Below are 70,162 nucleotides of genomic sequence, written 5' to 3'. Positions count from 1 at the left end.
AGAAACATAACAAAAAAAATATGAAAAGATTATTATCAGCCAGGTGCTGGTGGCTTATACCTGTAATCCTAGCTATTCAGGAAGCTGAGATCTGATGGATTCAAAGCCAGACTGAGCAGGAGAATCCATGAAACTCTTATTTCCAATTAACTAGCAAAAAGCCAGAATGGAAGTGTGGTCCAAATGGTAGAGCACCAACTAGGAATGAAAAAGTCAAGCAAGAGTGTGAGGCTTTATGTTCAAACCCTACCCAACACAACATAATAATTATTATGAAAAAGAGGTACTAACATACAATACAGTTATGAGAGAGTGGTGTTTTTTTTTTTTAATTTTTTGGGGTCCGGTCGTGGGGCCTGAACTCTGGGCCTGGGCGCTGTCCCTCAGCTCTTCAGCTCAAGGCTAGCACTCTACCACTTGAGCCACAGCGCCACTTCTGGCTTTTTCTGCTTATGTGGTGCTGAGGAATCGAACCCAGGGCCTCATGCATACAAGGCAAGCGCTCTACCACTGAGCCACCTTCCCATCCCGAATGTGTGTTTTTTTGTTGTTGTCTGGTTAATATGTTTCCCTTAAACCTTGTCCTTTCCCCCAGTTTGCTGCTGAAGTAACCTAGCTTGTTATCTTGGCACTTTGCTATTATAGCAGAAAGGCCCAGGGTTCCCTGTAAGACAATGCCAGCATAGCCCTCCCCATCTGTTCAAAGTCTCCTATAGTGTCCCAGGCAGATCCTTTTATAGGAAGTTGTCAGAAATCCCCACTCAAAATGGAGTGTAGCTTTGTTAGGTCTTCTTGGAAAGCCTTCAAGTTATGCCCTGTAGGTTGTATTCAGGGGCTAGTTAGGCCCAAACAGCATGCTCTGCCAAGACGGTTTGGGTTGGCTAGCCTACTCCTCTGGGCTGAGGGTGAGTGACAGCCCTGAAGACCTTTTGTCTCCTTGGTTGTTAACCCCAGATCCTTTACAGCTGAGCTACAAGTTCTTGGGCCCTACCTCAGACTATGATTTCCCCCCAAATGTTGTATTCTTGCTTCTAGCGCTGCCCTTCTCTGCCATTCCATGTATCATGTGTGTAAGCACATTAAAACCATTCCTCTGGCTGGGCGCCGGTGGCTCATGCCTATGATCCTAGCTACTAAGGAGGCTGAGATCTGAGGATCACAGTTCAATGCCAGCCTGGGCAGGAAAGTCTGTGAGATTTTATCCCCAGTTAACCACCAGAAAACTGGAAGTGGTGCTGTAGCTCAAGTGGTAGAGTGCTTGCCTTGAGCTGAAGAGCTGAGGGACAGTGCCCAGGCCCAATTGAAGCCCATGACTGAAAAAAAAAACAAAAAACAAAAAAGCCATTCCTCTGACTACTTTCTTTCATCCTTTTCTCTCCACTATAGTGACAAAAGGAATCCCCAAGGCCCAAGTCTTTCAATCTGGTGGAATAACTTGGCAACTAATAGGAGAAAAAGCATAGAATTTATTTACAGGCACGGGTGTGGGGGCATTGCCTAAGATATGAAACTCAAAGAAAGACCAGGTGGTTGGAGCTTAAATACTCTTTGAAGGGAGAAGTAGGGGATATAGACAGGTGTGTGTGTGTGTGTGTGTGTGTGTGTGTGTGTGTGTGTGTGTGTGTGTGTGTGTGTGTGCAAGAATTCATGCTACCTGGGGCTTGAACTCAGGGCTTGGGCACTGTCCCTTAGCTTTTTCTCTCAAGGCTGGAGTTCTACCATTTGAACTACAGCTCCACTTCTAGCTTTTTGGTGATTAATTTCCCAGGCTGGTGTCACACTTCCATCCTTAGATCTCAGTTTCCTAAGTAGCTAGGATTACATCAGTAATTGCCAGATAGGCATTTTTTAAAAACCAGACCTGGGGCTTGAACTCAGGGCCTGGGTGCTGTCACTGAGCCCATCTGTGCTCAAGGCTAGTGTTCTACCACTTGAGCCACAGCGCCACTGCCAGCTTTTCGTGAACCCAGGGCTTCATGCATGCTAGGCAAGCACTCTACCACTAAGCCACATTTCCAGTTCCGATATACGCCATTTTTGAGGGTCAGTAAATGACTCTCCCTACCTATGTCCTTCCCTCCCCCGCGTGCTGGGGCTTGAACTCAAGGTTCCTGAGCTAGCTCAAGGCTAGCACTTGTCGTACCACTGAAGCCACAGCTCAAATTCTACCTTTAGGCTGGTTAATTGGAGAGAAGAGTCTTACAGACTTTTTTGCCTGGACTAACTTTGAACTGTGATCCTCAGATTTCAGCTTCCTGAGTAGTTAGGATTATAGGCATGAGCCACCAGTGCCCAGCTAGTAAATGACTTAGGGAGAATGAATGACCCTGAAAAACAGACAATGGGGTTGGCAGTGTAGCTCAGTGGCAGAGCACTGGTGTAGCATGGGTGAAGCCTATCTTGGGCCTTCAGGTCTACAAACCTAATAATAATAGGAATAATCATTATCTGGGACAGTGTCTCTGGACTCTGGGTATATTTCACTCTCTTCCTTTGCAAGTTTTGTTTTATTTTGCTTTAGTGGTATTAAAGGTTGAAGTTGGGCTCCTCTACTTGCTGGGCAATCCCTCCATTACTTGAGACAAGTTCCTGTCCCTCTTTTGCTTTGAGTTTTTTTTAATTTTTAATTTTTATTTTTTTGGGGGGAGGTCCAGTCATGGGCCTGAACTCTGGGCCTGGGCGCTGTCCCTCAGCTCTTCAGCTCAAGGCGAGCGCTCTGCCATTTGAGCCGCAGCGCCACTTTCGGCTTTTTCTTTTTGCTTATATGATGCTGAGGAATCGAACCCAGGGCCTCAAGCATGCAAGGCAAGCGCTCTACCACTGAGCCACCTTCCCAGCCCTGAGTTATTATTTTTTTAAATAAGGTCCAGGCAGGCCTAACCAAAGCTCCTCAGATTTACACTTCCCTTGTAGCCTGAATGACAGTTGTGAGTCATCATGCCCAGTAAGATGAGTCTGATCTTCCTTGGCTAATGACATTCAGCAAGAAGACTGAAGGTCGTTGTGTTCCTCATTGGTGGATCTGGACTCCAAGTGGATAAGAGAACTGTAGAGAAAAGCCTTAGAGAAAAGCTGATCCCTAAGTAGCTAGTTTAAAAGAATCAGCAGAGCAGGATGCTCTATCTCCATGATACTTCCTGGATTCCTTCACTTTGTTTCCACATGCTTTTCCTCTCTTTATCTCATTCTTTTCCTCTTCTTCTCTGCTACTTTCCTCCCTTGGCTTCCTTTCTCTTTGTTTCTCCCTGAATTTGGAAAGATGGATTTCAATTGTATTGTTCATTCAAAAAAAAAAATACTATCCCAGCCAGGTATTGGTGGCTGGTGCTTATAAAAGTAGATACGCAAGAGGCTAAAATCTGAAGATCACCACTGTAAGCCAGTCTGGGCAGACAAATCCAGGAGATTCTTATCTCTAATTGACCAGCAGAAAGGCAAAAATGAAGATATGGCTCAAGTGGTAGAGTGCCAGTTCTGAGCAAAAAAGCTAAGCAAGAGAATGAGGCTCTGAGTTCAAGCCCTAGTACTGCCATGACAAAAAAATTAGTCTCAATAATATTTCCCACACATAATATTTAATAACAATATTTAATAATATTAACATAGTATTTATATTTCTCATACATTTGAGTCCTTCTCTCTTCTTCCTTAAGTGTGATTGGATTTCCCTTTTCGCAAGCTCAATGAACACTTAATTCATGATCTACAGATCAATAGTTTGCCCACTCATGGGCAATATAGTGCTCTTACTGTATCTCTTATGTTGAGCAAGGGGGGTGGGTGGAGGGTGGGAGGGTGGGGGGTGGGGGGGAGATGCTTCCCACTCTTTGTGTTAATTTTAGTAAGAATCTGATAGACTTTTCTGTTGGGTTGTCTTCAAACCATGATCTCAGCCTCCTGAGTAGCTAAGATTATTGGGATGAGGTACTGGCCCAGTTTACCACCCAGAGCTAAGTAAATGCAGACAGTTGTTGCCTTGGATGGTCTCACGTATGATTTTTTCATCTTTAGGACGGAGTGAGGGTCATAAACACACAGTGGAAAATATATTTGGAATTTGGAACTTAAGTTTTCCCTTGGCTTTGTCATCTGTGGTTCCATCCTCTCTGGAGATGGCAGGCAGTGGTGACCGTGAGGGAAACAATGTACCTTGTTGTTCAATGGGTTAGTTGTATCCAATGCATTTTCAGCATGGTGTCTTCTACTTATGATGGGCGTGTTGGAGGTAACTCCATCATAAGTTGAGGCACATTCATATTCAAACAGCTCAAAACTGGGGTTCAAGGGTGCTACTTCCATCTCTCTCACAAGGTATACATAATGCAAACATTTGAAGAATATCCACTTTCTCCTGCGTGCGTGCGTGTGTGTGTGTGTGTGTGTGTGTGTGTGTGTGCACACTGGGGCTTAAACTCAGGGCAGAGACACTGTCCCTTAGCTTTAGCTTTTTTACTCAAGATTGGCATCTATCACTTGAGCCACACTTCTGGCTTTTTGGCGGTTAATTGGAGATAAAGAGTCTCATGGACTTTTCTGCTGACCCTGGCTTCAAACTGTTATCTTCAGATCTCCACCTCTTGAGTAACTAGGATTGCAATAAGCCATCAGAGACTTGCAAGACCATCGAATTTTTTAGGCATTTTTGTCTTCACTGCAGACCTTCCCTTCTGAGGATGTCACCTTTCTTCCCTTGCTGTTTCTCAAGTGGTCCCTCTCCCAAGCCTACAGACTTTGACTTCGAGTATTGCCTAAGTGCTGAGCCTGCTGGGGTGGGAGATTCACAGCTAGCAATGTTATGACTCCTGGGCCCAAAGATCCTATGTTCGCCTGGCAATATGGCTTACTGGTAGAGTGCCTGCCTAGTATGCATGAAGTCCTGAGTTCAATTCCTCAGAAGTGGCACTATGGCTCAAGTGATAGAGTGCTAACCTTGAGCAAAAGAAGCTCAGGGACATTGCCCAGGCCTTGAGTTCAAGCCCCAGGACTAGCAAAAACAACAACAACAACAAAAACACCAAAGATCCTATGTTCAATTGGAGAGAAAGAAGCAAGGGACATGCAAATCACATGATGATATCATGAGGTAAATTCTGTGATCAAAGATAGTCCAGTGGCTAAGCCCTGGTGGCTCATGGCTGTAATGCTAGCTATTCAAGTAGGCTGAGGTCTGAGGATGGAAATTCAAAGGCAGCTCAGACAGACAAGTCTGTGAAATTCTTTTCTTTTCTTTACTTAAAAAAAATTTTTTTTGATCAGTCATAGGGCTTGAACTCAGATTCTGGGTGCTGTCACTGAGCTCTTTTTGCTCAAGGCTAGTGCTATACAACTTTGAGCCACAGGCCCACTTCTGATTTTTGAGTTGTTATTGGAGAGTCTCACAGGGACTTTTCTGCCTGGGCTGGCTTTGAACTGCAATCCTTAAATTTCAGCCTCCTAAGCAGCTAGTATTGCAGGCATGAGCCACCAGTGCCCAGCAAGTCTGTGAAATTCTTATCTTCAATTAACCACCAAAATACCAGAAGTGGATCTGGGCAATGGTGGCTCATGCCTGTAATTTTAGCTACTCAGGAGGCTGAGATCTGAGGACCACGGTTCAAAGCCAGCCTAGGCAGGAAAGTTTATGAGACTCTTATCTCCGATTAACAACCAAAAAACCAGAAATGGGGCTGTGGCTCAAGTGGTAGAGCACTTTTTCTCCCCCAGGAACTAGTAGGAGAAAAAGTAAAAAAAAAAAGCTTTCTGCAAGACTTTGTGCTTGGGCTAAAGGAAATGTGTGTGTGTATGTGTGTGTGTGTGTGTGTATGCACCAGTCCGGGGGCTTGAACTCAGGGCTTGGGCACAGTGCCTGAGTTTGTTTTGCTCAAGGTTAGTGCTCTACCACTTGAGCCACAGCTCCTCTTTTGGCTAGAATTACAGGTGTAAGCCACAAGCATCTACCTTAAAGGAGATTTTGGCAAGGGCAAGGCACACCAGCAGGGAATGTGAAGTAAGCAGGGAACACAGCATCAGGAGCATTAAAGGCAGTTCTTCAGCTCTATTGTGTGTGGGTGATGGAATCGAGCTTAATGTAGTAGATACTTGGATGTCCAATCTGAAGTGCAGAGAAGTGGTGTTTGGGTTGGAAGTGAAGATTTGAGGTGGCACTTGCATCCTGACCTTTGGGAGAAATGGCTTGATGGAGGATGTGGAGGGAGAGAATGCAACTTTGGGGAATGAAAAAAAAACAAACCCCCAAAACAGGAAAGTTGAGTACAGTTATGCAAAGAGGGAAGGGTCCAGAGGAGGCCTGGCCACAATCCCAGAAACAGTGAGATGTCATGATGGGTGCCATGCTTCTTAGCAGGAGCATGCTGACAAGGGGTGGCCTGGAGGCAGCTGCAGGAAACTAGAAAGCAAAGCAAGCTTTGCTCTCACGAGATACAATGGCTCATGCCTGTGATTCTAGCTACTCAAGAGGCTAAGATCTGACATTCTCAGTTTGAAGCTAGCCTGGACAGACAAAATCATTGGATTCCTATCTCCAGCTGACTAGCAAAAAGCCAGAAGTGGAGGTGTGGCTCACGTAATAGAGTGAGCCAAAGAAGTTAAGCAAGACTACAGGTCCTGAGTCCAAGCTTGGCGCGTGCACAAGTGCACGCACGCACACACACACACACACACACTCATACACACACACACACACACACACACACACACACACACACACACATACACACACACCTGAGTGCTTGAAGCCAGTCCAACAGACAAATCCAAGAGGCTATTATCTCCAATTAATGGGCAAGAACCTGGAAGTGGAGGTATGGCTCAAGTGTAATAGCCAAGCAAAAGTCCAAAGCCTTGAGTTCAAAACCTAGTGCCAGTATTTAAAAAAAAAAAAAAGAAAGAGGGATTGGGAATGTGGGTTAGTGGTAGAGTGCTTGCCTAACACGTATAAAACCGTGGATTTGATTCCCCAGTACCACATAAGCAGAAAAAGCCAGAAGTGGTGGTGTGGCTCAAGTGGTAGAGTGAACAAAAGAAGCTCAGGACAGTGCCCAGGCCCTTAGTTCAAGTCCCAGGACTGGCAACGAGGTGAGAGAGAGAGAGAGAGAGAGAAAGAGAGAGAGAGAGAGAGAGAGAGAGAGAGAGAGAGAGAGATTTCATACCTAATAGCACTGGAAAACAGCTTCTTAAAAATCTCCCCCTTGGAGCCAGGCACCGCTGGCTCACACCTGTTATCCTAGCTACTCAGGAGGCTGAGATCTTAGGATCACTGTTCAAAGCCAGCCTGGGCAAGAAAGTCTGTGAGACTCTTCGGGGCTGGGAAGGTGGCTCAGTGGTAGAGTGCTTGCCTTGCATGCATGAGGTCCTGGGTTCTATTCCTCAACGACACATAAGCAGAAAAAAGCCAGAAGTGGTGCTGTGGCTCAAGTAGTAGAGTGCTAGTCTTGAGCTGAAGAACTGAGGGACAGCACCCAAGCCCAGAGTTCAAGCCCCATGACTGGCAAAAAAAAAAAAAAAAAAAAAGAAAGAAAGAAAAGAAAGTCTGAGACTCTTATCTCCAATAAACCACTAGAAAACCAGAAGTGGCGCTGTGGCTCAAGTGGTAGAGCACTAGCCTTGAGCAAAAAGGAGCCCAAGAACAATCCCAGGCCCAGAGTTCAAGCAAGACTGGAAAATAAAAAGAAATTAAGTAGTTGTACAAAACAGGTGCCATATAATAAACCAATTAATATATGTATGTATGTATGCATGCATGTATGGACGCATTTGTCAGTCAGCTTGAACTTGGTGCCTGGGTATTGTCCCTGAGCTCTTTTGTTCAAGGTTAGTGCTCTACCACTTTAAGCCACAGTGCCATTTTCTGGTTTTCTGGTGGTTAATTGGAGATAAGAATCTCATGGACTTTCTTGCTTTGGCTGGCTTGGAACCACAATCCTCAGATCTCAGCCTCCTGAGTAGCTAGCTAGGAATATAGGTGTGAGTTACCAGTGCCAAGCTAATAAAGCAGTTTATGATACAGTGTACCTTGATCAGCGTCATCCCTTCAACAGTTTTACCTCCTTTGACTCACCGCTTCCCTTACTTTTCTAAGTTTTGTGGTATTATACAATGAATTTTATTTATTTATATATTTATATATTTGTCGGTCATGGGACTTGAACTCTGGGCCTGGGAGCTGTCCCTCAGCTCTTTCACTCAAGGCTAGCACCTTACCACTTGAGCCACAGCACCACTTCCAGATTTTTCTGCTTATGTGGTACTGAAGAATCGAACCCAGGACTTCATGCTTGCAAGGCAAGTGCTCTACCACTGAGCCACCTTCCCAGCCCTACAATGAGTTCTGGACTGCGTTCTCTCCCACCCATTTTCCCTCGTCATTCCTCTTCTGCTCTCCCTTTGGCCCTACTCCAGCCCTAACCCTCTTTTGGAATGAACCATTCCCTCTCACCTCTGAGGCCCTTCCACAGCCACAGAGGTAGAAGCATTTGGCTATGGAGTTTCCTGGGCTGGTGTTGCACAGCAGGGTGGCTGTTCAAGATTTTAGATGGGACTTTCCGCCTCCGTGATTCCTACTGAACCTGAAACTAGAATGATTGCACTCGATGCTAGTATCTGTCACAGCAAATAACACTGGTTTCGTTCTTTCTAGTGTGTTCACCGGGACTTGGCAGCCAGGAATGTGCTGGTCACCCATGGGAAGGTGGTGAAGATCTGTGATTTCGGGTTGGCTCGAGATATCCTGAGTGATTCCAACTATGTTGTCAGGGGCAATGTGAGCCTGCTAGTTTTACTTTACTTTTATTTTTACTTTTCATGTCTGTCCTGGGCTTGAACTCAGGGCCTGGGCACTATTCCCAAGCTTTTGTGCTTAAGATTAACATGGTACCACTTGAGCCAAAGCTCCACTTCTGGCGTGTCTGGTGGTTCACTAGAGATATGAGTCTCACAGACGTTCTTGCCTGGACTGGCTCTGAACGATGATCCTCAGATCTGGCTAGCTACGATTATAGGCATAGCCACTGGTGCCCAGCTAGTGTTATTTTTGTACTTCTAGTTTGTGTTTTGTCATGACTATGGGAAATATTTTCATGTGCTCTAATGCACTTTCGATTTATGGTAACATTAAAAAAAAGCCTTCACAGTAGCTTGCTTTCTTATGCTTAAAATACTTTCCTGCAGCTTCAGGGATAACTCCATCTGTGATAACAGTTGAGCAAAAAGAGCCACACATCCAGCTTGTCCCAGGTAGTTGAAGATGTCCATTAGCAGCCTTTGAGTGCATCTGTCTTCACTTAAAAAAAACAAGTCTATTTTCTTGCATCAATTTCAGTTCCCTTAGCTGTTAAGAGGCTATTAAGTTAGGTTTCCAATAACAAGAAATGCTAGTAATTACAATAGAACATTTTTCAAAATATACAACATATAAATATTAAGTACAAAATGTAAAGGCCACAGTACTTAAGTATTACTTAATGAATATGTGTCATCTGTTACAATTAATGCTGAAAGACCTAAACTGAATTTGTTTTGTGTGTGTGTGTGTGTGTGTGTGTGTGTGTCTGTCTGTCTGTCTGTCTGTGTGTCTGTCATGGGGCTTGAACTCAGGGCATTGGCACTGTCCATAAACTTTATTTTTATTTATTTATTTATTTATTTGTGCTCAAGGCTAGTGCTCTGCCACTTGAGCCACAGCTCTACTTTCACATTTTTTGCTGGTGAATTGGAGGCAAGAGTCTTACAGATTTTCCTGCCTGGACTGGCTTTGAACCTTGATCTTCAGATCTTAGGCTCTTGAGTAGCTAGGATTACAGGTGTGAACCACCAACATCCTGCTTGAAATTGTTTTTTAAAAAACAACAGCTGGAGCCGGGTGCCAGTGGCTCATGCCTATAACCCAGCTACTCAGGAGGCTGAGATCTGAGGATCACAGTTCAAAGCCAGCCAGGGCAGGAAAGTCCATGAGACTCTTATCTCCAATTAACCATAAGAAAACCAGAAGTGGCGCTGCGGCTCAAGTGGTAGAACGCTCACCTTTAGCTGAAGAGCTCAGGGACAGATTCAAGCCCCGTGACCTACAATAAAAACAAAAACAAAAATACAACAGCTGGGCACCGGTGGCTCAGATCTGTAATCCTAGTTACTCAGAAGGCTGAGATCTGAGGATCATAATTCAAAACCAGTCGGGGGTGGAAGGGTGGGGGTGGGGGGCTGGGAATGTGGCTATGTGGTAGAATGTTTGCCTTGCACGCATGAAGCCCTGGGTTCTATTCCTCAGTACCACATACACAGAAAAAGCCAGAAGTAGCGCTGTGGCTCAAGTAGTAGAGTCCTAGCTTTGAGCAAAAGAAGCTCAGGAACAATGCACAAGCCCACAGTTCAAGCCCCAGGACTGCCCCCACATCCCCGCAAAAGAAAAAAACTGTCTGTGCAGACAAATCCATGAGAGTCTTACCTCCAATTAATCAGTTGCTAGAGTGCCAGTCTTAAGTGGAAAAAAACAAGTGACACAATGATGCCCCAAGTCCAAGCCCCAGAACTAGCACACATGCATGCACGTGCGCGCGCGCGCGCGCACGCTCACACACACACACACACACACACATACACACACACACACACACACACACTCGAAGGAGTATGACTCAATGGCAGGGTGTGGGCCTAGCCTATGAAAGCTTTGGATTCCACCTCCAGCACTCCCCTCCCCCTAAAAGAATTATAGCACTTGGGCTTAAGCTCCTTTTCTGCTTTGACTTGGTTATTCATTTCTCTGCATCACATCTCTCTGCGTGAAATCCTATCAGCAACAGATGCAGTCTTTACTAAGTGCTAAATGCTTTGCATATATTCATTCATTCATTCATTTCTCAGGGTGTTCACCTTGTGGAGGAGGACACTGAGGCGCACGCAGACATATTTGTGGGTATGAACAGTCTCAGCCATGAGTCTATACTTCACCCTGTGGTTCTGTGTTACCTGAGCGCAGGCTTAGTACTTCCTAGGATTGTGGGCGTAAACCAATAAAAGCCACATGAAAGCGCCTTGTTCAGGTTAAACAGCTAATGAATGTGGAAAATCAAGTCAATCTGTATTCCCACTGGAGTCAAATAATTGTTTTCGTTGTTTTCAAACCTGCTTCCCAGTAATTATAGCTGGAGTCCTGTGTGCTGAGCGCTTCTGGATGGCTGCAGGCTTTGCCCTGCTGTCTCTAACGTGGGGAGGTGGATTCCATTTGGAACCACAATTAATTCTATTAATGAGTCAAATGAACCAGACAAGCCTGTTTGATTCATTCAGCCTGAGTTTGTGTGGAATTTAAAAAAGGGTTTCTTTCTGGAGCTTTGATTTCACTAAGCAGATTAAACACATACTGTGAAGGCTGGGTCAACCAAAATCAGTACCAAACGCTCAGCCCAGGGATCTAACCACCAGTGTTCCAACTCCGATCTGGCACTGTGCCTACTCAGTCCAAACTCCCCTGTCATGCCACGGAAACTAAAACATCCTGCGTCATTTCTGGAAGTGATGACATTAAGTTCCCCTCGCCACCTTCTGAATGAGGATGGCATTTCTGCTTGGGTCTGGTAAGAAATGTTGTCATCAAGATTCAGGTCATACTGGGCGCTGGTGGCTCACACCAGTAGTCCTAGCTATTCAGAAGGCTGAGGTCTGAGGATCCTGGCTCAAAGCCAGCCCAGGCAGGAAAGTCCATGAGGATTGCAGTTTGAAACCAGCCTGGGCAGGAAAGTCTGTGAGACTCTTATCTCCAACTTGGCACCAAAAAGCCAGAAGTAGAGCTGTGGGCTCAAATGGTCGAACACCTGTCTTGAACAAAAAAAAGCTAAGGGACATTGCTTAGGTCCTGAGTTCAAACCTCAGTACAAAAGACTAGTCACTGGCTTGAGCTGCGGACCAAAGCTCTTCCTTTATGGATTAGGAGGAACAACTCTTACATTTGTCTACTCTAAACACAAGCTTGTGGTCAAGATGAATGTTAAAGAAGTGCATTTTCATTGGCTACCATGATTTAGAATGGGAACTTGACAGTGAAACATTGCTACTTGAGGAATGGGATTTTCTCCAAGAAGTATCATGTGTGACCTTAGGAAGACAATAGATTTAATTCTGTAACAACAGGTGAGAAGCTGAGTGTAGGTAGAAAATTCACCCCGGCTTTCCTTTTGGCTTTGCACAGGCTCGTCTGCCTGTGAAATGGATGGCTCCTGAGAGCTTATTTGAAGGGATCTACACAATTAAGAGTGATGTCTGGTCCTACGGAATATTGCTCTGGGAGATATTCTCACTTGGTATGTTTGGCCCCCTTGCTGGCCTCCTGGGCTCTGGGCTGTATGCCTCCTGCTCCCTCTGCACCCCACCCCCACCCTGCTGGCTCTCAATAGTTTCTTCCAGTAGCTTCCGCTCTTGCTTCTGCAATGGCGCATGCATGGCCTTCCTGCCATCTCTCTAGCACTTTTTTCTTTCTTGTTCTGTTCTTTTTTTGGTATTGAGGTTTGAAATTAGAACTTTGCCCCTTCCTTCCTTCCTTCCTTCCTTCCTTCCTTCCTTCCTTCCTTCCTTCCTTCCTTCCTTCCTTCCTTCCTTCCTTCCTTCCTTCTTCCCTCCCTTCCTCCCTCCCTCCTTCTTTACCTCCCTATCTCCCCCCTCTCTTTCTCTTTCTTTCTCTCTCCCCTCTCTCTTCCTTCCTTCTTTCTTTCTTTTTTTCTTTCTTCCTTTCTTTCTTCAGTTGTCTGGGCCTGGGTGCTGTCCCTTAGCTCTTCAGCTCAAGGCAAACGCTCTACCACTTGAACCTCTGTGCTACTTCTAATTTTCTGGTGATTAATTGGAGATAAGAGTCTCATAGACTTTCTGTCCGTGCTAGCTTTGAACTACAATCCTCAGATCTTAGCCTTCTGAGTAGCTAGAATTGTAGGTATGAGTCACTGGCACCCAGCTAACTTTGTACTTTCTTAGGCAAGTGCTTTATCATTTTACCAAGACTTTTGCCCAGATCTTGATTTTTTAAATTAATTATTTATGATGCTGGCACTAGGGCTTGAACTCAGGGCCTGGGCTCTGTCCCAGAGGTTTATTTTTGCTCAAAGCTGGTGCTTCATCACTTGAACCACACCTCTACTTCTGGCTTCTTGCTGGTTAATTGAAAAGAAGAGTCTCATGAACCTTTCTGTCTGAGCTGGCTTTGAACTACAACTCTCAGCTCTGAGTCTCTTGCATAGCTAGGATTACAGGCATGAGCCATTAGTAGTTGGCTTCAGATCTTGACTTTTGACCAGGGTGGCCTGGATTTTGATTCTCCTATTTATGCTTCCCACTGTAGCTGGAATGAGAAAGATATGCCACCCTTGCCTAGGGTTTTTTTGTGTCGGTGTGAGTGGAGATACGGTCTTATAAACTTTTTCCCTAACCTGGCTTGGAGCTACTGTCTTCCTGATCTCTGCCTCCTGCATACTTGGGATTACAGGCATGAACTACTGTGCTTTTTAAAAATCTACTTGCAGCCTTAGCTATAGACTGTGTATGGCACACAGGAGCGCTCATTATGTGTTTGCCAATTGAATGGATAGGCCAGTTGAAGAAATGGATGATGCAACCCTTCATTCATTTTTTTTCTCAGGTGTGAATCCTTATCCTGGTATTCCAGTTGATGCTAACTTCTATAAACTCATTCAGAGTGGGTTTAAAATGGACCAGCCATTTTATGCTACAGAAGAAATGTAAGTCCAAATAAAATGGTAGATTTGTTGAAACTAGAAAATTATCACCTAATTTCAAATGCAGACCAAAAAAAGGTGAAAACTTAATAAAACTCCCATAATCTCTCTGCCCCCTCTTTTTTTTTCTTTGTGCCAGTACTGGGACTAGAACTCAGTGCCTGGGGGCTATCTCTGAGCTTTTATGCTCAAAGCCAGCATTCTACCAGTTGAGCCACAGCTGTCTGTACAGCTTTTGGGTGGTTAATTGGAGATAAGAGTCTGATGGACTTTCCTGCCTGGGTGGCTATGAACTGTGATCCTCAGATGGACTTCCCTGCCTGGGTGGCTATGAACTGTGATCCTCAGATCTTGTCCCCACTCCTGAGATGTTAGGATAACAGGAGGGAGCCATGGACACCTGGCTGCAACATCCTCTTTCTTTATATCATCAAATTCCTTTTTTCTGGAATGAGTTAAAATCTAGGAGAGCACTTGCCACAAAGTAAACCTATCATCAAGAAGTGGCTGTATACAGAAAATATTGCTTTTATATGGAAAATGCCCCATTTTACCTCACGTGGATTTCCTCATGCTTATTCCGTTGCCTTTACAGATACTTCATAATGCAATCCTGCTGGGCTTTTGACTCGAGGAAAAGACCATCTTTCCCTAATCTAACTTCATTTTTAGGATGTCAGCTGGCGGATGCAGAAGAAGCGGTATGTAGCAACCAGGACTGAATCCCTGCTAGAAAGGAAATTGGGCATTCACACACTTATTGCCTTCCTCAGATCTAAATGTACCAAGTTGTCTTCCTCACCATTTGTCATTGCCCTTTAAAAGTTGTATAAAGCCAGGCACCGGTGGCTCACGCCTGTAATCCTAGCTACTGAAGAGGCTGAGATCCTAGGATTACGGTTCAAAGCCAGCCCGGGCAGGAAAGTCTGTGAAACTCTTATCTCCAATAAGCCACCAGGAAACCAGAAGTGGCACTGTGGCTCAAAAGGGTAGCAATTGTCTTGAGCTGAAGAGCGCAGGGATAGCGCCCAAGCCCAGAGTTCAAGCCCCACAACCGACAAAAAAAAAAAAAAGTTGTATAAGATGAGAAATATTTATTGGGATGTGTTTAAAAATAAAACTACAAGCCAGGTGCCAGTGGCTCACGCCTGTTATCCTAGCTACTCAGGAGACTGAGATCTAAGGATCATGGTTTGAAGCCAGCCCAAGAAAGAAAGTCTGTGAGATTCTTATCTCCAATTAACTATCAAAACACTCAAAGTAGAGCTGTGGCTCAAATGGTAGAGTGGTAGTCTTGAGCACAAAAGCTCGTAGATAGTACCCAGGCTCTGAGTTCAAGCCCCAAAACAAAACAAAAACAAAAACCTATAGCTGGGCTCCTGCCTGTAATCCTAGCTACTTGGGAGGCTGAGGACTGAAGGTCAAGGTTCAGAGCCAGTCCAGACAGGAAATCTGAAAGCCTCTTATCTCTAATTAATCAGCAAAAGGCTAGAAATATAGATGTGGTTCAAGTAGTAGAGTGCCAGTCTTGAGTGAAAAAGTCAAATAGGAAGTGCAAGGCCCAGAATTCAAGCCCTAGTACCAGCGCGTGTACTCACGTGTTCACACACACACACACACACACACACACACAGAGAAAAAAGAATATTTGCTTGGAGTTCAAGATCAGCCTGGTCTACAATAGCAAGAGCATATATATGTGTGTGTGTATACATATATATGTAAATCTGATTATTTAAATGGATTGACCATTTTCTAAACTTTTGTTGGTGGTGGTGGTCATGGGGCTTGAACTCGGGGCCTGGGTGCTGTTCTCAGCTCTTCAGCTCAAGGCAAGTGCTCTACCACTTGAACCACAGTGTCATTTCTGGTTTTCTGGTGGTTTATTGGAGATAAGAGCCTCATGGCCTTTCCTGCCCGGGCTGGCTTTGAACTGTGATCCTCAGATCTCAGCACTTGCATGGGCTACTGGGGCTTGAACTCAGAGCCTCATGCTCTGATTTGCCTTTTGGGCTCAAGGCTGTACTCTACCATTGGAGCTACACTTCCACTTCCAGAGTTTTGGTGGTTAATTGGAGAATCTCACAGACTATTCTGTCCAGGCTGGTTTTGAACTACATTACTGTAACTAGGGTTACAGGAATGAACCACCGGCACTTAGTTAATTTTTTTATTTTTCAGTTTTCTAGAAAGAAAAAAATAAATTCATGTGACTAATTCACACAATACTGAGTGCAAAGACAAAAGTAAGCACATATACAGTAACAACAGAATTAGTAGCAAGAGGCGAAGGTAGGGAATCCATTGTATCTGTAAAATTTAAATAGCCATAATGCATGATCCCTTAACCCCAATGATTTCTCTTACTTAATTAACAAATCATGTGTACTATTTTATGTATAGGAAAAAGCAAAGGAAGCTGGACTCCTGTGGCTCATGCCTGTAATTCGAGCTACTCAGGAGGCTGAGATCTGAGGACTGAGATTCAAAGCCAGCTCAGAAAGAAAGTCTTAGAGTCTTATTGCCAATTAAACAGCAAAAATCTGTAATTGGAGCTGTGGCTCAGGTGGTAGAGTGCTAGCTTTGGGCACAAAAGCTGAGGGACAGTGCCTAGGGCCTGAGTTTAAACATCAGGACCAGCACACACACACACACACACACAAAGGAAATGAGCAGACAGTTCACAAGGAAATGCAAATAGCCATCACCTCTATGAAAAGATGCTCAGCTTTGTCTATAATGACATGTATACAGACAAATAGGTAAGGAAATAAAGCCTATTGCTGGACAAGGGCTGAGTTGGGAAGGTTTTGGAGAAAATAGTTCCCTGACACTTAATTAGAACAGAAGTAACTTCAGAGGTACCCAGCTTGGATGGTCAGACTTGAGGACTTTTGACTTTACATGATTGTTGTTTTTTTTAATATTCAGAACAATATACAATAAATCACATGGGATATTCACTGAATTATACAGTAGACTTTTGTTGTTGTTGTTGTTGTTGTTGGTAGTGGGGCTTGGACTCTGGGCTCTTCAGCTCAAGGCCAACACTCTACCACTTGAGCCACAGTGCCACTTCTGGTTTTCTAGTGGTTAATTGGAATTAAGAGTCTCATGGACTTTCCTGCTCAGGCTGGCTTTGAACTGCAGTCCTCAGATCTCAGCCTCCTTAGTAGCTAGGATTACAGGTGTGAGTCACTGGTGCCCTGCTACAGTAGACTTTTATTAGATAATTTTTGCCCAGCTGTGAGTTGTATGTTCTGAGTGCACTGAAGGCAGGCCAGGCTAAGCTGGGGTATCTGAAAGCTTAGGTGACATCAGTGCATTTTCTTTTTACAATAGTGTGTGTGTGTGCGTGCATGCACATGTGCGCGCGCGCTGGTCCTGGGACTTGAACTCAGAGCTTGGGTACTTCCCTTAGCTATTTTGCTCAAGGCTGGCTCTATCATTTGTACCATACCTATACTCCTGGCATTTTGCTGGTTAATTAGAGATTTTTCTACCCCAGCTGGTTTGAACCATGATGCTCAGATCTCAGCCTCCTGAGTAGCTAGAATTACAGGCATGAGTCATTGGTGCCTGGCCTCCTTATGTAGCTTCAATTCTTGATGGATTATTTGGTCGTAAGCCAAGGAGCATCTGTAGGATGTAGGACTTTTCTGCAAGGCATCCTGGCAATACACACCACTGTTTAAATGTGACTCAGCCTGGATTCCTTCCCTCCATTTATCCTGAGGGTGGTGAGGTATGTACATTATCAGTTTGTATTATATAACCAATCCATCAAAAGATTAATTATTATGCCCCAGTACTAAGGAACTGTGGGTTGGGAATTTAAGAGTTATGTGGTCATGGGTAGTGGATGGTAAAAAAGTGTGATGAATAATACAATGACAATTTATGGGTGGCTCAAAAAGTAGAATTGTGAAACAGAACATATAGTCTAAGCCAAGTGACACCAAGTTGTGTATGCACAGTTTACTATCCATATCTCTGGTGAGTTTTAATTTTTAATTTTTTACTTTTCTGTATTTCTGAGGGTTTTTTTGGTATGAATGTGTGCTAAACTTATAGTCAGAAAAAGAAAGGCAAGAAGGGAAGGAGGAAGAGAAAAAGGATGGGAAGGAAGGAAAGAAGGAAAGAGGAAGGGAGGGAAGAGGGAACTGATTGTGGTCATTTCAACATTGTGCAGGCTGCCGCAGGAGAGTTGGGAGGTTAAGGATTACATAGTGAGACCCTGTCTCCCCCAAAAAGTAAAAGCCGTGGGGGGTGGGGAACTGTTGAAGCTATTAAACTCACAGGTGAAGCATGGGCTCATGTTTAGTGAATAAAGAATAGATTTTTGAAGCCAGGCAACAGTGGCTCACACCTGTAACTCAAACTACTCAGGAAGCTGAAATCTGAGGATTGAGGTTCAAAGCCAGCCTGGGCAGGAAAGTCTGTGAGACTCTTATCTCCAATTAATCACCAGAAAACCAGACGTGGCGCTGTGGCTCAAGTGGTAGAGCACTCACCTTGAACTGAAGAACTCAAAGACAGCGCCCAGGTCCAGAGTTCAAGCCCCATGACTGACCAAAAAATGAAGAATAGATTTCTGGCTGGGAATATGGCTTAGTAGTAGAATGCTTACCTAGCATTCATGAAGCCCTGGGTTCCATTCCTCAGTAACACATACACAGAAAAGGCCAAGAGTGGCACTGTGGCTTAAGTGGTAGAGTGCTAGACTTGAGCAAAAGAAGCTCAGAGACAGTGCCCAGGCCCTGAGTTCAAGCCCTAAGACTGGCCAAAAAAAGAAAAAGAAAAAAAGAATAGATTTATTCTCATGATTATTCCCTTTGATGCTTTCTTTGCATCACTTTGAGATTTCTAGCATGGTTTTTTCTTCCTTCCTTTCTTTCTTTCTTTCTTTCTTTCTTCCTTTCTTTCTTCCTTCCTTCCTTCCTTCCTTCCTTCCTTCCTTCCTTTCTTTCTTTCTTTCTTTCTTTCTTTCTTTCTTTCTTTCTTTCTTTCTTTCTTTCTTTCTTTCTTTCTTCCTTCCTTCCTTCCTTCCTTCCTTCCTTCCTTCCATCATTCCTTCCTTCCTTCCTTCATGTCTTTCTTTCTTTCCTTCCTTCCTTCCTTCCCTTCTTTCTTTCTTTGCACTGGTCCTGGGCCTGTCTTTGAGCTTTTGTGCTCAAAGCTAACATTCTACCACTTGAGCCACAGCTCCACTTCTGGTTTCTTTTGCTGATTTATTGGGGATAAGTTTCCTGCCTGGGCTGGCTTTGAACCAGGACCCTCAGATCTCAGCCTTCTGAGTAACTAGGACTACAGGTGTGAGCCACCAGTGCCTGGCTATGCCATTTTATTTCTATGAGTAGAAATGATAATGAAAGAAAATATTCAGCTTTGATGTCATTCCTTCCCTACTATTCTCTAGGACTTAAGCCTCATAAAGGTCCAGATAGAGGTTAGAGTACCATTTTTATTTCAGTGGCTTGCCCTGTACCATACATCTGTGAGTACTGCTTAGCGGAACTCAGTGCTGTCTCTTCCCATGTTCAGATGTATGAGAATGTGGATGGCCATACCTTGGAGCGTCCTGCCATCTATCAAAACAGGCGACCTTTCAGCAGAGACATCAACCCAGAGCCACCCTCTCCACAAGCTCAGGTTGAAGACTCCTGAGAAACTGAGTTACAGGACCTCATTACCACCACCACCACCACTCCCACGCATACCTTAAAAACCACCTTAAACAAGCTGTAGATTACCAAAACTGGATTCATTCCATCACTAAGAGGAAATATGTTATCAATTGCTGCTTCGCCGGACTTTTCTCTAGAAGCTGTCTGCCATTACTCTTATTTCCAAAGGGCCTTTTGTAATATTCAATCAAGGCAGGAAGAGCTGACAATGAACTTCCTTCATGCGCCTGCCCACATCCAAAGGCCATCTCAGGCTGGCTTGAGTGAATATCTCGGACCCAAGGAGGAGAGTATATTCCTGTAAATACATAAAACACAAGCGTTTTGCTAAGGAGAAGCTCATATGATTTTTTTTAATCTATGTTTTAAAATAATATGTAACTTTTTCAGCTATTTAGTGATATATTTTATGAATGGAAATAAACTTTCTACTATAGCAATGCTGGCTATTGCATTCTTTATGCAGGATATTTGGGGTCGAGCTTCATTAGAGTCCAGCAACTCACTGAGATTCCAGGCAACATTTTCTGTTTCTGCTTGTGTCTGTTCATCCATTGAAAATACCCATTGCTTTCACTGATGTCTTTACTGGTTTTTGTTGGTTTAGACAGAGTCTCCCTAGATAGTCTAGGCTGGCCTCAAACTTGCAATTTTCCCGTGAATGCTTTCTGAGTGCTGGAATTGCAAGTCTGCACGATGCACTCAGCCCTTTCATTAAATGTGTGTGTGTGTGTGTGTGTGTGTGTGTGTGTGTGTGTGAAAGAGAGGGGGAGAGGGAGAGAGAGAGAGAGAGAGAGACAGACGGACAGACAGACAGACAGACAGACAGAGTCATGGGGCATGAACTCAGGGCATATGCCCTGTCACTGAGTTTTTTTCACTCAAGGCTAGTGCTCTACCACTTTGAGCCCTAGTGCCACTTCTGGTTTTCTGGTGGTTAATTTGAGGTAAGAATCTCAGGAATTTTCCTGCCTGGACTGGCTGTGAAGCACAATCCTCAGATCTCAGCCTCCTGAGTATCAAAGATTACAGACATGAGCCACCAGCAAAATAACATTAGAATCTTTTTTGGGGGGGGCTGGGGCTTGAACTCAAGGCCTGGACACTGTCCCTGAGCCTCTTTGTACTCAAGGCTAGTACTCTACCACTTGAGCCATCATGCTACTTCCTACTTTTTTTTATTTCTGTCCTAGAATTTGAACTCAGGCTGGTGCTTTAGTTCTTCAAATACAGACAATTTTCCTAAGGCTAGGACCATTGATTGTGGTCCACTGATGTTTTAGGGAAGATAGGTGTGTGCCACCATGCCCATTTGTTGTTGTTGCTGCTGCTGCTGCTGCTGAGATGGGTCTTGCTGACTTTTTCCCCCTGGATTGCCCTGGAATCGCATCCATCTTTGCTTCCTGAGTAGCTCTGATTGCAGGTGTGAGATATCACCAATGACTCATCAGATATTTTTTGTTGTTGTGCCAATACTGGGGCTTGCACTCAGGGCCTGGGTGCTGTCCCTTAGGTTTCTTGGCAAGGTGGTACTCTATTGTTGGAGCCAAAGCTTCACTTCTGGATTTTTGGTTAATTGAAGATGAGTCTCACAGACTTTCCTACCTGAGCAGGCTTTGAACTTCAATCTTCAGGTGTCAGCTTCCTAACTAGCTAGGATTATAGGTGTGAGCCACCATTCTCGACTAATAGTGGGTTTCTTATCAAAGCGAGTTGGCCTCCTTCCTCTCCATTTTCTCTCTACGTGGTGACTTCAGCTGTGTTATGACTCAGGAAGAAGACTGTGGTCCTAGATCTTGGACTTCACAACCTACAGAATCCTGAGCCAGATGTGGTTGATTCTTTTGGTTGCTGATTTTTTTGGTTTTCATTTTTGAGTGTAATTTTATTGTTATTGAGGTGTTGTACCGAGGGGTTACCATTTCAAGGTGCAGAAATGTGTACATTTCCCTTTTGCACAATGTCACTCCTTCTTTTGATTACCCCTCGTAATTTTTTTATTTGGTTGTTTTTGTTTTTTGTACCAATACTGGGGTTTGAACTCAGGGCCTGGGCATTGTCCCTGAGCTCTTTTGCTAAGGATCAGTGCTCTGTCATTTGAGCCACAGCTCCACTTCCAGCTTCTTTGTAGTTAATTGAAGGTAAGAGTCTCTTGGATTTTCCTGCCCTGGCTGTCTTTGAACCATGAGCCTCAGGTCTCAACTTCCAGAATAGCTAGGATTGCAAGCATGAGCTAGTAGTACCTGGCTGATTGTTTTGTTTTCAGTGGTATTGGGGATTGAACCCAGAGCCCTCCACCACTTGAGTCATGACTCAATCCTTTTGCTTTTTCATTTATTGTTTAGATAGCATCTTGAGCTTTTTATGGCTGGTCTCAGACCTCCATCCTCCTACTGCTACCTCCTAAGTAGCTGGGATTACAGGTGTGTACCACCATACCCGGGCAAAACTAATTTCCTGTTTATTATAAACCACCCAGCCTTAGGTACTCTATTAGAGCAGCAAAGAAGGACTAAGACAGACCAGAAACAGCTTCTCTCACCTACTTTGCTGTCTTTGAACTGATCTTCCTGGTGTCTATTTCTAAAGCAGCTGGGTTTACAGACGTGAGCCACCACACCCATCCACTTTGCTTTTTACATACGTGTAATCACACTAGCTATATTGTTAAATGTGATTTTTGTTCTTGACGATATGTGAGTATTTGCCCAAATAGGTATGTTTTTGAGGCCAATAATGGGTATTGTACTAAAAGACTAGCTATATATCCAAATGATATAGGGGATAAAATTATGCCCATTTTTCTGAGGAAATAGAAACTTAGATTAATAACTTACAGTCTCTAAGCCTCCATTTTGTAAACTTGCCTTGAGTATAAACATGGGCTCTACTATTATTTTGTTGATCGTCTTATTTATTCTTGTATGTAGGAAAATCATAATATCTAACATCTTAACCCTTTTTGAAAATATAGTTCAATAGCTTTAACCATATTTACATTGTGAGACACTCTCCAGAACTGTTTTCATCTTGCAGCTCTGAAACTGTACCTATGAAGTAGTAACTCTCAGTTCCCCAACCTCCCAGGCCCCAGAAACCACTACTCTATTTTCTGTTCCTGTGTATCCAAGTATTCTCGGCACCTTTGTCTCCTTGTGCCTGGCTCATTTCACGTTGTATCATGTCCTCATGCTTCGTCTATGTTACAGCATATGCTAGAATGTTCTTCCCTCTTAGGATTGTATAATATTTCATTGTATGCATATGACACATTTTATTGATCCATTCACCCACCAATGGATACATAGGTTGCTCACTGATCTTGCCCATTGTAAACATAGTTGTACTAATACCTCTTCAAGACTCTGCTTTCAAGTCTTTTGGATCTGTCTATCTATCTATCTAGCTAATGAATCTATCTATCATCTGTTTATATGCATAAGTAGGATCATATGTGGTTGTATTTTTAATTCTTATATTTATTTATTTTTATTTTTTAGTGCTAGTCCTGGGGCTTGAACTCTGGGCCTGGGCACTGTCCCTGAGCTCTTCAGCTCAAGGCTAACGCTCTACCACTTGAGCCATAGCACCATTTCTGTCTTTTTGGTGATTAATTGGAGATAAGAGTCTCATGAACTTTTCCCTGATGCTTTGAACCACAATCCTCAGATCTCAGCCTCCTGAGTAGCTATGATTACAGGTGTGAGCCATGGGTGCCTGGGTATACTTGTGATTTTAAAGACAATTGTAGTGATCCTGTTTCCTTAGACATCTAGTATCCATTCTCATTTCATCAAAACAGTACCATATTTGGGCTGTGGTCAGTGGCTTTGCCTTCTAACCATGGAAGGTCCCTAACTCATGCTAGGCTAATAAATTTGGTTTTTCCCCCTTATCCTAGATCTTTGTACCTTGGCTAGATTCAGGTGTGGATGAACACTGGAGTCATTGTTAATTAATGCATTACCAAGAGTGACAAACAGGTTCCACGTCCAATATCCCTAGAGTTGCATTAGTCCTTCTACTTCCTTGAGCCTTGGTCTCCAGCCATCCCATGAGCCCCATGGCATCCTTGTAAGTCCTCTTCAGATGTAATGAGCTGAATCTGTCTCTGTTGCTTATACTCAGGAACCTTGATGGTGACACGGTGCTGACCCTTACACTCTTCAGCAGAACTGAATGCTTCCTTCCTCTGCTCTGCTTTCTGTCTGTCTCTGCTGATTTGCTTCCATTTCATATTCCTCCACTAACTTGATAGAAGTTAAGAAAAAAGAAGTCACGGACACTTGGTAGGCCATATTGAACAGCTTGTGGAAACGAAAAGCTTACTGTGAGCTGAGGCTTCTAGCCATGTTGTCTGCTTCCTCTGCCAAAGTTATTGAGGCCAGAAAATATGCAAACATTTGAACATGGCTTCTCTGGAGATGGAGTCAAACACATGCGTTTAATCCCGCAGTCCCAAACACTGCACCCATCTTAAGGTGTAGTGCTAAAGGACTTGGTTTCCTTGAAAAGGAATATTCTCCTGTTTGTGAACTTTATAAAAATGGTTTCCTCTTCTATTGAGATTACCTGATTTTGCTTTCTTTAAAAAATATAAATCATGCCAGGTACTGGCAGCTCATGCTTAGAATCCTAGCTACTTGGGCAGCTAAAACCTGAAAGATCTCAGTTCAAAGGCAGACAAAACCCTTGAGATACCATCTCTAATTAACCAGCAAAATGCTGAACTGGAGGTGTGGCTCAAGTGTAGAGCACCAGCCAAAAAAAAAAGTCAAGTGAATGTGAGGCCCTGAGTCCAAGCCCTAGTACTGGAACAAAAATAAATAAACAAACCAGGTTAGATGCTGGTGGGTCATACCTCTAATCCTAGCTACTCAGGAGCCTAATATCTGGAAGATCACAGTTTGAGGCTAGTCTGGATAGAAAAGTCTGCAAGACTCCATCTTTAAAAGCAAAAATCAGAGGGCTGGGATGTAGCTCAGTGGCAAAGCGCTTGCCTAGCAAGTGCAACGTCCTGGGTTCGATCCCCAGTACCAAAAAAGAAAGGACAAAAAAAAAAAAAATCAGAGCCGGGCGCTGGTGGCTCACGCCTGTAATCCTAGCTACTCAGGAGGCTGAGATCTGAGGATCGTGGTTCAAAGCCAGCTCGGGCAGGAGAGACCGTCTGACTCCTATCTCCAATAAACCACCAGAAAACCAGAAGTGGCGCTGTAGCTCAAGTGGTAGAGTGCTCGCCTTGAGCTGAAGAGCTGAGGGACAGCGCCCAGGCCAGAGTTCAAGCCCCACGGCTGACAAAAAAAAAAGCAAAAATCAGGGCTGGAGACATTGCTCAAGTGATAGAGCACTAGTTGAGCAAGCAAGTCAAGCTAGATTGAGATCTTGAGTTCAAACTCCAGTACTGGGCACTGTCCCTGAGGTATTTTGCTCAAGGTTAGTGCTCTACCACTTAAGCCATAGCTCCACGTCTGGATTTTTTTAGTGGTTAATTGAGAAAAGAGTCTTACAGACTTTCCTGCCTGGGATGGCTTTGAACTGTGAGCCTCAGATCTCAGCTTCCTGGGTAGCTAGGATTACAGGTGTGAGCCACAAGCACCTGGAAAAACAGACTTTTGAATTCCAAAATTATGTATCACAGAGGAAATTCTTACCTGAGGTGGTATTTAGGCAGGTTCGCTAAGCATATGTTGCATCAAATTGTGAGTAGAAAGTATGTATGAATCATAAATAAATTTTGTGAATTGTGTGTAAAATTCTCGAAGTGATTTTAAGAGAAATTCAAACCCAAATTCTTCTGGTTTCCAGCATGTTTGTTTCCAGTGTGTTTGTCATGGAGCAGAAATTCCTTCACTTCAATGTGCATGTAAATGTACAGCTCACACTTTATTTTTCACTCAGTGACATTTGAATAGTTTCAGGGGCCAGGATGGGCTGTGGTTCACAGGTGTTCTTTATACTTAACAACTTACTCCTCTCCCCCTTTCTCTGCCAGTATTTGGGGCTTGAACTTGGGGCTTCATGCTCTTTGCTTAGCTTTTTTTCCCCAAGGCTACTGCTCTACCACTTAAGCTTGTTGGTGGTTGACTGGAGATAAGAGTCTCATGAACATTTCTTCTGGGGATAGCTTCCAATTGAGATCTTCAGATCTCAGCCTCCTGAGTAACTAGGATTAAAGGCATGAGCCACTATTTGACTTTATTGGGTCAAGTGGTCCCTGTCATCACTGACCACGTTTAACATGCCATAAGATACCATTTCCAAGTTGATACAAACAGCCCTTCCCACTAGCACTATGTAAAGATCCTGCCAGCAGGTGGCGCCCTAGCACCACTGTTTCTAAACCAACTCTCAAGCATCTGAGCTGATTTGATTATTTCTTGAGCTCTGAACAGGTAAATATTAAGTAGCAAAAAGGTCAATCCACTGGTTGAAAGAAAAACAACACTCAATACAGATATTCCCATTTATCCAAGATTTGGTTGTTTCTTTTTTTAACTCATAATCCTGAGGTTACATGTTCTTGGCAGGTGCTCCACTGCTTGAGTCAGTTTTCCAGCTTTTTTTTGATCGGGTTATTTTTGAAATACAGCCCTTTTGGCCCAAGCCAGCTTGGATCCTCCTGTTTACATTTCCCACCACAGCTGGAGGGACTCATGCATATCATCTCACACAGCTTTTTCGGTTTTATATTGGGTTTTAGGACCCTCAAGTTACCTTGAGGCCTAGAGTTCAAACCCCAGTCACACCATCACCATCACTACCAAAAGAAATAGAAGAAAATATGTATAGGAAAGGAATTTATGTTTCTCGTTAAGAGGAGGGTGTCTGTAGCTTTCACCTATAACCCTAGCTACTCAGGATACTGAGGTCTGAGGATTGTGCTCCAAAACTAGCCATGGCCAGATAGTTTATGAGACTCTTATCTCCAATTAACCACCCCCAAAAGCTGGAAGTGGAGCTGCGGCACAAGTGGCAGAATGTGAGCCTTGAGTATAAGAAACTCAGGGACAGCACCCAGGTCCTGTGTTCAAGCCCCAGGACTGGGAAGAAGAAGAGAAGGAGGAGGAGGAGGAGGAGGAGGAGGAGGAGGAGGAGGAGGAGGAGGAGGAAGAGGAGGAGGAGGAGGAGGAGGAGGAGGAGGCGGCTCTAAGCTAGGCACCTATAATCTTAACTACTTAGGAAGCAGAGATTGAAAGGTTTGAGGTTCCAGATCATCCCAGGCATAAAAGATCTTGAGACTCCATCAGAAAAAGCTGAAGCTGGTGTGGTGACACATACCTGTCATACTGGCTACATCTGGAAATATAAATGAAAGGATTGAGGTCTAGGTCAGTGCAAACAAAACTCAACACCCTCTTCAAAAATAACCAGAGCTTTGCCAGCTGGGGCAGGAAGATCTGTGAGACTCATATCTCCAATGAGCCACCAGAAAACCAGAAGTGGCACTGTGTCTCAAAGTGGTAGAGTGTTAGCCTTGAGCAAAAAGAACTCAGGGACAGTGTCCAGGCCCCAAGTTCAAGCCTGATCCACAACTGACAAAAAATAAAAATTAAAAAATAACCAAAGCTGTCGGGTGCTGGTGGCTCACACTTACAATCCTAGCTACTCAGGAGGCTGAGATTTGAGGATCATGGTTTGAAATCAGCCCAGGCAGGAAAGTCCATAATTAATCTAATCAATCACACACACATACACAAAGCCAGAAATAGACATGAAGTTCAAGTGGTAGAATGTTAGCTTTATGCACCAAAACTCAGGGACAGTGCTCAGGTCCAAAGTTCAAGCCCCAGGACCAGAAAAAAAAAGAAAGATAAAAAGGCTGGAGTTATGGCTCAAGTTATAGCAAGCACAAGGCCCTTAGTTTATACCCTAGTTCTGACAAAAATAAATATAAATAAAGTTAAATATTAATAATATTAAATGTATTATATACTATATAATAATATAAATATAAAAATTTAAAAAGCAGCTAACTATGGGCTGGGGATATAGCTCAGTGGTAGAGCAGTTGTCTGGCATGCCTGAGACTCTGGGGTCCGCAGGTAGCACAACAAAGCAGGAAGTTAAGCCCCAAGTGCTTTTATGGCATAGGTAGCTAAGTTATATTTCAGGAACTTGCCAATCTTGCCAATGTGACTTCTATATCTACAACAATTCCTTTAATTCCTTAGCTCTTGATGTCTTTTTTCCCCATAGGACCCGAACTTAGAGCCTGGGTGCTGTCCCTGAGCTTTTTTTCTCAAGATTTGTGCTCTACCATTTTGAACCTTAGCTCCAGTTCCAGTTTACTGATAGTTAATTGAAGTTAAAAGTCTCATGAACTTTCTTGCCTGGGCTGGCTTTCAACCATGATCCTCAGATCTCAGCCTTTTCAGTAGCTAGGATTGTAGGCGTGAGCTACCAGCACCTGCAGCCATGGATGTCTTCAAGGTTCATATATTGGGCAAGATACTGATGGCTCACACTTGTAATCCTAGCTTCTCAGGAGGCTGAGATCTGAGGATTATAGGTCAAAGCCATCCCAGGTAAACAAATCTGAGACTCTTATCTCCAATTAGCCAGCAAAAAATCTGGAAGGGGGTAGAGTAAAAAAGCCAAGTAAGGACATAAAGCCCTAAGTTCAAGCTCCAGTACTGGCACCAAAAATAAAAAGTTCATATGTTAGCAGATTTTTTGGGGGGGGAATCCAGTCATGGGGCTTGAACTCTGGGCCTAGGCGCTGTCCCTCAGCTCTTCAGCTCAAGGCAAGCACTCTACCACTTGAGCCACAAGGCTACTTCTGGCTTTTTTCGTTTTTTTGCTTATGTGGTGCTGAGGAATCAAACCCAGGGCCTCAGGCATGCAAAGCAAGCGCTCTACCACTGAGCCACCTTCCCAGCCCTTAGCAGACTTTTTTTCGTGCTTCATTATGATGGGTAGATACAACAGTGGTGGTTAGAGCCTTGGTCTGGTGGAGGAAAGCTCATATGGGATTGTGATTCTATGCACACTAAACGCAGTGCTGTCAGGAGCGCAGCCCTTCCTACCATGAAGCAGCATTGCCCTGAGCAAACAGCTTCAGCTCACACTCAGACATAAGTCCTCCTGCAGAGGAGGCCTGAGAACTCCTTTGGCTTGGACCTCAGTGTGCAGAGATCCATGGAAGTAATGGCATGGGGGCCTTGCAGAACAGAGCAGGACTAGAAGCCATGAAGAATGGAGGCTCCACCTTCTCCCCAGCTTATTACCTGCTTTCCTCTCCCACTTACTATTGCTGGTGGATAGAGGGCGCTCTAAGTCTGGGAAGCCTAATAGTCCAAAAGTATATTGAGGGGGGGGGGGGGGGGAGAGGTAGAGGTAGAGGGTCCTAGAGAAACTGGTCCTCACCTATCCCAGTCTTCATCTGGCATGGTAGATGCTGCATGGGTCAGTCCTTGACTTAACTGAGGTTCACCATTTTGCTAGAGAGTGAAGGGGAAGAGCTAGAGACCATTGGGCCAGTCTGTGCAAATCCTTCATGGAGTTGGGTGCTAATGACTCACACCTGGCTACTCAGTAGGCTGAGATCTGAGGAAAGTTAATGAGACTTTATCTCCAATTAACTACCAAAAGGCCAGAAGTGGAGTTGTGGCTCAAGTGGTAGAGTCCCAGCCTTGAAGAGAAAAGGCTAAGGCAGGAAGATCCTGCAGATCTCAGCCTCCCAAGTAGCTAGGATTACAGATAGAAACTATTATTGTCTTGATTTTACAGATGTGCAAAAATGTTCAATACTTTGGCACATGTCAGGTTTGCATGTGTTGGAACTGATATTAAAACTCACTTAGAGCTGGGCATCAGTGGCCTGTGCCTATAGTCCTTGTAGCTACTTGGGAATCAAAGATAAGGAAAATTGTGGTTTGAAGCCAGCCTGGGCAGAAAAGTTCATGAGACTTCTTTTTAACTGAGAATTGGGTATGATGGCGGGCATTGGTAGCTCACACCCATAATCCTAGCTACTCAGTAGGCTGAGATCTGAGGATTGTGGTTCAAAGCTAGTCAGGGCAGGAAAGTTTACGAGATGAAAGTTCATTTCCAATTAACCACTCCCTCCCCCCCCCCCCCACCACAAACCTAGAAATGGAGCTGTGGCTCCTAGCCTTGAGTTCAGGGGCAGTGCCCAGGCACTGAGTTCAAGTCCCAGGACTAAAAAAAAGAAAGAAAAAGGAAAAGGAAAAGAACTGGGCAGAGTAGCACATGCCTGTTACCCCAGCTAAACTGGAATTGTAAATAGATTTTTTGATTTAGGCCTGTCTAGGCATAAACTGACACCACATTTGGAAAAAAAAAAAACTGAAAGCAAAAAGGACTAAAGTTGTGGTTTAAGTGATAAAGAGCCTGCTTAGAAAGCACAAGACTGAGTTGAAACCACTGACCATCAAAATAAAATGTTAAGGGTTCCAAAAGTCTATCTGGCGGGAGTGGATAGGTAAAATGTGGCTCCTACTGGCTTTGATTTATAAGAACAACTTGGTTGGAGACATTCTCCACACAGAGATCTCTTTGCCCTAGTTTTGACCTTGAGCCTGGGCTGGAAATGGAACTCAGTGGTAGAGCACTTGCCTATCAGGTGTAAGGCCTTGGGTTTGGTCCCCAAACAAAGCCCTATGCATGTGTTTATTCATTGCATAAGAATTCTGATTGCACTCTCAGAGGCATTGAAAACATGGTAAAACTGGTATTGCATAAAACCAAACTTGTGCATTAGGCAAATACAACCCGGTGAAGTAGGTTGGGTCACTCCGTGCGAAGGAAGCCACGCGTCTAACGGCCTCCCGTTGAATATAAGAAATGGACATGGCGAAGGTCAACTGTATGGACTTTGGGGAATTTGTAGATGTGTTTGGAAATGTCATTGAGCGATGTCCCCTGATTGCAGCCGCTGTCTGGTCCCAGCGCCCATTCTCTGACCTAGAAGAGCTAGAAAAGCATTTCTTTGCTTTTATTGACGCTCTTCCACAGTCAGGTAAGGCTTCTGGGAGGAGATGCTCTGGAAAGGCAAAAGCTTTCTAATGCTTATTGGAATGTTTTCAAATAGCTTAATCTTGTTGCTTATACTCGTCATGTTTCTGTAGCTATTTCAGTGGAACCTTTGGCAGATACCTTGAGATTCAGTAAACCAGGATCAAGTGCATATGAGGTCCTAGGCCTATGGAGAATGGAAAGAATCTGAGTGGGCCAATCTATGGCTCACACCTATAATCCTAGCTACTCTGGAGGCTGGGATCTGAAGATCCTGATTCAAAGCCAGCCTAGGCAGGAAAGTCTGTGAGATCGTTATTGCCAATGAACCACCAAAATGCTGGAAGTGGAGCTGTGGCTTAAGTGGTAAAGTACCAGCCTTGAGTGAACAAGCGAAGGGATAGTACCTAGGCCCTGAATTCAAGCCCAGTTCAGTACAGTACAAAATATAAGTGTAATAATAATAATAACAATAAATAAAGAGCCGGTGTGAGCTGTGCTAAAGTCCCTGGTAAATATTAGAGCTGCAAGGTCACAGGGCAAAAAAGCCCTGCGTGAGCCAATGACTGACCAAAGGTCAGGCTGAGACCCACCCATTCTAACTCTTCAGCAATGTCCTGCATGCAAAAGAGGAGACAACGTGATATTGGAAGGTCTTAGGAGCCCAAGGGAAAGAGCATGACTTCCATTCTTATCTGAAAAAGCCACTTTGGACTACCAAGGGAAATGAATTCATTCAGATCAGTGACTCCCTGAGGGAGTGAAGGAGAGAGAGAGGAGAAACTGAGGAAAATAAAACACACTGTTGATTTCTTCTGAGGAGAGAGAAGATGATGCACTCCTGGCTGGGAGGTGAGGAGAAGAGAAGGTGGTGATTTAGGAAGATTTTAGTGGCTGAGAAACCCAGCTCCACCAAGATCTAGAGGCTCCTGGGCATGATGTTACATGCTTGTAATCCCAGCATACCCGAAGTGGAGACAGGAAGATTGGAGGATTGCAGGTTCAGGGCCAGCCTGGGCTACATAGATCCCATTGAGAGAAAAAGAGGACAGAGAGACAGAGAGATAGAGACAGAAGAAGGGAAGGAATCTGGGGTACTGGTGGCTCGGGCCTGTAATCCTAGCTACTCATGAGGCTGAGATCTGAGGACTATGATTCAAAGCCAGCCCAGGCAGGAAAATCTGAGAGACTCTTATCTCTAATTAACCATCAGAAAACCAGAAGTGGAGCTGTGGCTCAAAGTGGTAGATCCTTGAGCAAAAAGAGCTCATGGACAGTGTGCAGGCCCTGAGTTCAAGTCCAATGACTGACAAAAAAAGAAAAAAGAAAGAAAAAAAGGAGGGGGAGGGAAGGAGAGAGGCCAGAGGCCAGGGATTAGCAGTGTGTCTCTCACAGGTTGTGCTGTACCCCATGGAGGGCCTACCATACCATCAAGGGACAAGGACAAGGGGCAAGGGCCACCTCACATAGTAGCTTCCCTCCACAAGACATCTGGGTGGGGCAGGCAGGGGCCTGCAGCTCTCTTGTCCCATCAAAGAACAGAGAAATGGAGGACTCACATCAGCTCGGGCTGTGGTGCCTCTGATGGCCGCCTGTCACCACGTGAAGGACTCAGAAATGAAGGAGTCACTTTAATTAAGTTTAGGCACCTCTAAGGGGTGATGGGCTAAAGTCCATGGGACAGAAACATAAGGTGCACATCCATCCTTACCCAAGCTGGCACAGGGGCATTCTGCTTTTTCACTCACTGCTGGCACTCTCCCACTCCAGCCACTCCTCCATTTCTGGGTTTTTGCTCACTAATTAGAGATAAGATTCTCTGGGGTTTGTCCGTCCCAGTTGGCTTTGAACTGCAATCCTCAGATCTTAGCTTCCTGAGTAGCTAGGATTACAGGTGTGAGCCACTGGTGTTTGGCTTCTACTAAGCTGTCTGACAGGAGCAAGGTAAAAGGGAGATGACAGACTTGGATCCTTGGACCCAAGATTTACAGCTCTACCGGCTGAGTGAGGTCACCCCAGATTTGCAGCCCAAAGCCTGTGGGGTGAGCAGATGTCTGTGGGTTATGGGAATCCAAGCTTTTGATGTCTGACAGGAAAGCGAGGGAGGATAAATGAGATTCTCCTAAACCATGGAGGAAACCATCTTTAAAATGTTTGCCTGATATTTCTCCTATCAGGATAAACAAACAAGCAGCTCACCCCAGTAATCCCAGCTACTCAGGAGGCTGAGATCTGAGGATTGTAGTTCAAAGACAGCCTAGTTAGGAAAGCGAGATTCTTATCTCCAATTAAAAAGAAAGGTGGAAGTGAAGGTAGAATGTGGTAGAATGCCAGAGTTGAGCAAAAGAGCACAAGGCCCTGAGTTAAAGTCCCAGTGTGAGTAATAAATAAATATCACTAGCATTAATAGAACTTTTCCTTCCAGGCCGGGCGCTGGTGGCTCATGCCTGTAATCCTAGCTACTCAGGAGGCTGAGATCTGAGGATCGCGGTTCAAAGCCAGCCCGGGCAGGAGGGACTGTGAGACTCCTATCTCCAATAAAAAACCACCAGAAAATTGGAAGTGGCGCTGTAGCTCAAGTGGTAGAGCGCTCGCCTTGAGCTGAAGAGCTGAGGGACAGTGCCCAAGCCCAGAGTTCAAGCCCCATGACCGACCAAAAAAAAAAAAGAGAACTTTTCCTTCCACTGTGTTCCACGCATTTCACAGTGGTGAACTTGTTTCAGCCTTTTAGTAGCCCTTGAACATAAACAGCATTGTTATTATTCCCCCCCACTTTCCAGAAGTGAAAACTGAGGCACAGAGAAATTGAGTAACTTAAGGAAAGCCACGTGGTTAGAAAGTAACAGCACTAGATCGCTAGTAACTGATAGTCAACCTCAATGGTGGTGTTTTTGTTTTTGTTTCATTGGGGCAGTACTAAAGTCTGGACTCAGTCTCAGGCTTGATAAGCAAGTGCTTTATTGCCCGGAGCCATGCCTCCAGAGCTACCCACTGGCTTTTGAAGAATTTTTCAGAGAATCCAAAACAAGAGTTTAGAATAGTTTCTAGGGGATTCATTCATTCAGTCACTCAGTTAACATTAATGCTTGATATTATCCAAGTCCTTATACTTCATTGTTCAAAGAGTTTACTGTATGGTGTGGTCACATTAGTTAATAATAATCTGGTGTTTGCTTGAAAATTTCTCAGAGCATAGGCTTTATTTATGCTATTGAAAATTCAGAGCATCGTGCATGTGATCAAGAGCTCTACGGCTAGCCTTTTTTTCCAGCTTTGAATACAGATGTTATATGTTCATATGATCAAAAAGTAGGTATGGGCCAGGTGCCAGTGGCTCATAGCTATAATCCTAGCTACTCAGGAGGCTGAAATTTGAGGATCAAGGTTTGAAGCCAGCCTGGGAAGGAAAGTTTGTTAGACTCTTATCTCCAATTAACCACCAAAAAAAAAGCCCGAAAAAGAGTTTTGGCTCAAGTGGTAGAGTGCTATTTTTGAGTTAAAATAAAAGGCTCAGGGACAGTGCCCAGGCCCAGAGTTCGAGCCCTAGGACACACAAAGATGTATGTGTGGGACCTGAAGAGTATGCTACATCGCTTGATGTCATCACTTCCCATTCTACACATAGCAAAGAGACCGAGTTATACATCCTACACTCATGTGAATTCTATCAACAAGATCGGACAAGATGGAATGGAATGCATAGACTATCTTTTGTCTTTGCAAGACAAGGAACTAAATAGGTATGACACAGTCTCTGAGCCTTCAAACTAAAGGTGACCTTGGAAGGTGCATAGGATTTGCTGAGTGAAGGATTTGCTCCATGACCTAAGGGAACCTTCCACCTCGGCTGCACATAGTGGTGTACATCTGTAATTCCAGCTATTCCCAAGGTAGAGGTGGGTTCTGGGCCATCACCAGTGAAAAGTTAGCAAGACTCCTATTTCAGTAAACAAACCAGGTCTGAAGGCTACTGGACAGTGGTCTGAAGATGGCCCGGGAAGCAATAGAAGACTACCTAAAAATAAAGCAAAAAAAAACCTAAATAAAGGGGGGTGGATAAAGGTGTTAGTAGTAGAGCATTTGCAGAGAAAACTTGAGTCCATAAATTTCATAGATGTTTAGTACTATTTTTTTAAAACAGAAAAAGAAAGCCAGGTGACAGTGGCTCACAACAGTAATCCTAGCTACTCAGGAGGCTGAGAACTGAGGATCGTGATTCAAAGCCAACTCTGGCAGGAAAGTCCATGAATGAGACTGTTGTCTCCCATAAACTACTGAGAAAAAGCTGCAAGTGGTGCTGTGGCTCAAATGGTAGAGTGCGAGCCTTGAGCCAAAGATTCTCAGGGACAATGTCCAGGCCCTGAGTTCAAGCCCCAGGACCATCACAAAAATAAAAAAAAGAAAGAGAGAGAGAGAGAGAGAGAGAGAGAGAGAGAGAGAGAGAGAGAGAGAGAGAGAGAGAGAGAGAGAGAGAGAGAAGGAAAGAAACAGAAAACTGAAATTTCTCTTTCTAGAGTGCTGAGACAACGTTGGGTATGCTATGATGACAACTGGCCAGTAGATGGCAGTACAGGATTACTATTTAGCTCCAGCTATAAGGGCAAAAGATCTCTAGCTCAATTAGTTCCCATTAACTAAAGGTGAAGCCATGAAACTGGCTCACGCAGGTGCGCGCGCGCGCACACACACACACACACACACACACACACACACACACACTTCAAACAACGTCAAGGCTGATTTGTGTTGGGTTCTAACTCCAGCACAACACCTTCCTGCCTCTGTCTTTGTCTCTCTCTACTACTCTCTCTCTTTCTGTTTCTCTCCCACCTCCCCTCCCTAGTGCTAGGGATCAAACTGAGGGCTTTGCCTGTTAGGCAAGAAAGTGCACTGTCACCCCTTGCGGCATTTCAGAATTATAGTAATGCCAGTACTTAAAATTAATCAGAAAAGCCGGTGTTGGTGGCTCATGCCTGTAAGCCTAGCTGAGATCTGAGGATCGCAGTTCAAAGCTAGTCCTGGCAGGAAAGGCCATGAGACTCTTATCTCCAATAAACCACCAGAAGAGCGGAAGTCTGTAGCTCAAGTGGTAGAGCGCTCACCTTGAGCTGAAGAGCTGAGGGACAGTGCCCAAGGCCCAGAGTTCAAGCCCCATGACTGGCCAAAAGAAAGTGAGGCTCCAGAGGCTGAGATCTGAGGGCTGTCATTAAAAGCCAGCCCAGGAAGGAAAGTCTGTGAGACATTTTTTTCTTTTCTTTTATTCTGGTGGGTCATTGGGCTTGAACTCAGTATCTGGGTACTTTTCTGCTCCAAGCTAGAGCTCTACCACTTTGAGCCACAACTCCAATTTTGGTTTTCTGGTGGTTAATTGGAGATCAGGATCTCATGAACTTTCCTGCCTGGGCTGGCTTCCAGTCAGGATCCTAGATCTCAGCCTCCTGAGTAGCTAGGATTACAAGTGTGCACAACTAGCAGTTTGTATATGACACTCTTATCTCCAATTAACCACCTAAAAATGGGAAGGAAGTAAAGCTGTGACTCAAAGTGCTATAGAGTGCTAGCCGAGAGCAGAAAAGCTCAAGGACAGCACCTAGACCCTGAATTCAAGTTCTATTACTGACAACAGCAACAACAACAATAACAACAACAACAAAAAACCTCCAACTTATTAGAGAGCATATTTGATAAATTAATGAGGAAATTAGATGGAAGTACTTTTCTTAGACTATAGGGGGCTGGGAAGGTGGCTCAGTGGTAGAGCGCTAATCTTGAGCTGAAATGCTGAGGGACAGCACCCAGGCCAAGTTCAAGTCCCATGACCAGCAAAAAAAAAAAAAAAAATACAGACTATAGGATGTTTAAATCATACTATTAAAATGTTAAAGGGGCTGGGAAGGTGGCTCAGTGGTAGGACGCTTGCCTGGCATGCCTGAGGCCCTGGGTTCGATTCCTCAGCACCACATAAGCAAAAAGAAAAAAGCCGGAAGTGGTGCTGTGGCTCAAGTGGTAGAGTGCTAGCCTTGAGCTGATGAGCTGAGGGACAGCACTCAGGCCCAGAGTTCAGGCCCCACGACGGGACCCAAAATAAAATAAAATAAAATGTTAAAGCCGGGCGGTGGGGGCTCACGCCTGTAATCCTAGCTACTCAGGAGGCTGAGATCTGAGGATCACAGTTCAAAGGCAGCCCAGGCAGGAAAATCGGTGAGACTCTTATCTCCAATAAAACCACTAGAAAACTGGAAGTGGCACTATGGCTAAGTGGTAGAGCGCTCGCCTTGAGCTGAAGAGCTGAGGGACAGCGCCCAAGCCCAGAGTTCAAGCCTCATGACTGACAAAAAAAAAAAAAAAGTTAATATGGACTGGATGTCACTCTGTGGCAGACTGTATGCCTAGCATGTGTGAGGTCCTGGGACCCATCCCAGGAACTAAATAAATAAACAAATGTATGTTTATTCAACTGAAAAAAGATAACATTTTCTCAAGACTGGTATGTAATTTGGTAAATACTTGTTTGTTTGTTTTTCCAATGCTGGGGATTGGATTCAGAGCCTCAAACTTGGTCTGCCAGCTCTCTACCAGATACATTAAAGCATCTACTACCTATGCCCAGGCATTGTTCTGGCACTGAACAGTCAACAAAACAAGTCTCTACTTTCCATGATCTTCCATTCTAGCAAAGACAGGTAGGATTAACATGTCAATATGACTATTTCAGATTCTAAAAAAGGTTAAAAGATGATGTATGTTTTGCAGGAAAATTGTGATAAAGAAGGATTGACTTTCTTTGTGTGTGTGTGTGTGTGTGTGTGTGTGTGAACACACATGCATGCACACCAGTTCTGGGGCTTGAACTCAGGGTCTGGGCACTGTTCCTGAGCTTTTGTGTTTAAAGCTAGCACTCTACCACTAGAGCCACAGCTCTACTTCTGTGTTTTTTAGTGATTAATTGGAGATAATTAACTTTACTGTTTGAGCTAGCTTCAAACCTAGGCCCTCAGATCTGTCTCCTGAATAGGTAGGATTACAGGTAAGAGCCATTCATGCCTAGCTAAGAAGGTCTTTCTTAAAGAGGAGAATTTAAAATTAGAACTGAAGAATACAACTAAGATTAAGGAAGAGGTCACTGTAGGAAAAGGAACTTGAGATGAAGTATGGCTCCAATAGAGCAAAGCCCTGATTTCAAATACCAGTACCATAAAAATGAAAGAAAAGAGCTGAGCACTGGTGGCACACACCTATAATCTTAGCTACCCAGGAGGCTGAGATCTGAGGATCCAGGTTTGAAGCTAGCTCAAGCAGGAATGTCCATGAGAATCTTATCTCTAACCAGAACACAGGTGGAAGTAGAGATATGCCTCAAGTGTTAGAGCACCAGCTTTGAGCAAAAAAGCTAAAGCTGAGTGCCAGGCTCTGAGTTCAAGCCTCAGTAGTGGCATGAAAGGAAGAAAGAAAGAAGAAAGGAAGAGAGGAAGGAAGGAAAGAAGAAGGAAAGAAGGAAGAAGGAAGGAGAGAGGAGGGAGATCCTGAGCTAGGCATGGATTAGACAGTTTGGAGGCACAGGAAGTGCAAGGTGGTTGGAGAAACGTGAAGTGTAGAGGATAGTGGGAGATGGTGGAAGAAGCAGACAAGGGATAGATCATGAACTTCATAGAAGTAACAGAGTTTGAGAGCTGGGGCTGGGGTTCAGTGGTAAGACTGCCTAGCATCTCCAAGGCCCTGAGTTCCATCCCCAGCAATACACACACACACACACACAAGTTCTATTTTTTCCTATTGCAATGTGATACCCTTGGATTTACCTTTTAGAAAAGACATGTAGGTGCCACATGAAACATGAAGATCCAGTCCAGGGCTGTCATTGTTGAGACACTGACAGAGACAAAGCTGCTTGGACTAGGATGAGCTCTGCAGAGAAATCACTGAATTCCTGGAATAGATGTTAAAGACAACAGTTTGGGTGGGAGGAAGGATGTATTTAGTGGTGGTAGGTCAAAATAAAGAAATGAAGAATTACTCCTAAGCTTTTATTCTGAACAAGTGAGTGGGAGATGGTGTCCTTTCTCAGAGGTGAAGAGGACTTAGAATTGAGAAGTTGGAATGGGGAAGAAAGCTTGAAGTCAGAGCTGCCTTATAATTATCCAAATGAAAGTGCCTGATGCCCTGGGGATCATAACAGTGGAAAGCAAGCTAAGGGCTAAATAGATCTGGGTGTCATGTCCAGTTGACATGTCCATTTAAAAACATACAACTGCCACGGTGGCTCACACCTCTAAGCCCAGCTACTCAGGTGGTGGAAACCCAGAAGATCACAGTTTGGGGCCAGCCAGAAGGAGGACATTCGTTAGTCTCCTTTTCAATCAATAATCTGAGTTTGAGGCAGTTCCAGAAAACCTGTGAGATCCTATCTGAGAAATAACTAAAACAAAAAAGGGGTTGGGACCTGGCTCAAGTGATAGAGTGCTTACCTAGAAAGTAAAAGGCCCTGAGTTCAAATCCCTTTACCATCAAAGCAACTAAGTAAACAAAAGCCTATAAACAGGATGAGGACTCTTACTGAATCTGTGTGAGTGGAAAAGTGAAGAGCTGTGAGTACTGCATGTTGAGCAATTAATTAATTGGGTGTATATGCAGCTATTGGAGCCTGAACTCAGGGCCTGATGTTCTTGCTTGGCTTTTTCTTTCAAAGCAAGGTGCCCTACGACTTAAGCCATACCTCCCTTTCTGGCTTTTGGCTGGTTAATTGGAGACGAGGGTCTCTCAGATCTGTTTGCCTTGGCTGGCTTCAAACCAGGATCCTCCAGTATCCTCCTGAGTGGCTAGGATTACAGGCATGAGCCGCCATCTCAGGCTCATTTCAATATTACTGGCAGAGCAAGCTAAAAGTAGGCAAGCAGCATCTCCAAAAGCAGAGCCGAGAAGGTCAACCACATAGCATGTTCCCTAGAGGTTAGAAAGGAAGAGAATGAAACAGGTATAGTGACACATGCCTATAGCAAGACTGTGCCTCAAAATATCCACACAGGAAGAAGATGAGGATGATAGAGAAATGGTCTTTGTGTTCAGCCACAATGTCTGCCATTTAGACCTTGAGTAGTGCAGCTGGGTTGTGGGTGGGGCTGGAAGCTGGGTACAGAGCCCACTGGAAGGCGATGAGGAAGACAAGCTCAGGTCTGTGGACAGTTCCACTGAAGAGAGGTCGAGCAGAGAAATAAGGAACGGCTCCAGGACAAGCAAAACTCCTGGGAGGTCTTTAATGTTGCTTATGGGCTGATGATTGAAGGCGTTTATGGCTGAGGATGGAGGCGATGAAGGAAAGGGTATCTGAAATGGCAGAAGCAAAGTCTTTGAGAAGGGAAGAGGAACTGACTTCCAGCACGTGATGCAAAGACTGATGCTACCTAAAAGCAGATCTGTGATGGTGCCACTTAAAGGGGATTCACAAGTGAGTACAGACCCAGGCAAGCCCAGTTACAAGGCTCTATTGGTCAGTGGCTACTATTCCTTGCCTTTTCTATCCTAAGGGAACCTGAGGCAGGTTCCTTCATGTGCAGATTCCAGTCCCATGTTTCCAGCAAAGAACATATTTCCATAATGACATCTCTAGATGTGACAGAGGAAATCCAGTGGTGGTGGCTCACACCTGTTATCCTAGCTACCCAGGAGGCTAAGATCTGAAGGTCATGGCTCCAAGTCATCAAATATATATATATATATATATATATATATATATATATATATATATATATATTTGTCAGTCATGGGCTTGAACTCAGGCTCTGTCCCTGAGCTCTTTCTGCTCAAGGCTAGCACTTTACCACTTTGAGCCACAGCTCTACTTCCAGTTTCCTGGTACTTAATTGGAGATAGGAGTCTTGAGGGCTTTCCTGCCTAGACTGATTTTTTTTTTTTTTTTTTTGGGTCCGGTCGTGGGGCCTGAACTCTGGGCCTGGGCGCTGTCCCTCAGCTCTTCAGCTCAAGGCTAGCACTCTACCACTTGAGCCACAGCGCCACTTCCGGCTTTTTTCTTTTTACTTATGTGGTGCTGAGGAATCGAACCCAGGGCCTCGAGCATGCAAGGCAAGCGCTCTACCATTGAGCCACCTTCCCAGCCCTAGGCTGATTTTGAACTATGATCCTCAGATCTCAGCCTCCTGAGCAGCTAGGATTACAGGCGTGAGCCACCCCACTGCCCATAAGACTCTTTTTTTGGGGGGGGGGGGTCCGGTCGTGGGGCCTGAACTATGGGCCTGAGCACTGTCCCTCAGCTCTTCAGCTCAAGGCTAGCACTCTACCACTTGAGCCACAGCGCCACTTCCGGCTTTTTTCTTTTTGCTTATGTGGTGTTGAGAAATCGAACCCAGGGCCTCAGGCATGCAAGGCAAGCACTCTACCACTGAGCCATCTTCCCAGCCCCCCATAAGACTCTTAACTCCAATTAACCACCAAAAAAACCTGAAGTGGAGGTGTGGCTCCAGTGGTGGAGTACTAGTTGAGCAAAACAGTAAAAGGACAATGCCTGAGTATTGGCACACACACACACACACACACAATTTCAGGGAAGACTGAAGAAGAGTCTCAGAGCAGGGACATGCTCTAAGCACTGTGGGAGAACTTGGGTATTGAGGTGAGGTGGAGAGCCCTCAGGATACAGGAAGATGGTCCACAAGCTCCAGCCTGGAGGGGGGGGGGGGGGGGTTTATGGCGTCAGCTTGGTGGACCTGGGGGATATGCTGGTGTGAGTTGGTGGGATCCTTGCTATGGGCTGGCACTACAGCACCCTCCCCTGTGGTGAAGCCAGTGTCTTCTTGGGCGGGTGGGGGGTGGGGAGTTTCTGGTTCTATTTCATCTGGGTAGGAAGCTATTATCACCTACCACACCTTCTGCTTGTTCTGTGGTGTTGAAAAGTGTGTGTGTGTATAAATTTCAGTTCCTCTTGTTTAGTCTATTTTCTTCTGCCCTTTGCTCTGCCCCTTTCGTGTCTTCCTTTCTCTTCTCCCTCCTTTCAAGAGTGGAAAACACATGCTCAGTCCTAGACAAACATTAACCCAGGGCGGGTGATGCTTTAAGAGGGGAGATAAACCTTACGGGGAGTCAGAAGTGCAGTACAAGGGCTAGAAGGGCAGGAGGCAGGCCTGGTGTGTGCACTGCGCCCCTGGGTGGAGGGGTGGGGGAGAGGAACTGGCAGGGGCAGTTAGAGGTCACCCCCCACACACCCCAAATAACTCCCCAAATCTTGGACTGGTCTAGAGAGAGCAATAAATAGGGTTGGAGCCCTCTAACTGGGCAAGGAGGGACAGATCTGAAAGCGAGTGAAGAGGAATTTGGGGTGCTCTTTCCTAGCTGGGGCAGAGGTAGTCAGAACACATAGTTCCTTCTCCCAAGCCAGGCGCCTGCTTTAGTCCCTGGTTCATTTGGTGGACTTGCAGGAGATAGGGTGCTGAGCCTCGTGGCTTGGACAACCCTATGCCCACTTTCTGAGGTGGGAAATTTAGCACCCACATTTTACACCACCCCCAAGGAGGCTGGACACCGGGAGAGGGAATGAATTATTCCTGTCTGTTGAGGCTGGACGGTAGGACACCCAAGAGAAGGGTTCCCAAACAATGGTATTAGCCAACTGGGATTTGTGGTGACATGGGTTTCGTTTTGGTTTGGTTTGTTTTTGTGCCCAGTACTGGGGCATGAATTGAGGGTCCAGGCACTGTCCCTTAGCTTTTTCATTCTGGCTGGCACTCTACCACTTGAGCCACAGCTCTACTTCTGTCTTTTTGCTGGTCAATTGGGGTTAGGAGTCTCAAAGATTTTTTTTTTTTTTTGCCCCGTTGTCTTTGAGCCACATCTTCGGATTGTAGGCTCCTGAGTGGCTAGGATTCCAGATGTGAGACAGGGCCCCTGGCTTGGGATTTGCTTTGAATACCTTTTAACCAGGGGAAGTCAGGTCCCTGAGAGCCACTTCTGTTTTGGAGTGGAGGGTCCCAGCGCAAGTCAGTGACTGGGTAGACCACCTAAGCTCCTCTGGGGCCTCCCTAAATCCTCCCCATGGAGATCTTACCCTCCTCTTCCCCAGCCCTCAGGTCCTGTGAGGTCGAGGGCACAAGTCTTACACCCTTTTATTGATGGGGGTGAGGTGGGGGAGGAGCCATAAGATTTGAGAGAGAGAAGACTGCACCATAATTACAAGTTCTTTCTGTTCGATGGTCCCATGGAGCTATCGTTTGTTAAAGGATGCTTTCATTTGTTTCTCATTACCAACAGAACTGCTCATGTATTCTTGTCTTCTTGAGTCAGAAAGAGGCAAGTCCTTCCTGTGGCACCTCAGGTCAATTCCTGGGTTTATACACTAAGAACAACGAGTTATCTCTATGGGCACTAGACACTATGCTTTAAACAAATGAAGGCCCTCAAATCCTCACAACTACGCGGCGAGTTAGGTGGTGTCCTCACGGTAAAGCTTACCCTAGCTAAGATCTTACCTCACCTGGAAAGTTCTAATTCCCTGGAGTGAAGAAAAGTGATTGAACGGGCTCAAAGAAATCCCCTGGATTAGGAATTTGAATCTCAGGTGTCACACCAAAGCTTTCTGATTTTAAACCTAGGAGGAGCTTTCTTCCATGAAAACGGGCTCTTTGTGATCTATAGCCAGAGAAAAGGAGTCACATATCACACACACACACACACACACACACACACACACACACACACACACACACACACACACACACACACACACACACGAGTCCACAGCAAGGTGTGTGGTGGATGGGCGTCCTTTTCCTAAAAAGGACGCCGCTTATATTCCAAAGGCCGTTCAATTCCGCTGGACTTGGGTTTCTTTTCACTTCATCTGTGAGACACGTTGGATGCTGGATTCTAGAAACCCAGAACTCACACTTCGGGTCACAAAAATCTTGGGCATGTATTTGCCGAGTCCCCCACCCCAGAGGATCTCCTCCCCAACCCCATCCCCTCCCCAGCCACCCCGCCCCTCCCAGGGCTTCTTTGGAGCAGAACGAAACCCATTCCTGGGCTTGGCAGGAAGTCTTCGGGCCTTCGCGTCCGGCCCCTTTCAACATCAAAGCCCCCCTGAGAGCAAAGAGGACTTTGAAAAGATACGAAGAGCTCGGGCTCCCTTATCGCGCGTCCTCGCCGCTCTCCGAAGCAGGTCGTAAATTCCGAGCCTCTGCGGCCGGCCCCTTCTCCCCTCCACTCCTTTAGCCTCAAGGTCTCCAAGAACAAACCTGTCACTCCTGTCCCGCCCCTGCGTCCCGATCCCGGCCGAAAGTTAGCTGGGACAGCTGGACGCGGGGTCCGGGAGGGCGCCACGGGGCACCTCTTCTTTGGAACCACCCCTGCTTGGTGGTGCTGGGTGTGGGGTGTAGGGGGAGACACCAGCTTTTCTTTCTCAGACTCCTTCAGGGCTGGGCGGGGTTGCCCACCGCGGCCGGATCTGCACGCAGCATCCCCGCGGCTCTCCACCACGCTGCGCGGCGCGCTCTCCATCCCGCTCCAGCCTGGTTGTCTCTTGCTTCTCCACAGGCCAGGAGGGCATCCTGCGTTGCCACCCGGACCTGGCGGGTCGCGAGCAACAGCAGGGCACGCTCACAGCCGAGTCTCAACGAGAGCAGAGCAGCGCGGGCCTGACGAGCCTGGGCGCGGAAGATCGACAGCGGCTGGCCGAGCTCAACGCGCAGTACCGCGCGCGCTTCGGCTTCCCCTTCGTGCTCGCCGCGCGTCTCAGCGATCGCGCCGCCGTGCTGCGGGAGCTGGCGCGCCGGCTGCGCTGCCCGCCCGCGCACGAACTGCGCACCGCCCTGGGCGAGGTGAAGAAGATCGGCCACCTGCGCCTCGCCGATCTGCTCCTTTCCGATCCCGCCAGGCTGTAGCCCGCGCTTGGGGTGGGGGAGACCCCGGTGCGTAGCGGTGGCGACCTGGCGCCGTGCGCCCTGCGCAGGAGGCTGACTTGGAACAGCATCTGCCGACTCTCACAAAGGAAGTGGAGAATTGAGGCAGCCACACGAGTAATGAGTCCTTTTGTTCCCCCACCCACCCACCCACAAGCGCACGCGTTGGCAAAAATGTCTATATAGTGGAGGGCCCTTCCCTCGATTTATCCAGCTCACTGCTTCAATTATTCCGCACTTGCTTTGCGGCCGCAGGACAGCATGAGCCTTTTGTGGATCCCTTCCCCGCGCTCCCCCAGAGCCTACCCGGCTCTTATTCCTTCCCCTACCCTATCCTGTTATGTCCGAGCAGCCAAACAAATCGAATGAAAAGGGAATATCTTCTTCCACAGCGGTTTGTCTGCTTGTTTGTTTTTCTTCTCCCACTTCATTTGCTGTCCCTTCTCATGTAAGTGGAAATGGCTTCCCCCCCCCCCCCCCCGGCACTTAGGATAGTCTCGGCTAGCATAGCAGATCGCTGACTTTGGTCCAGAGCAGAGAGGAGTGGTAAAGCAGGCAGAGGCCCTGCCACTGGCCAGCGGTGGCCAGCGATGAGGAGGGGTGTTCCCCGCTCAGACGAAGGAGTAGATGCTACTTCCCAGTTACCTCCCCATCCCCAGCCTGAGAGAATTTGAAGGTCTGGGGCAGAGGGTGTCCAGTCTCTCGGGAAGCACGCTGGGGAGTGGATGAAACTTTTCTGGGAAAGCATCGGTTATCAAAATAATACTCCTTAGGCAGCGCTGGGTGTTGTCCCAGAATGAAGATGGTAGCTGCCCGTTCTGACATAAGAAAATCGGGGCCTATAGAAGTCCTCTCCTTTCAGTAGGCTGCCCGGGGAGCTGGGCCAAAGTGGAGTGGGGCCTCCCCCCACCCCATCCGCTGCAACAAATAGCCGGGGCTGGTAAAGCAAGTCAGCTTGCAGGAGTAGCTCACCACTTTACCATGTTCTCTTTCTCCTTCCCATTCTGTCAGCCTCCGTGTCTGTCTGTCTCTCTCTCTCAGACACACAAAAGAGCCCCCCCCCCAATAAATACTACTCATGTTTCAGTTAGACAAACAACAACAACAAAAATCAAACCATCTGAGTCCCCCCTAACACCCACAGGTGGGAAGTCATGGCAGGGTTGGATCTATTGAAGTCGAACACTCCGGTGAGTATTCCATCTTGCTCAGGTTAGTTACAAAAGCAAAACACAAAAGCCAAACAAAGCGAAACTTTTAGTTTTAGGGGGGAAAAATCAAATCTTTCTTTTCCATAAAGAGCTTCTCCATGGCACTCTTGGTCTTGGAAATGATGGTCTATACATAGAAACAAATCCCTCCTGGGGCACTCAGAATTTTAATAGAGGAATCTAAAGTTCTCTTTCATCTCCCCCGGGCTCCTTGTAAAGGGGGGGGGGAGCTGGTGACAGGGGAAAGGTGCCTCTGTGGCTGCTGGCTGTCGCGTCCGAGTCCTGGGCCTCTTCTGGGTGTAGACCTCCAGGTGCGCCAGCGACCTGTACTCTTGCCCTGGGCCTGGGGCTATGTGACCTCTCACTGATGTTAATTTGGAGGATTTCCAAACACACAGCAGAACCTGCTGTTCCCTGAAGATGGTTTAAAAAAAAAAAAAAACCAACACCTAGAATCTAAATACTCCAAGCTGGGCCTCAGACTCTGAAGAACCTCGTATATTCAAAGGTACTTGACCCAGCCCTGAGGGGTGAATGCCATGCTTAGATAAATGGACTCTCAAATGCAGAGTCCACGCTCTTTATGTAAATTTGTTCAACCAAAGATGCGAAGAATCCACCGGGGCGAGATTCCCCGCGGTATTTTCAACCCCAGTGTAGATGGGATCTGGAGCTCAAAGGCACCGCACCGGCGGCGTCTCCAATTACACAATCACGTAGCAAAGCTTCTCCGGGAAATGGTTTATTCCTGCGGGAAAGAGGAGGGAAGGGCAGCCTGCTAGATCTGTCCCTTTCTGGGGAGCTGTTGGGCCAGAGAGCTCGTTGCCCTGGGGCTCTTCCAAGGAAGCCGATCACGCGCCACCACCGGGGGCGACGCGGGACGCGGGCTCAAGCCCTGGGTGGCTTTTACTTTCCTCTTCCAGCGGAACCAAGGAACCGAGGCCATTTCTCACACGGCCCAGTCACCTGTGGCTGCCGCCGAAGTATGGCAGGGCCGTTTTCTTTGGCCACATCTTGGGTCACACACTTCTGAAGCCCTCCCTCCGATTGACTGGCGCAAACGCATCCTCATGTTCGCCCTGTGGCGCTCAGGCTGCCAGAGAGAGAGAAGGGGCCCTGGATTTGGACCACAGCGCTCCCACCAACCATGGGAGGGGGGGTCTAGGAAGAGACGGCCCCCCCACACCCGTCAGAGCACCCAGAAGGGACTGCAACAGGGTGAACAACGAGGACTTTACTTCCCCATTCGTTTAAATAATAATAATAATAATACATAATAAAGAGAAAACGAAAAGAGACCCAGGGATAACGCTAGAAAGAACTGGAGGGTGGCAAGCTGATTTCAATGTCTGTCACCCACAATCCAATAATAAATACACCTAGAGCAGGTGGGAGAGGGGACGCAGGCTAGGTGAGTGTCCAAGCCCTTACAAAGAAATATCCAACAAGCAGCAGGCCAGTATAACTTGTAAAAAAAAAAAAAAATGGGAGGATGCAGCTCAGGCTAGGAATTCAAGAGGAATCCTGAGCTTGTCAGTCACCTGTATTACTAGGAAATTGAAGGTGGATGTGTGTGTGTGTGTGTGTGTGTAAATCACAAAACCTAGGCATAGTTTTATTTATGTTAAATGGACAGGTTTCCAGGATCAGCCACTGAATATTGGTTTTTTTGACTCAAAATATATAGAAAACAACTCCTTTTCAGAGTTAGGACAAAAGTATATAGAGCCAAGTACTAGTGGTTCATGACTATAATCCTAGCTACTCAGGAGGCTGAGATTTGAGGATCACGATTTGAAGTCAGCCTGGGCAGGAAAGTTCATGAGACTTTAATTAGCCTGCCGAAGACCCGAAATGGAGGCCTGGCTCAAGTGGTAGAGCACCAACCTTGAGGGAAAAAATATAAGGGACTGTGCTCAGGCCTTGACTTCAAACTCCAGTAATGGCACAAAAAGAAAAGAAATAAAGGAAGGAGAAAGAAAAGCAGTTAACTAAATGTCAGTTTGAAAAAAGTTCTGGGGTGAAATTTTTGAAAAATCAATCATTTGATAAATTGAAAAACTATAGCTAACAGGTAGCTAAAAGAAAGAACGTAGTCAGAATTGTAACAAGTGGTCGGAGTCACGAACCTGCTTTTTCCAGTATTATTGGGTGGAGGGGAAAGGGTGGAGAGTTCTGAGTCCCTGAATCATGTAGGCTGGGGTTTTGTGTTAGGGATGTGTTTCCAGGGTGGCACCCACAGCCATAGTAATAATTAACATCTGTACAGGCTCCTGTGGGTCACTAAGAACATACACATAAGAGTTCATTTAATTGGAGACTAGAACAGCTAGCTGTTGAACCTTAGGAAAATTACCTAATCTCTCTGGGCCTCAGATTCTCCATTATTACATAGACTCTAAGACCCCAGACTCCCTTCTAAGAAAAATGCCTTGTTGATGGGCTTGATGAATTGAGAGTGAAACCTTCATCCGACTTCCTTTCCTCACCAACCACAGAAAACCTACTCTACAGGGCTTCCTGAGAACAGATTTTCATATGATAAACAAAGGTCATTCCAGATAGGAGACAATGGTGAGTGAACAAATGTTCATTGAAGGCCCTCCAAGTCGATGGGTTGTAGTCATGTTTGGCTGATGACTACCTGGGAAGTGATCTTCTTGAAGTGTAAGCCTTAGCTCCTGAATGGGGGGGGGTAATCCCCCAATCCATGATACCCCCTCAGTGCATCCCTCCTGGGATTACAACCATTGTCTCTGCTCATCCTCTCACACAGAATTAGAGTGCATTATACAATGTGTAAACAGTGCCCACACACGCTAATTTCAGAACAAAGGAACAAAATGGGCAACTACTATTGGCATAACTTTCACTCAATGAGTGAAACCAATTTCTTTTATGTGGATGTGCATATATGCCTGAGCACTGTCCCTGAGCTTTCTTGCTTTTTTGGCACTACCAGTTGAGCCCATGGATCCACTTCTGGCTTTTTGGTGGCTAATTGGAGATAAAGACTCTCACAAACTGTCCTGGCTGGCTTCAAACTGTGATTCTTGGATCTCAGCCTCCTGAGTAGCTAGGATTACAGGTGTGAGTACAGTGGTAGTTGGCTGCAAAAGCAGTTTCTATGCCTAAACCTTACTCCGCCCCCGTCTCCCCTCCCCCCCCCCCCAGCCCTCCAAAGGCCCATAATTTTCTTTGACCCTCCTGAGTGTGAGAATGTATTTTGGATAGAAAAGCAGGGGAGAAAAGGCATTCCCTGCCTTGGATCAGAAAGCTGGGCAGTCCCTGGATGAGAGGGATGTGTTTCCTTCTGTGCTCCTGCATCTCAGCATCGGCGGCAAACTCCTGGTCCACAATGGTTTCCCATGAATTCAGAAACCTTTTCCCTTTCCTTCGGTAGATCTAGAGAGTCAAACTCCCAGTGGGCTTGGGAGGAAAACATTCTTCACTGACTAGACAAGGCCACATCTGCTTCTGCCAATGAAGCCAGGGCAGCTGTGGTCAGCTGCGTGCGGCTCCTCTGAGCTGATCAGGATGGACTCCATTGTGACCTGAGGGACTGGACAGGTGGTGGACTCTTGAGAGGCCTGGCAGAAAGGACAGTGGTATTGATTTCCCACCCCGGGATGTTAGCTGAGTGGGCTGTGGCAAGGCAGGGTTGTTGAGGTCAACTCATCCATTATTGAGTCTTTCTTTGTGTGAGTGGATTGCCGATTGAGTGGAATGGCTGAAAGATTCCCTAACCTCCCCATTAAGTAGTGATTGGACAGTTGTTTTTTTCCACAGCCCAATAGACTACTAATCTGAATAATTTCACCAGAAAACATGGTTTTCCTTCTCACTCTTTCTTAGTGATCCTGGGGATAGACCTCTGTCATTAGAGTGAGGATTCCAGGAGCAATAAGAGGGTTTGTGAAAGGGTTGTTTATGTGGATAAATAAACACCAGGGTGCTGATGTCTCTCATGTCTATAATCCTAGCTACTGAGAAGACTGAGATCTGAGCATCTTAGTTCAAAGCCAGTTCAGGCAAGACACTGTGTGAGACTCTTAGGTCCAATTACCACCATAAAGCCACAGTGAAACTATGGATTAAGGTGTAGAATCCCAGCTTTGAGCAAAAAAGCAAATATACCCAGGCCCTGAGTTCAAGCCTCAGGACTTGAAGTCATGAGCGTGTGTGAGCACGAGTGCACACACACACACACACACACACACACACACACACACACACACACATTGGATTTTCATGCTAAAGTGGGGAAGGTCAGCCTTCTCTGTGTTAGATGGGTCATAGAGTCCCCAGTTTCCAAGACTCACAACTGTTGGGCAGAGCAGGGGCTCCTTAGCTGGAGCAAACACTGGGGACCTTTGAGCAGGGAGGGAGCTGTGTCAATGATCTATGGATTTAAGGAGTGTCTCATCTGCCTGCCAGAGCAGTCTGCCCCTTCCGGCAGCCTCCTTCCCCCCTTCCCCCGCCCCCAGTCCCAGCCCAGCCCAGCAGCCAGGATCCTGGAAGCTTGGACCCTCTTCAAGGAGTGTGGGATAGCCTCTATACTGTCTGTAACAAAGATACATCATCCCTTTGATAACTGGTCAGGCAGCCACTGCAGTCTTCCTGTCACTTTATTTATGAAATCTCTTTCTTTCCTCTCTCTCCTGTCCTTAAAAAGTTGGCTCTAGATAGTTTAGTCCCAGCCTAATTCCAGTCTTGAGCCTACCCCAACAATATTGCCTCTCCCACAGCAATAATACCTTGCAGGCTTCTCTGGCCCTGAATCAGAAAGGTGAGAGACCCAAGAGGTATGCGGTAAGGAAGGCAGCTTCCACCATTGGGATTGGAGATATCTATCCTGGTTCTTCTGGAGCTTCTTAGTTCAGGCCAGATGCTTCTGAGAAAACTGCCATGCACCCTGGGCTCAAGGCTAGAAAAGTCCTGCCTGGGACTATAGTGCAGGTTGCTCTGGGGCCTCCATTTAGGACTTGGAAGGACTGCCTCAGTCCAGAGGTAGCTTTAAGAGAATAGGCAAGAGCCACCAATATGCCAACCTGCCAAGGCTGTCCAGATGAAAAGACACCTAGGATCATTTCCTGTCTGCATCCTTCTATGGAGGTCAGAAGTGTCCATTCACCCTTCAGAGGACCTAATTAGTGCCTTTCTCTGCTCAGAGTGGAGGGCAAATATGGAGGGACAGACTTCTTTCTCTAAGGAGCTTGTCTAAAGACATCATTCTCCATCATTTACCATTTCCTTTCCCTTTACCAAACAGCATGTATGTATGGGAATGTAAAGACTACATTTCACTCTACTGCCAGGAAGATTTGTTTTTTTACTTTTTGTTGTTGTTGATATTAAGCGCACAAAGTAATGGTTTGTTGTTTTTTTGTGTGGTTATGGACTTGAACTCAGGACCCTGAGCTCTTTGCTCAAGGCTAGTGTTCTACCACTTTGAGCCACAGTACCACTTCCAGTTTTCTGGAGGTTAATAAGAGATAAGAATCTCCTACCCAGATTGGCTTTGAACCAAGATCCTCAGATCTCAGCCTCTGGAGTAGCTAGGATTACAGGCGTGGGTCACCAGTGCCCTGGCAACTAATGGGTTTTATTAAGATATACAGTCATATAATGCGCTTTGATCATATTCACCCCTTCTGTTATGCTTTCTTGCCCCTCCTTCACTTCCTGGAGGCCTGTTTTTACAATGAGGAAAACCAATTGTTTTTCACCATCATTTCCTTTCTCAGGCTCAAGCACCCCAAACCAGTCTCAGTCCAGCCAGTTCTGGGGCCCCTTTTGACCAACCGGGCATGGCAACTCTGCAAGCAAGCCAATGTGCAGGCTGGAACCCTTTCTCCTGGGCAGAACACAGTGACACAGCTGGAAAATGGGGACAATTAGCCAGTGGCTGACAGCCTGGACCATAAAAACTCAGGAAGCGGCCACCACAGAGCCCAGGGAATGGCTGTCCCTAATAAAGCAATTGTTTCAAAGAATGCTAGCATTCCAAAGACCCAGACTATATAGCACAGCCTGGGCTTCCAGAGCTCAAGCCTGGGAGGGGGGGCTCTAAGGAAATGGGTTGGAAAGGGGGACTGTGTCTCAGGAAGAGGAGAAAGATGTTTGCTGGATCGAAAGTTTGCCATGCCCGCCACGTGACCTCCCATATTACCATGCCACCAGACATTGAGCACCTCCCTTTTGTCTTTTCCTTATTGATTTGGGTCTCTTAATGGAGCTTGCAATTTATTTCCAATTTTATTTCCTGGGAGATGAGATGGTACTTAACTCTCCCCACCAGGTCCTTGGGGGGCTTATAGAAGAGCAACTAGGGTGCTCCTCACCTCTTGGTAGTAGTACAACTCCTTCCTTGACTCTTGCATCTCTAGACCACCCCCCCTCAATTCTTACTTACAAAACACAAAGGATCGAAGGCAGCAGACAGCCCTAGGTTAGTTCTGGTAATGCTTTGGTCTATCTGCATTGGGCAGCTTAGTGGGTGTCACCTTGTAAAATGAAGACCTGATGTCCCCAATCCTGAGAGATGTGCGATAAAGGATAAAGTGATCCAGAGATGACAGGATGAAGGGGATGGTGACTGACATGGAGAGACGTGCTTGTTAATCAGAATGTACAAGTGCAAGTGTCTAGTACACTGCTAACTCCCTTGGATTGTGTCATAAGCATGAGCAACAAAGTCAGGCTGCCCAGCTTGGGGTAAGGCATCTGGTATTCTCCTTTGTGAACATGGTGACTCAGACTGGGTCTCAAAGAGGAGGCACATGGTTAGTTTAGGCTTCCTCCCAGGACTGTGGAAATGGGTTTAAGCAGGAGGCTAATTTCACAGTCTGTGCTCCTGTGGGGTCGTTTCCAATCCTGGCTCCACCATTCCAATCCACACAATGGCACGGCCAATCCTGGACCCCTTGGCCACAGCTCTCCAAAACCCAAAAGCATTTTTTTCTTCAGCCTGTGCCCTTGCAGAACTTTACATGAGCAACTATTAATGCTAGTCCCCCGGTTGTCTTTTCATTCCTCGAGAGATGAAAAGCAAATTTCATTGAAGAACGTTCGACCCTGTAAAGGAGCAAGTGTTTTAAAAACATAGGTATGCTGGAAGACAAAAATCCCTATGAGCGCTATTAGAAATTCGACATTCTGTTTCCTTGATTTCTTTTAGGATTTACATCTAAGTATAATATGCATACAAGTGTAGCTCCCTGAATTGTCAAGCTGAACACAGCCTGTGTAGTGTAAGTAACTCCTAGCTGACAAGACACAAAGTGATCCACAGTCTAAGAACACCCCCCCCCCCCCCCCTGCAGCCTCTTCACCAATGCCTAGACTTCTATCACAAGCTTTTTTGGTTTTATCGTTAAGATTTTCTGTTCTTTTTTTTTCTCCTTTTTTTTTTCTTCATGAAATGCTTTCATTTTACTCAAATCCAGGTTGGAGGATAGATTCAGGGACGCAGCCTCAAGTTGGAGCGTCGTATATTTATTTATTTTTTCTCTGCCAAGGGAGAGTGATTTCCTTGGGCAAGCAATGAGATGAATAGCGGGGTCAGTTGTTTGGGGGGACGGCTGTCCTCCCGCCCCGAGCGCAGAGCGAGAAGCAATCGGCGCTGGTCTGAAGAGCTCCGGTCGTCACCTCCTGGGTTGGTCAGAAATGTCCTCATCAAAGCAATGGCTTTCTTCTTTTTCTCCCCCCCCAACCCCCCTCTCTTAGGGACCCAAGTTTCTTGACCGCCCCCTTCCCCTCGAATGCATACACAGAACAACTCGGGTCTCTTAGCCCAGATTCCCACCAAGATAGCTTTCTCTCCCCCCGCCAGGCTTTTGCAAGTCTCTTGATTTCATTCTTTGAACCTGTGATTGGAGGTTAAAGTGCACCCAGGTTGGTAGGAGGAAGCTCCTAACAATAAAGGTTTGAATATTTAGCTGAGATCAAGTCACTGCCTCCTCGCGAGCTCCCCTCCCCACCCCCTTATCTTTTAAAATGCAAATCGTGTTTCCAGAGGTTGTGCGCCGGTGCGCGCTGCGCCTCGACGTCTCCAGCTATTGGTGTCTGTGTCATTACTAATAGAGACTTGTAAACACTCGTTAATCACGTAAGGCCGCCAGCTCGGGGCTCCGCGCGGCAGCCTGTGGCGGGTCTTCCCCGCCTCTGCCGCGGAGTGGGAAGGAGGTGGGAGGAAAGAAGGAAGAAAGAGAGGGAGGGAGGAGGCAGGCCAGAGGGAGGGACCGCCTCGGAGGCAGAAGCGCAGCCAAGGAGCCAGCGGAGCACCGGCGGGCTGGGGTGCAGCCACCCTCCGCTTCTTGATTCCACCCCCCCCATTACATTCCTTCGCGTCCCCCCCACCCCGCCCCGATCTTCAGCGTGCGTCCCCAGGCAGCAATGGTGAAGTGTGTTGTCGGTCCCTCGCCACCATGTACGTGAGCTACCTCCTGGACAAGGACGTGAGCATGTACCCCAGCTCCGTGCGCCACTCTGGCGGCCTCAACCTGGCACCGCAGAACTTCGTCAGCCCCCCGCAGTACCCGGACTACGGTGGTTACCACGTGGCGGCCGCGGCCGCGGCGGCGGCCAACTTGGACAGCGCGCAGTCCCCAGGGCCATCCTGGCCGGCTGCGTACGGCGCCCCGCTCCGCGAGGACTGGAACGGCTACGCGCCGGGGGGCGCCGCGGCTGCAGCCAACGCGGTGGCCCACGGCCTCAATGGGGGCTCCCCGGCCGCAGCCATGGGCTACAGCAGCCCTGCCGATTACCATCCTCACCACCACCCGCACCATCACCCGCACCATCCGGCCGCCGCGCCCTCCTGCGCCTCGGGATTGCTGCAGTCGCTCAATCCCGGCCCTCCCGGGCCCGCCGCCCCAGCCGCCGCGGAACAACTGTCCCCCAGCGGCCAGCGGCGGAACCTTTGCGAGTGGATGCGGAAGCCAGCGCAACCGTCCCTCGGGAGCCAAGGTAAAAGCGGCGGCCGCGCCCCGCGGGAGGCCCCTGGGAAGTCTCCGAGCGGCCGCCCGCTGCCCGCAGCCACCGCTCACCGGGGCATCCCGGGCCGTCGGCGACCTCGGAGGCAGGAGGGGCGGGGCGCGGGGAGAGATTCAGGGGGCTCTGCTCATCCCCCCCCCCCCGGGGAGGCTTCACTGGTGATCGCTCCCATGAATGAACATGTGTGTGTGTGTGTGTGTGGGGTGTCTCACGCCCAGGCTCCTGAGGTTTAATGCCGAGGAAGGGCTTTCTCTTTCGCCACCTCCGGAACGCGTTGGGAAGTTCTCGGCTACGTCGGCGTAAGCGCTGCGGGCCTGGAGCGCATCACGTCCTCCCTCCGCCCGCACCCGTTGCGCAGCTTCGGGCGGCGGAGGAGAGGCAAGCGCCCCCCCCCCGCCCGCCCCCTGTCCCGAGGTCGTGTCTACACTGTCTTCCGAGCTCTCCTTCCCCATCTGAGCCGCCCCCCCCCAACAGCGGCGACCTGAAGGATGGGGTAGGGGGGTGGGGTGAGGCTGTGCTGGAGGCTAGTGAGGCCGTCGGAGCTTCTGGAAGGAAGGGATCGCGGCGGAAGGCAGCAGAGAAGCAGAGACATTGGGGAAAGCAGAGAGCCCGCCGGCGCGGAAGAGAAGGAGCTAAGGAAGGAGGGACTCCTGGAGGGTCCCAGCAGGTTTTGGTTTGTCAAGGAGGATGTTTTGTTTTTTCCTTGGCAAGCTAAAGCTAGAAGGCTGCGGCTGCGAGATCCAGAAGCCGCGGGAGAAGCTGCCGAGAAGGCAAGGGCAGGGAGAAGAAACTGCGAGTTCAGCTGCTTCTCCAGAGAGGGGTCATTTCTCTTGAACCTTCCTTTCAAAGATCCTGTGTGTGTGTGTGTGTGTGTGTGTGTGTGTGTGTGTGTCTGTCTGTCTGTGTCTCTGTGTGTTTGCAAGACTCTAGATGTTTCAGTGAAGACCCTAGGTTTGCCAGCCGCGGGCTCCAGCGCCCCTGGCATGGGATGTGTGTGGAGGTTGGAGGAACTGGGGTACAGGTACCCTAGGAGCGCCCTGTTGGGGTTCCCTTTTTCTATTCCATGAGGACGACTCCAGCCCTTAGTGCTCCCGCTTCGCTTGCTTTGCCCCTTGCTGGCCCACTCGGGCGGCGTGCAAGTTATGACCACTCTGCCGAGGTTTATAGCCAATTACAACCGTATAAATCAGAGCGCCGGTTGGGAGCTGTCTCTGGCCATGGGCATCTGCGTCACTGCGCACATGCCGGGAGCAGGCCCGGTGGGACCCGAAGGCCTCGGGTGGGTCTCCGAGCTTGGGTTGGGTCGTTTCCCCTACGAGGACAGCATCGCTGTCCCAGCCGGACTCGCTCGCTCCCAGCTCAAAGCGCCCCGAAACCTTCTCTCCACGCTGCCTGCCTAGGGCGCCCTTGGCAGGGGTTGGCCGGTGGCCTGGAGAAGACCTTTTGCGTGTCAGGGGAAAGTGGTGGCGGGGCCGGGGTCAGGTTGGGGGGGGAGGGGCTCGGAGCTGCCAGAGCCCCGGCCCCGGGGTCAGCAGATGAGAGGATGCTGTGAAGTCCCGCGCCGCCGGGGTGGCACGGCCGCCGTCGGAGCCCGGCGCCCTTGTGATGTTAATGTGCGGAGGCTGCCGGAGCCCGGCTCCTCTGCGGAGCGTCATCTGTCAGGGGGCGGGAGGAGGGTCCGCGGCCTGGCCCGCTTTGATATACACCTTCCCCAGCCCAGCCATTGTCTCTTTTTAGGGCCCCGGAAAGAGGGTGGTGACTTTCGCAGTCAATAATGAATTCTGACAAGTCCCTCTCATCCCTCCTTTCAGCCCCCCTCCTTGGTTCCCAGAGGGTGCGGGGCGCCTCCAAACTCCAAAAGAGGGAGGGCTTCAAGGCACCCCTAGGTCCCCCCTCCCGTCCCAGTACGTCTAAGATACTGAAAGGGCAGCACCCAAGTAAAGGCCGATCCAAAGCACCCCGAGGCGAGCACCTCTCTGGGGACGATCTGTCCTGCGCCTGCTTCTCAGGGTGCCTTCCACGAGTTCCACACACTCCTGTGGCCAGCTCTGGGCTCCATCCTAGACTGTCGGCAGGACCCAGGAACAGCAGCAAGTGGATTTCAGGGGGAAAGGTGTGGGTGATCTCGCTCACGGAGTAGAGAGCTCGGGGCGCGTCAGTTCTCCTCACTCTCTCGGCCAACCCGAGGTCGGAGCCCCAGCTCCATTCAAATGCGCCTGCCTGGCTGTGTTTATGTTAATGCGCCTGGTGGGGTGGGGGATGAAAGCCCTGGCCGCCATTTGCTCAGTAGTGGTAATTCAAACAGAATGCGGTTGTTATTAAGGCATTGAAAAGGGTTTTCTTTGATAAGATCGCCTTGTCCGGCATTGTTTGTGGCTGTGTTCCCCTTTCAGAGGCTGGCGGGGAGCGCCCTGTGATCCGGCCTGTGTCTTCCCAGGCCGCTTTTGTTGTGATTTGCAAAGGGTTTTTACCTGAACAAAGTCGGCCTGCCGGGCATTAAACACCTCCAGGCGACTCCCAACTTCCTCAGATCTTCCTGTGGGGGTGAGGATACTGGGGGGCTCTGGGCTACTCAACCTGTTCATCTATCTGCTGGACCACTCAAGACGTGGGACAGAGTCCCAGGAGAAAACACCTGCGGACACGGGGCTCGGCCAAGGGCTGACCTAGGACAGATCCCACAAGACCCAGGCTCGGCCTGCTCCAACAGCAACGATGCTATTTATTTGTCAAGGCCCTTCAATAAAACAATTAATCCAAGATTTAATAGTGTTCTTAATCACACGATCATAGGTCACTAGTCTGGATAGGTGTTTTTTGGTGCGTGTTTGTTTGAAGCCCAATTAAATGAAAAAAAAAAAATGAAAAGATGCCCCAGGCCTAAACTGATTCCCCAGGTTTTGGTTTTTGAATCCTCAAGCAGGAGGGATTTTGCACCTGTCAGCATAGAAAACACTGGAGGAATGTGGTGTGGAAGGAGGGGTAATTCTGGTGACTTGAGGGAACCCACACCCCTCTTGCCATTTGTAGTAAAACGCATAGAGTAGCCCCTCACACACACAACACACCCAGCTCCAGCTGTTCCTGCTAGGGTGGGCTGCCCTTCTACGTATTCCCGGGTCTCTAGTTACTATCCTTGTCCCCTGCCCCTGCTCTTAGTGCTAAATACATTCCGGTACTATATTTGGTTCATAGAAGAGGCCTATCTTCTCTATGTAAGAGGTTTTTGTTTTTTTTCTGAGTTCTTAAAAAAACACTTAGGTTAATTTAGTGGCCTCTATTTTAGCTTTCCTCCTTCTGTCTCCCTAGGTTCCGTGTGTGTGTGTGTGTGTGTGTGTGTGTGTGTGTGTGTTTGGGGTCTTGTCAGACTTAGCAGGAACCAGCCAAACCCTGGCCCCCCAGGGTGGTAGAGGAAGAGAAATGGCCTGTGGGTTAGGGAAGTTTGTCATTACCTATGACTGATGGGTTACTTTGTAGGTTTTTTTTTTTTTTTCTCAGCCCAAACTTCTTCCTCCACAGTGAAAACCAGGACGAAAGACAAATACCGAGTCGTGTACACAGACCACCAGCGGCTTGAACTGGAGAAGGAGTTTCACTACAGTCGCTACATTACCATCCGGAGGAAGGCTGAGCTGGCGGCCACACTGGGACTCTCTGAGAGGCAGGTGGGAATTGCCTTGCTCACCCCCCCTGGCTATGGCCTGGGGGAGGTCGAGAGGGAAGAATTAGGAAGTCAAGGGCAGGGTCCGCTTAATTCTGCGGGGCAAATGAACAGGAGAAGATTTGCCCCTTGAATATAACTTTCCTTTCCTTTCCTTCCCTTCCCTTCCTTTCTCTTCCCTTCCCTTCCCTCCCCCCATTCTGTGAGGAGGGGGAGCTGTTGGTACTGGGGCTTAAACTCCCAGATTCTGGCTCTCACTTGGCTTTTTCTGCTGAAGGCTGGAGCTCTACCACCTGAACCATAGCTCCACTCCTCTGGCTTTTTGCTGGTGAATTGGAGATAAGAGTCTGATACACTTTCCTCCCTAGACTGGCTTTGAACTGTGACCTTTAGATCTCAGTCTCCTGAGTAGCTGGGATCACAGGGGTACACTACCATTGCCTGGATAGTATGGTGCTTTTTTCTTCTTCTTCTTCTTCTTATGTTCCTTTACCTCTGATTGTCTTTACTGTTGTTACTGACTTTTTTTTCTATTTTGAAAGAATTGGGGAGGTGCTAGAAAAAGCTGAAAGTGTTGCTTTAATCCAGAATTCCAAGGAAGCCCTGTTAAAATAGATGCATTCTCTTAGTGCTCAGCAGGAAAAATAAGAGTGATAAAGGTCCAATCTTAACTCATTAAAAACAGAAGGCTAAAACTTGGCTCCTGAACACTCTATAGTGTAGGACAAAACAAGAGTAAATTCACGGGCTTGAAGCTCCACATTAAACCTGGTTTCTAGCTCCAAGGTGAGCAATATTGCTTTTCAGCGTAGCTGTGAGGGGCCAAAGGTTGTCAAAAGGAAGTGAAGCCAGCACTGAGCTCCTTCTGCTGCGGAGGGAGGAACTGGAGGACCTGGGACTCTTCTATACTTCCAGTAAAGGTTCCTTGGAAAGAACCTTCTGGAACAAGGAAGGAGTAAGATGATTCTCAGCTTGGAGATGCCCTAGAATTAGCTGTTAGAGAGATACCATTGAATACTTCTAAAAGAGTTGGGGGGGAGTGTCTTTCATTGGAAAGGAAGATGTGGGTACAACTGTCTTTTTATCTTTCATACTATTACCACCTTCTGTGTTGCCACTTCTAGGTTAAAATTTGGTTTCAGAACCGCAGAGCAAAAGAAAGGAAAATCAATAAGAAGAAATTACAGCAGCAGCAGCAGCCCCCACCACCTCCGCCACAGCCTCCCCAGCCGCAGCCCGGGCCCCTGAGAAGCATCCAGGAGCCACTGAGTCCAGTGTCTTCTCTACAAGGCTCAGTGTCTGGCCCTGTCCCTGGGGTTTTGGGGCCAACTGGGGGTGTGTTAAATCCCACTGTCACCCAGTGACGCCCAGTGATCTGCTGGGCAGAAGAGCAATTCCAGGCTGAGCCATGAAGTGCATGGACTTTGCTAGAATCTTCAGAAGAGACCCTTCCCCTCCCACCCACAAATGCACACCAATAAGCCTAGCTTGAAAACTGGACTAGGAGTAAAGACAAATGGGACTGGGGCCTCATGGGAAAGATACCCTCCAGAGTTTGTACTTTTTTTTTTTTTTTCCAGTCTGACTCTTGCTGCCAGGAGGGTACAGGAAGTGACCAGTAGAACTTGATTTGGTACTGGCAGAAGTGTTACCTAGGCTGCCTATAGGGACCAGGCTTTTAGTCTCCTCTTCTTCCCAGCTCTTCTCCAAAATCCACAGGTAGCACATCTGATTGGATCTGAGGAGATGGACTCCGGAACAGCAATACTTGGATCAAGATGGCTGTTTCCTGTTCACTGCCTTCCAGAGAGAACCAGCTGGCTCTCCTACCTCTGGGGCAGGCAGGATTTAAAAGGCAGAAGCCAGAGGCAGCTAGGCTAGGAAAGCTGCCTGTCCAAAGACTGAAGAACCCTCAGGTGGTCTGTGTCTTTCTTCTCTTTTCCCAGACCAGGAAAAGCTTGGCGTGTGTGTGTGTGTGTGTGTGTGTGTGTGTGTGTGTGTGTGTGTGTGTGTGTGTGTGTGTGTGTGTGTGTGTGTGGTGAGGGGAGGTTTGTGGACTCCAGGCCTGGCCTGACATGGAAGCCACCCTCCTAGGGGCTTGTTTAGAAAGCCTGTCACCAGAGCTCCTCTGGGCTGAATCTATGTCAGTGCTATAAATGCCAGAGCCAACCTGGACTTCCTGTCATTTTCACAATCTTGGGACTGACGGAGAAGGAGGTGGTGGTGGGGAGTGTTGTTGCTGCTGCTGTTTACCATTGATCTGTGTAACATCCAAACTGGTCTTTTAATAGCCTTCTGTCTGGATCCATGAGGGAAAGAAGGATATGGTGAAGGGAAGGGGGTGGGTGGGTGGGTGGGGAATTTGAACACAGTTGACTTTTTTTTCTAAAGAAGAAGAAAAATGAACGTTCCAGATTCTGTCATTTATCTTCAGATTTTTTTTTTACTAGAATTATCCCCCCCCCCACCTAAGAAATGGAAGTATCTTCTTTGCTTGTAAGCTAGAAGTAGAAAAAACGAGGAGACTAGAGAAGGTTATGTGGGCAGCCTCATTTTACACTCCCCCTCCCCCCTCCCCCCAGCCTCTGAAGCCTGAAGGGGCAGATTCTGAGACCTTCCCTTCCCTCTAGCCCGAGTCCCAGCCTGGAATTGTGGAATGTGTGGTTTTCCTAGAGGTGCCTCTGGGCGAAATGCACAACTGAGGGACTCAGCTGCCAAGAAATTGTAGGAGGTGGGGGGTCAATGAGCCTCATTACGGAGGCCCAGCAAAGGAGGCCTAGCAAAGAGCCTCATTAAGGAGGCCCATCAAACCCACCTGAGCAAAGCAAACTCTATCCCTGACCCCCTCCTTCCCACGTATGCCCCACAACTCAGTGAGTTCAACTCAGCTATGAGGTATAAAGTTCCTGTTTCTGCTTCCCGGAGACATTTCCCATACACGCAGTCCTCTGAATCACTGGGCATTTCCCCTAAAGCCCTGGCCTTCTGCCTGCACGCCTTTCCCTGTCTCGCGGGGACTCATCCCACCCCCCCAGGCCCGAGTTCAAGAATCGGTATAGTAAGATCCAAAGAGTGGGGTGGCTGGTTATTATCTGATTGCTAGGGACTGGGCTGCAGCGGGCAGAAGCAAAAGTCTGTCCTTCCATATGGGTGTTCCTAGCACAGCCCTAGCCCCTACCGAGCGCCTCCACCGTGGAAGGAGGCGCCTGGAGGGCTGCCGAGGACCCTGATCCGGCTGGGAGATTGCATGAGGCGTCCGGGTGCCCCGAGCCTCCTGCAGCACCGCCCCGATTCCGCCACGGCCCTTCCGGGTGGCGTCTGACGCCCGAGGATTGGGAAAGGCGCTCGGCTTCCGGGCCGCGCCCGCGGGCGCCTGGCTTCGGAGCGGGAGGGGAGGGTCGACGGCTGCCCGTCGAAGAGGGAAGCGGCGTGGGCGTCCGCTGGGCGGGGGCTCCCGGTTCAGGGCCAGGTGATCCCCGCGGCCCCCGCGGCCCCCGGGCGCCGCCAGAGGGAGCGAGGCCCCGCTCCCGGGCCGCGCCCACACGCCCGCCCCTAGCCACGGTTGCGGTTGCTATGCGTTGCTGTGAAACGCCTGTCAATAAACCCTGTTTGGACAGTGGAGCAAGAGCACAAGGGTTGTTTGCTTAGTGGTTAGAGGTTCAAAAGTCGGCATTGTCCCGCTGCAAGTGATTACAAGTTCTTCCCCTTCCCGGGGCTCGGGCCCCCACTGTGCGCGGGATCTGGGGGCCGGGGCGGGGGGCGCTCGCTGCTTTCTGAAATGCAAGCACCCGGCGCGCAGGCCCCGGGCCTCGGGGCGGGGAAGAAAAGGCGCAGAAACCTGGTGTTCCGGCTTTCACCACGTAGGCCACGGCACCTCCGAGCCAGATCTGTGCGCTCCAGAGCGATCCGGAGGAAACTCGCGACGGCGCGAGGGTGGCCGCGTAGCCTGTGCGCACGGAAGCCTAGAAGGGCGCCCGAGGTTACCTTCCAGGGGGTGACGTGATGGTTCCCAGGTCCCTCCTCCCTCCCTCCCCGAGTCTCCCATCCCCGGCTCGCACACCTGAAAGCGCCCGGTGATCAGCTCAGGACGCCAGGGGGCGCGCAAGCTCCGGGGCGCGTTGGCACTTCACACTCTTCCACCCAATACAATTCCCCGGGTGGGCTGAAAGCAAAGGAGTCAGGTGCCTGCCTTCGTCCCCGAGCTTTTGATGCTCAAAGCGAGCACTTTGCCACCTGAGTCACAGCTCCATTTCTGTTTTTTTTTTTCCTGGTTAATTGGAGATAAGAGTTTCACAGACTTGAGGCTGGGAAGGTGGCTCAATGGTAGAGCGCTTGCCTTGCATGCATGAGGCCCTGGGTTCGATTCCTCAGCACCACATAAGCAAAAAGAAAAAAGCCGGAAGTGGCGCTGTGGCTCAAGTGGTAGAGCGCTAGCCTTGAGCTGAAGAGCTGAGGGACAGCGCCCAGGCCCAGAGTTCAGGCCCCACGACCGGACACACACCCCCCCCCCAAAAAAAAAAAGAGTTTCACAGACTTTACTGCCTGGGCTGATTTCGAACCCATGGCCCGCAGATCTCAGCCTCCTGAGTCTCTAGGCTTATAGGCGCGAGTTGCTAGCTCCTGGCAAGAGAATGAATGAATTTGAAACAGCAACTCTCTCTCTCTCTCTCTCTCTCTCTCTCTCTCTCAGTCTTGTAGTTAATTGTGGCTACTCAGGAAAAAAGTGAAGACAGCAAGCAGAAATGAAAGAAATCTCGTCTACAGAATGTCAGGAAAGGGATATTAGGGCCATCATATATACATTTAAAATTAGAACTAGACTGCTGTTTTCAATCTCGACTGACCCTGGAGAACTTGGAGTCACCACTTTCCTATCTGTAATATGGGAGTCAGGTGAGGTAATCTTTGTCTAGGCATCTTGACAGCATACACAGAAGTTTAGATTCCAATAATGATTTAACTGCTGACTTTTATCACAACCCATCAAAACAAAGTGCTTCAGGGTCCTCATAAAACATCTTTGGACAAAACAAGTCCTCAAATCTTAGTAAGATAACCCTATCCCAGAACTTTGGTTTTTGAACATGTGTAGCTCTCTGCTTAGTTTGTCAAAATAACCTCAAGTCTGTGGTCTATTATTTCTACCCTTAGGTGTGTGCATGTGATTTTGAATGGCAAAGCACTCATTAACATTCCAGATGTGAAGACAAGTTCCTGACCTGAGTGCTTCCTTTCATCTGCCAGGAAAAAAAGTTTCCAAATACATTTAGTTTCTAGGAGAATCAAGCCTAGTTAAGAGTTTCTTTTTAGCCCCATAGAGCAGAAAGGCAGGCATTCTAATGTGATAATATTAAAATCAAAACACTTGGCATCTCCTTATCTACATATTCTCTTTGTACACATCCCAAGAGACTTTCTTGCTTTCATTCTCTAAAGCTGATTCTTCCCTACAAGCCATTGTAAGGCAAGCATTTTACTATAATGCTCAAGCTACAGCAGCAGATCTGGTGTTGTTAGTTTTATTTAGAAACAAATAATCTAGATTATGTGGATGACCTTGTAAATTTTTGGGGGGAGGGTCCGGTCGTGGAGCCTGAACTCTGGGCCTGGGCGCTGTCCCTCAGCTCTTCAGCTCAAGGCTAGCACTCTACCACTTGAGGCACAGCGTCACTTCCTGCTTTTTTTTTCTGCTTATGTGGTGCTGAGGAATCGAACCCAGGGCCTCAAGCACACAAGGCAAGCACTCTACCACTGAGCCACCTTCCCAGCCCAACCTTGTAAATATTTAAAACATTTATTTTTATAAATCATACCTAGCTTATATGAACTTCTGACCACCACAACTCATCTATTCATTTTTCCTTTCCCTTTTCTTCCTGCTTTTTTCTTTAACTAGGGCAAGATGATTATAGAAAGCCAAGCAGGCTATAGTGACTGCTGGGGGCTAGCTGAATGATACTGGACCACAATAATCGCTCAGTATATTCTTTCCTTAGCTAGGTGCCAATGGCTCATACCTGTAATCCTAGCTACTCAAAAGGATGAGATCTGAAGATTGCAGTTCAAAGCCAGCCTGGGCAGTAATTCCTGAGACTATTGTCTCCAATTAGCCACTAAAAACCAGCTGGAGTAAAGCTGTGGCTTAAGTGGAAGCGAACTAACGAGTAAAAAACAGCTCAGGGTCAGCACCCAGACCCTGAGTTCAAGCTCCTGTATTGGGAACAACAACAAAAGAAAACGTATTTCCCCTACTACGCATTGGAGAGGTGTGTGTGTGTGTGTGTGGGGGGGGGGGGGGTTCTATAGTGCCATTGTAGAAGGTTATACAATCAGATTTAGAAAAAGGCTCTCAAAGTCTAAATCAAGTAGAATCTGGCAGTTCCAGTGTTTATACCAGCATTTACCTTGACATTCTTCTTGGAGGTGAGGTCTAGAGGAGGAAGGGGCAAACTCATAGGTGACCTTTTGACTCCTGTGTTTCTAGTACCCAAACATTATGTTTGTTTTAACAACAGCATTGCCAAATAGGAATTTGTCTGTAACCACAGTAAGTAGAGATGCTATCAACTAAGTTACCAAGCCCTAGAGTTAAACAAGTTTGTTCTTTCTAAAGATCTGGCAATTTTGTGCTAGAGATCTAATCCATAAGTCAAAGCACAACTGGGTTTTTTTTTTTTTGTTCTTTTTTGAGTGTGTGTGTGTGTGTGTGTGTGTGTGTGTGTGTACATGTGTGTTTGTATATGCCCAGACATGTGTATATATGCACATGTGCTGGGAATTGAACCTAGTACTTCCAGAATGTTAGGTAAATGTTCTAACATTGAGGTACATCCCCAGAATATAAGCCATTTTGAGACCCTTCCCTGAAAGGAAATGATTACGAATAACATTACAAATTATATTTACATAAAATATAATATTCAGCACATGTATTAGAGAGTGGAATATATACATATATATACGCACATAGATATGTATGTACACATATCTATCTATCTATATACATATATATATATATATACATATGCATAGATATATATTGCTGGGTGCTGGTGGCTCATGTCTGTAATCCTAGCTACTCAGGAGGCTGAGATCTGAGGTTCGCAGTTCAAAGGCAGCCTCGGCAAGTAAAGTCCATGAGACTCTTATCTCCAATTAACCACCAGAAAACCAGAAGTGGTACTGTGGCTCAAGTGGTAGAGTGCTCACCTTAAGCTGAAGAGTTGAAGGACAGTGCCCAGGCCCAGAGTTCAAGCCCTACAACTCACACACACACACCAACACACACACACTGACACACACACACACACACACACATGTGACAGTGTTGTGGCTTGAACTCCAGTTTTGGGTGTTGTTGCTGAGCTTTTTTATTCAAGGCTGGCACTCTACCACTTTAGCCACAGCTCTACTTTCCACTTTTTAAAAATGATTAATTAGAGATGAATCTCATGGACTTTCCTGCCAGGCCTGGCTTTTAACAATGATCCTTAGCTCTCAGCCACCTGAGGAGCTAGAATTACAGGGGTGAGCCACTAGCAGCAGGCTATGTACAATGTTGTTTTTCATTATTTAGAGAATACTTTATTAGTTTCTGTAGTCAAACCCACGTAGATAAGACCTTACATATTTAAGGTGTTTACCCCTGTACAAATGGAAAAAATAAGTTTAACGTTTCTAGACTAATATGGCTATTAATTTCTGTACAAAGGCCAACTCAACATGGAACATTGGGATACTTTATCCAAAGTTGACAGCACAGCTAAAAATTCAAACTGTGTGCAATATTTTATTGTAAGTGGGAACTCCAAACTTCAGGCAGTTCATACTGCATGTGTGTGTGTGTGTGTGTGAGTGTGTGTGAGAGAGAGAGAGAGATAGATAGATAGAGAGAGAGAGAGAGAGAGAGAGAGAGAGAGAGAGAGAGAGAGAGAGAAAGCGTACTGGGGCTTGAACTCAGGGTCTGGGCTCTCTCCCTTAGCTTTTTGCTCAAGAGTAAAGCTCTGCCTCTTGAGCCATACCTCTACTTCTGGCCCAGGTTGGCTTTGAACCATGGTCATCAGCCTCCAGAATAGCTAAAATTACAGACATGAGCTATCTTGTGCCTAGCTAGTTCATGTGCTTTTAAAACTGGACTATTTACTTCTAGGAAAGGAATTCTTTTCTAATGGTTCATGTGCTATCACAGACCTTTCAGGTTTGTCAGTCTGCTCTCACAACACTTCGTACTTGCAAGGTGACAATAGAACAGGTTTTATACAATTGGTAGTTGATAAATTCCTGTCTAACCTCAGGAAAGCAAACAATAAGAAATAATGCAGGAGCTAGTCATGTGGTATAAACACACAATGGCTTGTTGTCTGGTGCTTACATAATTTTCCCTTGATGATGATTAGTAGAATCAGCAACAAGAGCTAAGTACCTAGACCACAGATTAGAAGTTGTTAAAAATGAGCCAGGCACTGGTGGCTTATATCTGTAATCCTAAACTAAGAAGGCTGTAATCTGAGGATTGTGATTCGAAGCCAGTCGGTGCAGGAAAGTCTGTAAGACAATTGTCTTCAATAAACTACTCAGAAGAAAGCCAGAAGTGGTGTTGTGGCTCAAGTGGAAGAGCACTGCATTGAGCAAAAAGAAGCTCAGAGACTGCACTTAGGCCCGGAGTTCAAGCCCCAGGACCAGTGGGGGGGAAAATGTTGTTACAAATGACCTGGGTAGGTCTGTCTTGTACTTCTGAAAAATGTGCAATATAATGTTCTTTGACTTCATTTTTTAGAAAGAATTATATTAGGGTGTATATGCATTGCTAAAAATGAATAGAAAACATTATTCAGCAAGACAAGAGCCGATTGTCCAATAAGTGACAATACAGAAATATTCAAGAAGAATAAAAACACACATTAAAGTATTTTTTACTCCAAAGTGTCTTATTAAAAAAATATGTAAATGGAACTGTGGCCCAAGTGGTAGAGCACCAGAGTTGGGCAAACAAACAGCTAAATGACAGTACAAAGCACTGAGTTCAAGACCTAGCACCACCACACCAAAAATAAAATATAAAAATTGCATATTTCAGAAATACAAATGCCTTTAATCATTCACATTTGTTCCTATTACTGTTTTCACTATTGCTGTGATCAATTTCATTTTGCCATATTTATATGTTTGGTACTGACATACTGCTATACACTTAGTACATGGACATTGATTCAGATTCTGGTAATTGGAGAATGACAGTCCCTGGATATAATTGTAAGACTCCAAAATAGCATCAATCAACACTTATTTCTCAATATTTAAGGGTTTGTCTTAAAATGCGCGCACACACACGCAAAAAAACCAAATGATCCCCCTCTCATATAGTGGAAGGGTTAAATCTGTAGATGTTGCTATGCTTGCAAATCGAAAGCCAGAAAAGACAGACAAAAGGAAAGTTCTTTCCTTAGCCAGAACCTTAAGTTTATTCGTTTCTTACCCGACTGCAGATAAACTATTGTTTACATTGGAGTCTGAACGTCTCCAACAGAGAAAAAAAGAAAGTGTATTTTTGCTCATGTTCAAATAGTACATTCGTCCAAAATACTCCTGGAGTCTACTGGCTGGGGGTGAATATCCCTGTTGGGGAGTGGTGGTAGGGGGACGTGGGGTGGGCAGTTTGTGGGGGGTGCGGATGGGAGACCAGACATGCCAGGTTTTACAGTTCAGGGATCACCGTCCTCTCCCCCTCCCGTGGGGCGGGCGTGGATGATTCACACTCATTCCTACACCTGGATCGGGCTCCCTGACTCACCACAAGGCCACCCAGGCTGCTCACCCGAGCGTCCAGGGCCATCTACCCCCTTGGGGACGCCCGCACAGGTGTCCTGAAGCCACGCGCCTGCCTTGGGCGCAGCCGCACACCCAAGCCGCAGCAGGGGTGACTCGCAGGGGTGACTCACACGAGGTGTCCCACACGAGGGGTCGGGAAGCGGCCCAGGGACACTGGGGACACTGAGGGACGGCCCCCCAAGAAGGCGTCCGGGCCCGGGACTGCCTCCCGTCCCAGAAGCCATTCCTTGCGTTTGGACACTACGATCTCCTTCCCCCCTCTTTTGGAACAGTTTGGTTTTCACACTGGCCTTTTTCTCACTATAATTAAACACACTATAATCGTGTGTGTGTGTGTGTTGGTTGGTTCTCAGACCTCAGACCTCCTGAGTAGCTAGGATTACAGCCGCGAGCTACTATTGACCTCCTGGCTCACATCATGATTTTTAAAAGGCGCGCACCGCCTTTTAAAATGGGGGTTCAGGAAACTTTGGCACCCATAGGTAACCTTATCTAGAAGCGTCTGTAGTAGCTTCGACCGATCGGGACTGAGCGCTCCCGGCCGGCGGTGGCTGCCAAGCCGAGAGACTTTAATGTGCAGGCGGAGGCCGCGGTGGGGGCGGGCGCAGCCCACTCTCGGCCGGCCCCAGGGCGCGCGGCCTCCCGCAGCGGTCAGGACCCAGCGGTGCCGCCGCTGTAGCAGCTCCCGGCTCCCGGCAGGGGGCGCTGCTGCCATGGCGGAGAGCGGCGGGGAGCCGCCGGGGCCCCGAGGACTCGGTCCCCATCCCTGCCGTGGACTAGGGCGGTGCCAGGAGCGAAGGACCCGGAGGCAGCAGCTGCTGGCTGGGTTCCAACCTGACCGAGCTACTGCAAGACTCAGGCATGGCCCAAGTCCACGTCCCCTCCCTTGGCTGCGTCCTGGCCTCCAAAGCGGGAATACCCGGCTGGGGATCGTCCTAGGGGATGGCGTCTGTTACTGGGTGCTTTTCCCGGCTGTCATACGAAGTCACTTGGGCCTAGCTGCCAGAAGGCGCGGCCCGAGCGACCTACGTACAGCCGGGTGTCCCCAAACCCAGTGTCCCAGAGCTGGTGTTCCAGAGCCCGCTTCAGTCTGTCTCCTTGGAAAGAACCTGGCTACCCCTTTGGGGATCCTAGGGCGTGGCAGTGGTGCGCACGTGGAGATCTTTTTCTCTGGAGATCCATTGAGTCCAAGAGTTCAAAACCAGCCTCAGGAAACCAAACCAAAAACGAAGCCTCCAGATCAGATGTGTGTGTGTGTGTGTGTGTGTGTGTGTGTGTGTGTGTGTGTGTGTGTGTGTGTGTGGACACTGGCGCTTAAACTCAAGGCCTAGGCACTGTTCCTTAGTTTTTTCTCTCTCAATGCTGGAGCTTTACCACTTGATCCATAGCTCCACCACGGGCTTTTTGGTCTATAAACTGTAGATGAGAGTCTCACGGACTTGCCCGCCAGAGCTGACTTCGAACCTTGGTCCTCAGAGCTCAAGCTTCTGAGTAGCTAGGATTATAGACACGAGGAGCCACCGGCGCAGTTTCGCAACTTGTTGAGTTCTAGGAACTTGGATTTCTCTTCCGCTTAAATGATGATTGGATTGGAGGTGGTTGGAGTCCCTCACCATCTCGCCTCACAACGAAATGATTTATGTACTCGAGGACTTCTCATCTTGCCATTTGTCTTCCCTGCCCTGCTGCCCTGGACTTCTTGCCTTGGGTAGACAAAGGAAAAATGTTAATAAAAGTTAATGTGCACGGTGGTGGAGAAGCCTCGAATTGGCTTCTCCAGCATCTTGTCTCCCAATCTCTCTCTGGCAAGTAAGCTCTCCTCCTCCCGTAGTCCTTTCAGAAATGGAGATAGGGTGAGCACTATGGGGTTCATTCTGGAAACAAAGCCGCTAGAATGAGTTCATTGAAAACCACATCCTTCTCAGTTCCCAGCAGCCCCTGGAGAAGGTGAAGATGGAACGTTGAGGGAGGAGCAGAGGGAAGCAGCAGCGATGCCCATCCTGATGCCCATCCCGACACAGGAGGGCAAAGCAGGGAGATGAGCCGCAGGTGGGGTGGGGTGAGGCCTCTGTGGGTGAGGCCGGACAGGGACAAATAAGCCTAACAAACCAAGTGATTGACAAGCAAGGTTTGCCAGCGTTTCAACACTTAAAGAGGGGGGCACGGAAGCCAGACCTAGCACCTG

General features: G+C 47.2%; 3 protein-coding genes across 3 annotated transcripts in view; all 3 read left to right on the top strand.

Annotated features, from left to right (window-relative positions):
* Positions 1 to 19,834, top strand: part of Flt3 (fms related receptor tyrosine kinase 3) — an 88,187-nt gene extending 68,353 nt beyond the window's left edge. The window contains exons 20-24 of the mRNA XM_042685494.1: positions 8,636 to 8,758; positions 12,182 to 12,293; positions 13,619 to 13,718; positions 14,311 to 14,416; positions 19,260 to 19,834. Coding sequence (XP_042541428.1) covers positions 8,636 to 8,758; positions 12,182 to 12,293; positions 13,619 to 13,718; positions 14,311 to 14,416; positions 19,260 to 19,382 — 564 coding nt within the window. The 3' untranslated portion in view covers positions 19,383 to 19,834. The remainder of the gene's footprint in view (positions 1 to 8,635; positions 8,759 to 12,181; positions 12,294 to 13,618; positions 13,719 to 14,310; positions 14,417 to 19,259) is intronic.
* Positions 19,835 to 30,208: 10,374 nt separating this feature from the next.
* Urad (ureidoimidazoline (2-oxo-4-hydroxy-4-carboxy-5-) decarboxylase) lies at positions 30,209 to 44,262 on the top strand. The gene is made up of 2 exons (XM_042685323.1): positions 30,209 to 30,383; positions 43,916 to 44,262. Exons 1-2 carry the CDS (start codon positions 30,209 to 30,211, stop codon positions 44,260 to 44,262), a joined length of 522 nt encoding a protein of 173 aa, XP_042541257.1.
* Positions 44,263 to 53,920: 9,658 nt separating this feature from the next.
* Cdx2 (caudal type homeobox 2) lies at positions 53,921 to 59,513 on the top strand. The gene is made up of 3 exons (XM_042685858.1): positions 53,921 to 54,461; positions 58,008 to 58,153; positions 59,274 to 59,513. The coding sequence occupies exons 1-3, from the start codon at positions 53,921 to 53,923 to the stop codon at positions 59,511 to 59,513; spliced, it is 927 nt and encodes a 308-aa protein (XP_042541792.1).
* Positions 59,514 to 70,162: the final 10,649 nt, after the last annotated feature.

Source organism: Dipodomys spectabilis, unplaced genomic scaffold (genome assembly GCF_019054845.1).
Source record: "Dipodomys spectabilis isolate Male_0828 unplaced genomic scaffold, ASM1905484v1 ptg000095l, whole genome shotgun sequence".
Taxonomy (NCBI): Eukaryota; Metazoa; Chordata; class Mammalia; order Rodentia; family Heteromyidae; genus Dipodomys; species Dipodomys spectabilis.
This window is presented reverse-complemented; position numbering and strand designations above follow the sequence as displayed.

Coding starts and splice junctions, on each gene's coding strand:
- Urad (XM_042685323.1), top strand. CDS start 30,209: ATGGACATGGCGAAGGTCAACTGTATGGACTTTGGGGAATTTGTAGAT. Junction 30,384..43,915: donor TGACGCTCTTCCACAGTCAG/GTAAGGCTTCTG, acceptor GCTTCTCCACAG/GCCAGGAGGGCATCCTGCGT.
- Cdx2 (XM_042685858.1), top strand. CDS start 53,921: ATGTACGTGAGCTACCTCCTGGACAAGGACGTGAGCATGTACCCCAGC. Junction 54,462..58,007: donor ACCGTCCCTCGGGAGCCAAG/GTAAAAGCGGCG, acceptor CTTCCTCCACAG/TGAAAACCAGGACGAAAGAC. Junction 58,154..59,273: donor TGGGACTCTCTGAGAGGCAG/GTGGGAATTGCC, acceptor TGCCACTTCTAG/GTTAAAATTTGGTTTCAGAA.